The following is a 72,089-nucleotide window of genomic DNA, read 5'->3' on the forward strand; positions in this document are numbered from 1 at the left end:
AAGTTAAGTTGAAAAAGTTAATTTTTTTTGAAAAAGTTGTCATTTTAAATCCCCCCTTGTGGGCAGGTTAAGGGTTAAATTTATGAAAAAAATATACCAAACGAAAGGTTATGATATTACACATCTATATAAAAAAGAATTATATTGATATGTTCATTTTTGAAAAAGTTATGGCACTTTTAAGTAAAAAAAATTGAAAAAATTTCGAAAATTAGCGATTTTTATATTTGTAATTTTTTTGGAGGTTTCCCCCATTTACGGGGAACGAGGGCATTTTTTTCAATTTTTGAAGGTAATGTCTTCGACTAGATACAATTTGTGATCTTTTGACGTATCATTGAAAGAAATTGGTTCGGTGAGAGCTGAGAAAAAGTGGTAACAGACAAAAAAAAAAAAAAATAAAAAATAAAAAAAAAAATAAACACATCTTAGTAAAACCAATACCTTCTCAGCTTCGCATCGAAGCTAAAATACCTAAACACAAACAAATAATTGGATTAAATTTAGATTTTGCAAATTTGAAAATATTCTAACAAACGTATTACTTACAATCAAAACTTATATCTAACAATCACCTCTTTTTAATTTTTTACATTTGAAGTTATTTTAAAACTAACATCATAGAGATAAATTGATCTAGTAAATAAAAACATAACTTAGTTTTAAATTAAACAGAATACATAATACTATCACAGATTCTAGGACAATACAATGTTTTATCATTGTTATGATAAAGTGATGCTTCGTAGGTTAAAGTTTATTTTAGAATAAAGTATAAATAATAGTAATTAGCGTGGACAAAATGTATATAATTTTATTTACATAATTTTATTTTTCAATTTGCTACCAAAAATTTAAAAATTATTAACCAAAGGCCTTACTTTGAAGCGAAATTCAATCCAATCCAATGTTGATCGTGCTTCGTATGCATTACAAATACAAATATATAAATTATAATTGATCAATTAAAACTTATAAATATATAATGTTTAACTTAAGTATATTGTTTTTTAACGTTTTATGGCCCTTAATAGTCTTATTAAGGGCCATAGCGACCTCCCTAAAGGAGGAGATTTCTTAACCATTGATAATCCGGGACCGGTGGTTAGTATGTCGCTGGAGAGAGGGATGGCGACTCCTATTATCAAACTGATCTTTCACTCGGCAAATGAACCCGCCCGTGACAGAGTTTCGAACACGAGGTAGTCGCGTTAAATACTGCCGCGTTACCATTTCAGCCACACCGTTCTTCTTAAGTATATTGTACACGACTTTCAATATGACTACACTGCATTTGCTAAAATAACGTATTATGTTTCAATAAACTAGTAATTTTTGTAATATTTATATATACGATATTTTATACTTCATATTTACATATGGTGGTGACCAACACCATGCAAATTCTAGGTTAAAACACAAAAATGTAGGTTTAATGTGTATAATCGACAATGACGTTGTTAAATTAATAGTGTTGAATACTAATCATAAATAAAAGTTCAGTAACATCAAAATGATTACTAACATGATAATCAATATCATAACATCACTATCAAAGTGATGTTAACCTTAAAAAATTATGATTATAATTATACATTTTGTTGTCCCAATAATACATTTTAATTTATTACTAATCACTAAATTTAATCTATCATTGCTTGATAAAAGATTGAAACATCTCTCATAATCCATTTTGACTTACAAATATTTCTATTAGAGCGGGACATAAGGAAAAGAACTTAAGTTTAATCGTATATAAATATCGAATATAAAAATTAAGGAATTATTATTAAGGTTAACCGTATATATGTGTAATAAATAATGACATATGTGTTAATTTAATTAGATTAACTCATAAGTTGGTTAAGATTAGCAAAATTTAGGTTAGGTGTCATTTTTTATCCAAAAGTTTACTCATGTAAAATTTTGTTGTTAGAATTCTTATTAGAATCTAAATGCAGGGGAGGGTCCTATGGAAATACGTTACTCATAACTTACTGTTCCCTTAATTTAAACCTATCGTAAACGTAATCATAAATATGGTTAAACTATTAATAAATACACGTACTTTGAAGGACTAATTTATAGTCAATTTGAAAACAAATATTTCTTAATTGTTACTTTAAAAGTAAAAAAACTATTTTTTTTAATTTTGCTAAATTTTCAAAAGATTTAATTAAAGTAAATCATAATTGATGAATTTAATAGATTAACAAGTTAGCTTGTGTTGCGAAGTATAAAAATATTATCTACATTATTATACTTCTTTAAATATGTATACAACCTGTAGTGCTAGCTGTGCATAAACAATATTAAAAGAAAACCTTCGGACCTATTCTGCTATAAATATACTTTACACTACTCATTCCTATTACATAACTTGCGCATTGTCGATACTTTCCAGTCTTAATTAATATTTATTGTAACAGAAATATGGTTTCATTAAAATTATTATTGTTAACTGTTTGTCTTGTAAAATTATTATCCAATTATTTAGTATATGGTATAATTTAATAATACTAATAAAATGAAAAAATAATAAAATTTTTTTTTTTTTTTTAATAGGTAATAATCTTTTGTATCGTGAATTAGGATGTACTTCAATTCTTACAGAAAATTCTGATGCAGGAGCCTACGATTGTGGTAAATAATTACCAACTTAATAAAATTAGTTAAATTAAATAATAAAATGGTTAAAAAGGTAATTTTGAGACAAGGTCTGCCGACAAATGTTATTTTTACGGCAAAGCGTATGATTTGAATCAAGAATTATCTGATGCCGATTCAATAACAATTCCATGTTATGCTGCTTGTAAATGTAGATCTACTTCTTTTAAAGGGTAATTATATAATAACTTAGATGAATATATAATAAAAAATATAGTTTAAAAAAACTAAAAGACACGCTTTTAAGCACTAAAAAGCTAAAAATAATTGTTAAAATAAGCTTAAAACAATAATGAACAAACAGTACTAGTATAATTGTGATAAAAGTGTCGGTCGCTCAATATACGAAAAATATGGCACAAAGCACCCACGCTTTTATCACAATAATACTAGTACTTTTCGTTCATTATTGTTTTAAGCTTATTTTAAAAATTATTTTTAGCTTTCTAGTTCGATGTGCTTAAAAGCGTGTCTTTTAGTTTTTTTTAACTATATTTATTTTTCACTTTTTAGTTACATGTTATGATAGTTATGATAAAGCGATTGAAGTACGTAATCGTATCATGCACGAGGTATAGCCGTGTTTTTTGGGAGGGCGTGACGGGGGGGGAACGTTATACACGAGGTATATACGGCGGGAGCGGCGTCGGCTGTAGGGATATATAAATGAATATTAACATATACGTATATATAAATATTAATATTAGCGGTGGCGGTAAGAATATATAATCTTCGCATAATATGGCGGCACTTTCGCTGGCGTCGGCGACGCGATGTCCGGCGTGATCCTCGGGCGTCAAAAGGTTAGCAACGTAGATGTCGACGGTGTGCGAGTGCGGATCGGTTTGTTGACGTTGTCACTTTGACAACGAGAAGAAGACTACGGTATCATTAGCGGCGGGACATCGTGCGGCACTTGCTGGATTTTGCACCGAGGAGTATAACGCGCGGTGTTGGTCAGTCAAATACTCATAAAATAAGGCGACGGCTGATAAAGGTGGCACGACTCGTGGGGCATCGTGTATAACAAAACGACGCGGGGCCGTGTCAATTACAATAAAAATTTGTTATATATATATATATATATATATATAATTAATGACACGCACGCGTATACGGGACGAAAACCAAAAATAAAATTATACAATAAAATTGTGTAGTGGAGAGTGGTGAGCGGGGTGGGGTGAATGCGTTACGACAGTCTAGTCTCAAGGTAATAACCGACGGGATACGCGACATAATAACACACGTGCCGCGTTGAGTTACAAACTTACAACAAACAACATACATGTGAAACTAATATAAGCGTGTTAAAATCATTAGAATTAATTTAAAGTAAACGGTTTAGTACCGTGGTAGATGAAAAGGTGGACCTCTATTCGACACAATTACAATAAAATCTAATGTATCAAAATAATGAGTTTTAGAAATTTTTTATAATTTGTACAGAGAAATATATTTTTTGTAATGTATCCACAAATTATGAGTCAACTCAATTTAAAAGGATTATTATTTGCACTTTAAAAACGTCAATTTTCATAAGTTACTTAAGAGTTTTTGGATGTTGAAAAATTGCTAAAATTGAATGACACTTTTTGAAAGACATTCTTGTCTTTACTTTAAAACTTTGTTCCTAAATGTTCCGAGATGCAAGGAAAATTAATAAAAATATTTTAAAATGGAGGTGACGATGATATACATAGACACCAATTGATCTTTGACCAATTGACCACTAATTGCATCTTTAACAATATATGAAATATTTACCATGGAAAATTAAGTAGGTTCACTTAAGTAAAAATGGAGTTTGTTTTAACAACCAAAAATAACAAACAATGTTGTAGGATTTTTTCATAACTACTCAAATATAGAAGAGAAAAACTAGAGTATTCTGAAAAATTAAGATATGATTTGTGAATGTTAAACATTATATGGACGTATTTCAAGTATTATGTTGAGAATATTTTTATGGCTTTTAGAGTTAAATTTTTAATGTTTTTTGTTTTTAATTAATATTTTTAAAATTTTAAATCAAGGGAAAATGTTGCAAGCTTTAGATGCGCCAATGTTGAGTGTCCATCTTTATTTAACAGACGGCCTGCGGAACCTTGCTACTATCAATACGAAAAAGATAATTGCTGTGAAGTAAAAACTTATTGCCGTAAGTTTGTTAGATAGATTAATTCCATGAAGTAGACGAATTATTTATTTTATTATCCTTGGATTTTATTAAATTTTTTTTTATTGTTTGCATGTAAATATGCCAGTGTCATATTTATGGAAGGAGATTTAGAACATTTGTAATGGGCTCAATCATAAAAGGACCCTTCTGTTAATATAATTTGGGCGAATTAAATTTATCAATAGCTTGTTTTACTTACTTTAGTTAAATTATAGTTTTTAAAATATTCAACATTTTCATTTGTACTGGATCTGCTAATTGTTAAATTCGCAAAGTATTTTTATACATTTTGATAAAAAATTATACAACAATTCAAAATAGTTTAAAAACGTCAGAAATTAACTTTTGAGTGTATAGCTTAATTTTTGAGCCCTAATCTAGCGAAATAACAAATAAATAGTTTATATAAAAACAGATTACAAAACCACTCTCTTTTAGCCTTAATAAATACTGTGTTATCAAAAAACCCCAAAATATTTGTCTCTAGTTAAATATAATCTTACATCCTTAACATAACGTTGGACATTTACGTAAAATACTTAACGTCTTTATATTGTACATTGGTAAGATCCATTTTGAACACGCGTCAGATATTCAGAGTCCTTATCAACATGGTTTAATTGATTCGTTAGATTCAATTTAACGTAATTCTTTGACATTTATTGCTTATAAAATGAGTAGTTAAAATGTAACTAACTTGGTGATTATTGCAAAAAATATTAAGTTGCATTCATTACTATTTAAAAAGAAATTTAACGATGTTTTTTTTTTATATAAATTACTAAATAATAATATTGATAACTCTGATCTCTTATCTTTGATTTATTTTCACGTGCCTTCTTATGGTTTCAGACTTCACTCCTTATTTAAAGTTTCTAATACTTAAAACTATTATCAGCCGATAAACTGTATGGTATTTGAGATTAACAAAATAATATAATGTGATTTTCATCTCAATGTATTTTATTTTAACAAAAAAATATTTTGTATTTATTGATTATGTTATATAAAGTATTTTAACTGTATTTAATGCTACCTATGGCCATTATATCAAGTAAATAAATAACTTTCTCGTGCATATAATTTGTTTGAGAATAATAATAATAATAATAATAAAATTATTATTTATTAGGGGGAGCTAAGATAAATTTAACCCCTACATTTTCAATGTTAGAAGATAGGTATAAGATAGGTTTCACATACAAAGTTATATAATTTTATTTTGTTATTTATTAATTTATTGACTCTATTTCTGTGGTTTACTTCCATTCTATAGTTTCCAAATTTTTTGGTAATATGATATCGTATAAATCATTTCTAAAAAACCCAGCACAGGGGGGTCGCGGCACAGTGGTGACATGGTATAGATGGATCAAGTATAATGATATCTGACAGTGATTAAAATCTCTATAAAAAAAAAACGCTTCGATGCAAATCTTTAGAAAGTGTTTAATTTTAAAAAATTGGTGGATTATTCCAAAAGCTACATGATCTGCTAGTTCATTATTAATATCCTAATTAAGATAAAGTATGTCGAATGAAAAAGGGATTATTAAAAAATATTATTTCTTATAAAAAAATAATGTTGATCCATACACTTTTAAATATGTCATAGCATTATAAAGTTTAATTATAAACCCAACCCAACCATTTTTACCGTGAAGATAAAATAAAGTCCGAAATTTTTTTTTCGCATAATAAAGTAGATTACATTAACTTTAATTTAAGATATAAATAAAAGTGTCAGACTTTCCGGAACAGTTTCAAAATTTAAGTTGAAAAAGTAAATTTTTTGTGAAAAAGTTGTCATTTTAAATCCCCCCCTGTGGGCATGTAAAGGGTCAGATATAAAAAAANTATTTATTTTTTACTTTTTAGTTTCATGTTATGATAGTAGTTACTATCAATATCATGGTTGTTACGGGTAACGGGAAATCAGGGTTCGATTCTGGGGAGGGAGTCTGAGAAACGGCTACCACATCCAAGGAAAGCAGCAGGCGCGTAAATTACTCACTCCCGGAACGTGGAGGTAGTGACGAAAAATGACGATACGGAAATCATCCCTCGTAATCGGAATGAATACTTTATATCTCTTAATTAGAATAAATCGTGTTAATATATTAATTTTAATAGTAATTAGAATATATATATTTATACAAATAATGCGACTTAACTACGTAAAAGTATCATGCACTAAGTATAGCTGTGTTTTATGGCCGGGCGGGTCGGACTAACGTTATACCCGAGGTATAAACGGCGGTAGGAATATATATATATATACGTAAGGCGCATTAGACGCGGGCGTTATTGGTCAGTCAAAATAAAAATTTGTTTACATATATATAATATTGATGACAAGCACGCGTGTACGGGTACGATAACTAAAATTATACAGAAAAATAGTGTAGTCGCCGACTGGTGAGCGGGGTGGGGTGAATGCGCTACGACGGTCTAGTCTCAAGGTCATAGACGACGGGATACGAGACATAATAACACGTGCCGCGTGGAGTTACAAACTTACATACAAACAACATACAAACAATATACAAAATACATGTGAAACTAATAAAAGCGTGTTAAAAAGAATTTTTTTACAAAAATCGTATTTTTTTTATAAACTTTGATGTCTGTTTTCACCATAAAGATAAAATAAAGTCCGAAATTTTTTTTTACCATAATAAACTATATTATATTAGCTTTAATTTAAGATATATATAAAAGTGTCAGACCTTTCGGAACACTTTAAAAATTTAAGTTGAAAAAGTTCTATTTTTTACATGCATGTTTTAGATTTGAACCCCCCTCGTATATAGGGAAATGGTCCGATTTAAAAAAACAGTATGTCAAATGAAAGATGTATATGAATACTACTCCTCATAAAAAAATTGTACTGATCCATACATTTTTCAAAAAGTTATAGCATAATAAAGTTAAAAATGTAAAATACAAAATCGAAAATTTTCACACAAAAATAGCATTCGGTAGCCATTTTCACCGTGAAGATAAAATAAAGTCCGAAATTTTTTTTTTGCATTATAAAGTATATTACATTAGCTTTAATTTAAGATATATATAAAAGTGTCAGACCTTCCGGAACATTTTCAAAAGTTAAGTTGAAAAAGTTGTCATTTTAAATCCCCCTTGTGGGCAGGTTAAGCGTTAAATTTATGAAAAATATATACCAAACGAAAGGTAATGATATTACACATCTATATAAAAAAGAATTATATTGATATGTTCATTTTTGAAAAAGTTATGGCACTTTTAAGTAAAAAAAATTGAAAAAATTTCGAAAATTAGCGATTTTTAAATTTGTAATTTTTTTGGAGGTTTCCCCCATTTACGGGGAACGAGGGCATTTTTTTCAATTTTTGAGGGTAATGTCTTCGACTAGATACAATTTGTGATCTTTTGACGTATCATTGAAAGAAATTGGTTCGGTGAGAGCTGAGAAAAAGTGGTAACAGACACAAAAAAAAATAAACACATCTTAGTAAAACCAATACCTTCTCAGCTTCGCATCGAAGTTAAAATTATTTTGAGTTTCACCTGAATTAAACAATGAATTTTTTCAATTATAATCAATTTTTATAACATGCATAATTGAGCTAATTATTATTTTCGACGCGATGCTAAGAAGGTAATTAATCTTGTGATGCTATGCGTTATTTTTTGTCTGTCCATAAAAGTTTACAACTCTCCTAGACAGATTTGAATGATCAATACGCCAAAAGAACCCAATTTTAATCATATATTATCCAAGTATTGAAAAAAACACCTTAATTTTAGATATTTAGACAAATATCTCTAAATTACGCTACTGTAAAAAACGGCATTTTCAAAAAATATTTTCTACATTTTAAATGCAGAAACTTCTAATGAAAACATTGATTCTAATGAAATTTTAATTGAGTATCCTAGATAAAATATTCTTTCGTGGGGTATTCTTTTATGACAATTTAATGAAAAACCTAAGTACAAGAAGGGTTTAAAAAAGACTATTCAAGCGTTTTAGGATAATTTTTTTCAACACTATTTTTGGATATGTTCTGGAATGACTGCTTTCTTCAAATTTACATCGAAGTAAAGATTTTGAAATAGATCATAAGACAAAAAAAAATTTACCCGGCGACTGTTTCACTATGAATAACACGNTATGTTCTGGAATGACTGCTTTCTTCAAATTTACATCGAAGTAAAGATTTTGAAATAGATCATAAGACAAAAAAAAATTTACCTGGCGACTGTTTCACTATGAATAATTGGTCGTCAAAGTGAAAAATTTCACAGTTTTTTTATAGTGTGTATTTTTAAAATTAAATATCTCCAAAAACAATAGGAATATAGAAATCAATTTATACAAATTTACGCAAAAAAATTATATTGCTAAATGAATCATTTTTGTGCTGATATTAAATCTGCAATTAGATTTTTCCATCGCCTCTTTTTTGAGATTATTACTAATTTATAAAAATTAGTATATACATATAAAACTTGATTTTGAATATATTAAAAATAATCCGTGCAAAATTTCGTTTCAAAATTTCATGTTTGACATATTATTTTGTTCCTTTAAAGTAAATTATCATGAAAGTTTGTAACTTAAAAATTTTGAACTTTACAGGTGGGCAAATTTTTGGTAGATTATTTAAAAATGTTTACTCTCTAAAAAATATTTATAAAACAATGCTACATTGTAAACTGGGTAGGCTAAGCATCCCTACACCCAAAGAAAAACCTCAATCAATAATTTTGATAGAGAAATTTTATCAAGGGTTTATGATAATGTTTTATTAATACGAACAAAATAATTATTCTTATAAATAATTATTGTTCAAGACAAGAAAAAAAATTATCATATTGATAAATATATCATAGTTTCAATAGTAATGATATATTTATCAAATTGAACAATGAATTTATTATACAGATCGAGGTTTTTCTCTGGGTGTAGCCTCTCAACTACTATAGATAGTTGGGAGAAATAACAACTAAAATTTTTTATTAAAATAAAAATTTATATATATATAAATTTTTTTATATAAATTTATTTATTTCTAGCTGAAACAAAATCTACGGTTTATCAATGCGAATACGATAACATTATGTACAAAGAGGGCGAAAAAATATACATCAATAATAATATTTGTATTTGTAAACCAGGGTTTAATGGTATGATATCATAGACTACTATATATTGTTTAAAAAATGATAAAATTTAAATTTTTACATTTTTTCCAAATAAAAAATTGCGTAAAATGCTTTAATTTGTTAATAGGAACTATTAACAACGATTGGTGTAGAGAAATAAGATGCAACAATGAAATTAATAATATTAAGTCCATAATAGCTAAAGGGGCTCCCGTGTATTTCAAGACATCTGAAGGTTGTCCTATTGAATGGTTAAACCGTAAGTTCCATTTTAATAACAAATATTTTGAACAATTATAATAAACAGAAAAAAAGCTAATTTCTACATTTCATTGTTTATTAAGCTGAAAATATTCCTGGAACTGCAGGAAAATTTGCTTCAGCCGGTAAATCCCAAATCGTTCAAAAATGCAAATATGGATCACTTGAGCTATTAGTCGGTCAAGAATTAGAAATAGGTGATTTATCAGATTCTGAATCATACAAAACTACTTGTTCCTGTGAAATTCCACCATTTATTACTTGTTTAAAACAAATCAAATCATGAAACGATTCAAAATACTTTTAAACCAGCTCATTTTAATATTACTATTTAATATAATAATATTACCTATATAATAATATATATTTATATACAATCACAAATCATAAATTTTAATTATATATTTTTAATTGAAATTTGCACACGTGTCAATTTATTCAATTTGTAAATATAAAATAAGGACAATACTATGTTATCTGCGAGTAAATTTCTGTAAATATATTTGTAGGCAGTGCTGGGGCCAGGTTTTACAAGGCCCAGGGCACCTAATAATTGAGAGACTCTTGTGTCATAAGGGAGAGTGTTGAGAAGAATGTTTTTCCCACTAAAAATGATTACATGGTGAAGATACAATATTTGTTCATTTGGAGGTAGTAATAACAAGTTTTCTTGTGTAAATCCCCCCAAAAACAAAACCCTATCTACCTTATGTCTACGTGTAAAGCGCATGTGGACCATTTGTCGGGATTTTGAGGCGGAACAATATTTAATACCCTATAGTCTTTGAAAAAATAATTAGGAAAAAAAGAATTTATGATAACTAGTAACTTATAGAAATTAGCAAAATGGATTAACGAAATATTTTTTAAAATTAGCTTAATATGCATACATTATTATTGTGTAGTCTCCAAGTATATAAGAAAGTGTATTATAAAAATAAGAAATTATAAATATCAGGACTTGATTTAATGATGGATAAATAGAACCTACGCCCAGTTCTCAACATATTTCAACACCAAAACTAGACTCAAAAATATTCCCCAAATTTTTTTATGTTTAAATAATAACCCCAAAAAACTTTGAGAAAATGATTCAGACTCATGTAGGGACTCTCGTGAAATTTATGCGTAGTTATTCGAAAGTTGACAAAAATTATATGTAATATGATACTAAAATATTTTCAGGGAGAGCTAAGATAAATTTAGCCCCTATATTTTTTTTAAACATCTATGCTAATAAATGGGCTCTAGTTGTGGGCTTGTGTATTTTTTAGGTATCATTAGAATTCTCGAGAAATTTATTTCTTTAGAGTCAAGAAAAATTTCAAAATGGCGCCATTATCATATGAACTTGATAAAGGCTATAAGTGCTGTATTTAAAAAAAAATTGACGCAAGACTTGAATGGGAAAATATGAGTGTCAAAACTTTTCATAACAAAAATAATTAGATATTAAAAATATTTGAACAATTTTAAGGGGCAAGAAATTATTTCTTATATATGATCCCTTCCTATTATGTAACAAATTCCAAGTGCTCTATTGTGTTTTTGAATAAAATTTATAAATTATTTTTTTAGATTATGGATTGAACACTATCACATAATACTAATATATATATATTATGTATAATATTAATCTCTCTTTATATGAAATAATAATTACTTATTTAATAATACCTCTGCAGTGCTGTCTTATTTGTTTATTTTTAATGTAATTTTATTATCAGGTTTATGACAAAGTAATTAAAATTAGTAGTAGTAAAATTGGCGGTAAACATTGTTTGTTCCATGATTTTAGTAACGCCTCAACAACGACACCTAGTGCTCAAACGGTGTTCTACTATGTTATTATTTAACGAGAAAGCCGAAATCATCATTTTTCTTATAAATTTTATTTGAGTATTTAATTTACAAGTGTTTTATCATTGGATTTAACATTTTTATTAAACGTCTATCGAAGACTGTTTGTTGTGAAGCTATTCACTTAGACTGTATTATCTTCATAGTTTAGCAAGTAATTAAGTAAGTTGACTTCCAATCAATTACTACATATGAATTAAGTCTTGTTTATATTACGATTGTAAAAATACACGTTGGAAAATTATACGTGTTAAAAGGTTTGAATAACTTGGAAACAATAAATTTAACTAATTAGTTTGATATAACGTGAATAATAGGATTTTTTAATATTAAATAATTATATATGTTTTATTAAGATAGAATATTGTATTCATTCAAATTTGATGTGATGATCCTATTTACATTTATTTTTTTATTTTTTAGAATGAAAGATACTCCAGTTGAAAAAGAAGCACAAGATGCTGGGTCTGGCTCTGAAAATGAACCAGAAGAAGAAGAATATTCCGTTGAAAAAATTTTAGACAAACGTTTCAAAAATGGTAAAGTAGAATATTTTTTAAAATGGAAAGGTTATTCAGATGAAGATAACACTTGGGAACCAGAAGAAAATCTTGATTGTCCAGAACTTATTGAAGAATTTGAAGAAAAGTTAAAGCAACGAAAGGAAAAAGAAAAAAAACCAAAAGATACTCCAGAACGTGGACGAAAACGTACTCTATCTAATTCTAATACTTCTGCAACAGATGCAGGTCCTTCAAAAGAACGTAGAAAAGCATCACCGGCTAAAACAAAGACAAATACTGAAGAAGAAGAAACTAAGGGAACTTCAGGTTTTCAACGTGGTCTTGAAGCAGAAAAAATAATAGGAGCTACTGACACTAGTGGCCAATTGATGTTTCTATTAAAATGGAAGGGTGTAGAAGAGGCAGATTTAGTACCTGCTAAAACAGCCAATGTATTGTGTCCACAAGTTGTTATTAAATTTTATGAAGAAAGACTTACATGGCATAGCCCGCAGAACAAAAATGGGGTTTAATTGTATAAGTAGACTAGTAGACGAGTTCTTTATTTATAAAGGGCTCAAAAATATTCTTTTTGAATTTTTATTTAATCTAATTTTATGATATTATGGAAAAAGGTCCCATAAAAAAAAAAAAAACAGTCCAATCTAAGTGTAACTTTTTAAATATTTGTAAGTTTTTTTATAATGTTGTAAAATTCCTTGAAAATAATGAAATGTCAAATATCTACTTTTGTTTGCCTCAAAAACAAAATAGTATTTTAAGTTGTTTACTATGTATTTTTAATGTTGTGATGAAACATTTCAATATTTCTATATAACTATTATTAACATAACGACATAAATTATCTTATACAAGTCTTCTTATGTTATATTAAAACATTCAGTTAATTAGTATAATGCAGTTTTTTTTGTTTATTTTGTTCTTTTCTAATATAAATAAGTGCATTTGTAATTTTTTAAGTTATGGTATTTAATCCTACTATAATGTGGGTTAGTATCTAGATTTGATAACTCGTATTCTTGACTTATTATATATAGATTAATTAAAAGAAAATCTTAGTTATTATTTAATTAATTTGAACAATTAGTTACCATAGTAATTTTTAAAACCTAATTACTAAATAATTAAATATTAATTTTAATCTATCTGATTATGATATAAGTTTTTAAAGCGCATAAATGTAGGACAATAGTAATTTTACTATCAACAATTTTTAGACTAATTTTATACATAATTTGTAGTGCAGATTCCAAATCTGGCTTCAGGTTTTTAGTCATATTATTTTAAGATAGTTACTAATTAGAAATTAAACAATAAAATTATTATATGAACCTGAAAATAAAATTAATTTTCTTAGTTTAATTAACGATGTTTAAATGTATAAAATTTGTGGCTTATCTATCAAGGTTAGCTATTTATAAACCTTGTTTGATGAACATTATTCAGAAAAAGTTTTCACTAACTATTATGGATAATAATTATGAAATTGCTATCAGTTAATACATTACTTTTTTCAAGAATATCAAATTTTTATCTTTTACATAATAAAAAACCCAAAAAAATGAGCTCAAAAACTTTTTCTTTCAAAACTTTAATTGTATACAAGTAAACTATGCAATAGAATATTAAGGTAAATAATTTTTGGACCTGAAATCAAACTAACTGTAAAATTGAGTTCCTGGTGTATAAATATTTTAGTAAATAAGTTTTTTGACTATCAAAAAAGCCAAATAAATACTAGATAGTTTGTGTTAACTGAACCTTTAGAGTTGGGCTCAAAACATCTTTTTCATACTACTTCATTTAAATATAAGTTATACATGGTTGCCATTTTTTAGAATTGCATAACAGGATAATCAATAAGACAAAAAAAACATTGACTGTTATTTTTATTAAATATATTTATTCATAATAAGATATTAAACATAGTTGTTCACAAAGTATTAGTTTGATACATACATATTTATTATAAAACTATTTATCATAGTATACAAAGGCATAATTTGGAAAATTTCTGTGGGAACTATAGTACTATACTCTATTAGTTGGATTGGGTTATAGTCTGGGTAATTTACTTGGTGGGTTGCTTTTTTACCATATTATTCCTTGTCACCAGACTAAAAATAAGAGAGGAAGATAGACTCCAAGGTCTATCTATAATTGAAGCTAAATTGACTAATGTTTTTATAGCTCAATATTTCATAATTTAGATAAATTCGAATAATAATTTACTTATAGGGTTTCCTAAAAATAATCCTGAGGCTAATTAAATACAGCTAGATTAGTTCTGAGAGTCCTGTGTGGTTCTCCCCATCCTTTCCAAAAAACATTTAACTATTGGGTGGTAAGAATGTAATTCCAACAAAACAATGCAAATTATGCCACTCGTAGAATAAATTTTAAAGTTGGTTTAATGTTACAAATGACTACATAGAAGATTATAGTATATATATATATATATATATATATACAGAGAAATTGTTAAATTATTCCTCACACAATATCTTTAAAATATAAAACACAATATAATTTTAAAGAAGACTTGATTTTATTCCCTTAATAATACTAATATTTTTAAAGATATTGAGTGAATCTAAGTTATAATCAGCCTGTATATATACAGAGGGGTTAACAAGTTCTAACATCTTTAATAACTTTTCATTTAGAAAATATTATGAGTCAATTTTTTAAAAAATAATTTTTACAATTTTGAACATGGTCAAAGCATATTTTTTTTATTATTTGTCTCCAATAAGAAAAAAACTTAAATGATTTTTTTTTTTAAATAGCAATATTTTAGCCTTTTTATAAAAAGTATTGAAGGATTGATAACAATTTAGTTATTAAGTGACAAACATTTTATCACATACTCATTCTATGTATTAAAATATTTATAACTTAATAAGTACTTATACAAAAATTGTTATCAACCCTTCAAAATTTTTTGTAATAAAATATTTCATTTGATTTTTATATTGGAGATAAATATTAAAAAATATGCTTTTAATACTCTAAACTGTAAAAATTATTAAAAATAAAAATGAAATTGTATCAAAATTTATAAGAGTTGTTAGTTAGAACTGTTCCACTCTATATATAAATATATAATTTAAATAAGCAATAATTTATATTACATCAACTGCCAAAAATAACTAAGAATTTCAATTAAGCAAATAATTATTGCAAAAATGATCATAATTGTTTATTTAATTAAATAAAAATATATTTACATGTTATATTAATAATACTAATAGGAACTTAATTAAAAAAATCTTAAATAATTTTTAGATAGTGTAAAACTTCATTTGGCACTTAAATATAAGTTATTTTTAATAGGAATATTCTGAGAACAAAAAAAAAAAAAAATCAAAAGTTAATGTATTTCATTAAATGGCTAAGGGTTCATATTTTACAATACAATACATAAAATTATATTATTAGACTTATAAATTATATTAACTCAAGTATAGTTTATAAATTTCTATGTAAAATATATATAAAAATAAAAACAATAAAATCAAAATATAAAAAAAATGATTAAAGATAATTTTTATAACATAGTGAAACCTTGGTTGCATGATAATTAAATATGGGAGTATAATATTGTACATATATCTATAAGTTATATATTTTATTTTAGTTAATGTAAAAATGTTTAGTAAGTCTTAAACCTAATATTTTTTTCATAGCTTAACATTACTAAACATTTTTTAGTTAATGCCACTTGCCTTTCTGTGCAAATATATCAGCACGGAGATTTTGTGCAAAGCATATTCCTAAAATCTGAAATAAAAAAATGGTGTTCTTTTAATTTAAGAAACTAATTAGCTAATAGCTTAGCTGTCAAAGCTGTAGATAAATTTTAAAAATTGGTAGTTATTCAAATTATCTAGCTTTAATTTATATTAATTAACTCAAACTGTATATTTCAATAAAAATATATTCAAGTAATAAAGCTAAATATTAAACTCATGGAATAACAACACTTAAAACTTCAAGAAAAAATTTGTATTTTTAATTAAATCAGAACATGCAAATAAAATACTTTTAACTACAATTCTGAATAAAAAAAATTATAAAATTTTCAAGGTTTTATTTATAGAATTTTTGATATCAATACAAATCAGTTTAAAAATTCTTTAATAAAAACTTACTTTACAGAAAGCTGAAATAAGACAAACAGTTGCTATAAAAAGCATATTTCTTTCTAACCAATTTTCACCAGCTTGTAAACAACCTCTTTCATTTATAATCATATCTATTCTTTTTCCAAAATCATCATTCTATATCAATTCATAATCAAAAAATTGAAAAAAAAAAAATCATGGCAAATGTTTAATTAACGCAGAATTACTTACAAGTTATTTTTAAATACATGCTTAAAAAGCAGATAAGCACATGCAAGGTTAAGTAGCTTAAGCATCTTGTAATACCTGTATAATTGTAACAGCCATAACTGTTGTTAAGACACCTATAAAATTATCTTCAACCCATTCTTCAGCAGCCCGCATGCAACCCCTTTCATAAATATTTCTTTCACCTGTTTGAGTAGGCAAGTTTAAACTTGTCCATTTTTCAGCATACTATAAATGCCGATTACATCATTAGTATAAGCATGTAAATTATTCCAGTTAAAAATAATTCTCAGAAAACTTTAAGTATATATCAAACCAAAACTGCAATCATATTTGTTTAAAGAAATATGAATGAAGATAATTCAAAAACTTAATAAATAAGTAAATTTAATTTTAAAAAAAAACCCAGCACAGTGGTAACGTAGAATATTTGGATCAAGTATAATGATATCTGACAGTGATTAAAATCACAATAAAAAAAAAAGTTCCGATGCAAATCTTTAGATAGTATTTAATTTAAAAAAATTGGTGGATTATTCCAAAAGCTACATGATCTCTTATTTCCTTAATTATATCCAGATTAGTAATTCTTAGATTCAAAAAATATAATTTTTTAATTATATATTATATAATTTTTATAATTATTTTCAAATTATTATTGATTTTGATTTTTAATATGTTAAAAGTAATCATTTCCTTATTTATATCCTAATTACAAGTTTTATGATTTATAAGTGTAATATATGTATAAATATTATACCAATAAATATGGAATGAAATTGATATTTAATAATTTATTATAGTAATTTTTATAGAGAAATTATAAAGTAGTTATTACTTTTATGGCAAACGTATATAAAAGTTGAAGGTCTTGAACATAACCTAACTATGTTAGTAAATATGCAAAAAATTGTATGAAAAAAGTGATAAAATATTAATAAAAATGAATGTTAGAAATTTGTTTGCTAACTGTAAAATATAATTTACACTTACAAATCCTTCTTTTCGGACATCATATCCACATTGTTTGTTTTCAACAATCTCCTAAAACATAAGTTTTAGTATATTTTAATATACAAACATCAATGTTTGTTATACTAAATATTTAATTTATAAAAAAATGAATAAATTATTTATAATTAGGCTCAGAGATGTAGTAGCACTTTATAGTTAAAAAAAAGTACAACAGTGTTAAAGTGATAAAAATTTGTCTTGAATTTTATTAATTTCTGATAATAATTTTCTATATTAACATAAATAATAAGGACAAAACATTTTTTCATTTTTAATAAAAATAGAAAGATAAAATATTGGTGTGTGTCATGGTTTTTTTTATCATTATTAGCTGATATTTTGCTAGATATAAAAACAATAATATTTTGTTGATACAATGGATTAAAAATAAATATCAACCAGTAATATTCTTAATTAACTAATTTTCTAATATAAACCTAATTGTTAATTATCTAATATTAATTTATTTAATATTCATAGTTCCATTAAAAAAATCCAGTTTAATAACCTCATTAGGCATCAAGGATATCTAATGATAGATAAATTGTGAAAAATTTGTAATTAAAAAAAACCCAGCACAGTGGGGACATGGCATAGTTGGGTTTAGTATTTATTTAATCTGACAGTGATTAAAATCGCTATTATAAGAAATGCTTTGATGCAAATCTATAGATAGTGTTTCATTTATAGAAATGAGTGGATTATTCCAAAAGCAACATCAACTCTTATTTCTTTGATTATATCCAGATTAGTAATTCTTAGATTCAAAAATATAAAATATAATTTTTTAATTATATATTATATAATTTTTATAATTGTTTTCAAATTATTATTGATTTTGATTTTTAATATGTTAAAAGTAATCATTTTTAACCTACTTTTTTTTTGTGAAAGTTTATAATAAAGAAAAAATAAATTTACTGCCATAACTTTTAGCTCAATTTGCAAGTTTGAAATTGACATCATTAATTATTGAAAAATGGTATTGTTAAAATTAATATGGAGTCAGCAAATTTTATAACTACTATTTACGGTAAATTTATCAGAAAAGCTTGATTTTTTTTTGCATTTTTTTGTAATAGATCACTTAAATAGAAATCATTTCTAATTAACTTTTGGTGTTAAATAGATTTTACAATTGAAATATGCAGAACTGAATTAATTATAATAATTTTCTTTAACTAATAAAACCCATGAAAAAATATATATTTTCTTTATCTTTAAATTAAAAATAACCCTGATATTGCCTAGTATTTCACTACACATATAGTTTTACATACCTTTACAGTACATCTCCATAGTATATTAAAATAACATATATTTGGCAACTATCATGTTCCATTAAGTAAGTTAATAAATTAAACATTAATATAATAATGTATACTTATTAAGTAAAAAATGTGGAAAAGTATTTTAACTTTGAATTTTGATGATAAATACATTGGGAAATCAAATTATGTCTAGTTGAAGACATTATTCTCTAAAATTGAAAAAATTTCTTTAATATTTTTGTAAGTATAAATATTTAAAAAAACCATAGCACAGTGAAGTAGCAGCATAGTAAAGTTGGGACAAGTATAGATGATATCTGACAGTGATTTTAATAACTGCTATAAAAAATGCTTCAGTGCAAATCTGTAGATAATGTTTAATTCTAAGAAATTGGTGCATAATTACAAAAGCAACATCAACTCCTATTTCCTTAATTATATTGTGACTAGTAGTTTTTAGATTTAGAAGTATAATTTATAAATAAATATTTATTGTAGGCTATACTTTATAGCAATTAAATATAGTATGCAATTAATATTTAATAATTTAATATTGTAGTTTTTATTTAGAAATAATAAAAAATGATAAAGATTGTCACTTCTATAGCAAACATGTATAAAAATTAAAGGTTTTAATGCAATACTTTATGAAAACAATTTTATTTTTACTTGTGAATACGTTAGTTTCAAGGAACTTTCATTGGTATCAAAAATATACTTTTCTAAATTAACTTTCCGCACTGTTTTCAAATCTAAAATTTGTAACTTGTAATTTATAACTGTAAATTTATCAGAAAAGCTCAATATTTTTTTTGCATTTTTATTGCAATAGATTTCTAAATAACTTTTGGTGTTTAAAAAGATTCTACAATTGAAATAATCAGAACTTCACTAATTATAATGATTTAATTTATTAAAAGTACCAATCAAAATGTTGTAAAAAAGATCTTCTCAATTGAGTGCATTATAAAATTTGATTATAATTGTAAACATCCATTGTTAAATTGATGTGAAACTAAAAATCTTTTTTTTTAGATTTATGATTCATATATATATATATATTTAAAATTTGGAATGTTATAGACTGATAGTAGCACACATAAATAGAGTTAAAAAATTAACAAATTACAAAGTAAAATTATTTACTTTTGTAATTGAATACTTTTATGATATCAAATTTAATTTGACAATAAATACTTTAAAAATATTAGAAATTAATGACTTTAATTGTTTGTATGGATAAAATTGGTTAAGCTACTTTTTATTTAATTAAGGGATTTTTTTTTCAATTTTTGAGGGTAATATCTTTAATAAAATACGCATTGTAATCATTTGATATATCGTTGAAAACAGTAGGTTAAGTGAGGGTTGGAAAAATAAATCATAGCCACATAAAAAAAACGCATAATAAAATAATATTAATATGAATGAGAAATTTCTGCTCATGAGGGGAGACTACAGTGATGTAGTGTGATTCTTGATATTTATTGAAGTTAATGAATCTAAATGAGATAAAAATCAAATGATTTGAAAGTTTTTTCTAACTTAAAAAAAATGCAAAATATTAATTGCTACAGGGGGATTCGAACCTGGTACCCTAACCATGAGAGACACAAGTGTTACCGATTCGGAAACTATTCGTCAATTAATAAAATTTGCAATTTAAGCTAATATAAATTTTTAAGTTACTTTTTCAACTTTAAAAAAGCAAAAAAATTTAAATAAGTTTAACTTCTCGTGTCTTATGAACTTTATTCTATGTCAAATAAATTATATAATATTCATGAAAGTCAGTGTATTCCCCTTGTAAGATATTTTAAAATAAAATAAAATACAAAACTCAGAATTTTAACACAAAAATAGAATATTTTTGAATACGGTAGCCATTTTCACCAAGAAGAAAATCTATATTTCGAATTTTTCTTTTTTCATAGTAAAATATATAATATAATCTTTAATTTAAAATTAAATAAGTGTCAATATTTCCGGAATATTTTCAAAAAATTTAATTGAAAAAGCTTAACTTATGTGCAAAAATTGTTTTTTTGAATTCTCCCTGAGAGCAGGTTTATTCTGATCTTCAAAAAATTTACCAAACGCCCATTTTCCTATAAAAGAAAAGGTGTCAGGACAAATTTTATTTTTTGAACTTATAGTATTTATTGTAAACTTTAATTTGAAATATGTTTAAAGGACGCAGTATTTCCGGAAAGTTTTTAAAAGTTAAGTTGAAAAAGTTCTACTTTTTATACGTTTGTTTCTAGTTTTGAACGCTCTCTGTACAAAGGGAAATCGTCCAATTTAAATAAAAAGTATGTTAAATGAAAGAGGTATATATAATGTATTTAGAAAAAAAAAAATTGTGTTGATACATACATTTTTCTAAGTTATAGCAATTTAAACTTGAAGATATAAAATCGAAGATTAAAAATTTTAACACAAAAATAGCATGTTTTTACCTACAGCAACTATTTGTACATAGAAAATAAGTCGCTGGGACAAATTTTTTTTTTCATTTTATAGTACATGACAAGAGCTTTAATTTGATATATGTTTAAAGGACGCACTATTTTCGGAACAATTTCAAAAGTTAATTTTTGTAAAAAATTTGCTATTTTTAATCCTCTCCTGTGAGCAGGTCTAGTGTTAAATTTTCAAAAACTGATATCAAATGAAAGGGAAAAATCTAAGGTTTCAATATAAAAATAAATTTTGTTGATTTGTTAATTAATAAAAAAATTATAGTAGTTTTATGAAAAAAATGATGAAATTTACCAATTTTAAAAATTGTAATTTTTTGGGAAATATAGCCCATTTACAGGGAACGAAGGAAATTTTTTCAATTTTTAAGAGTAACGTCTTCAACTAGATATGATTTGTGATTATTTAACATATTGTTCACAAAATTGGTCCAGTGAGAGCTGAGAAAAAATGGCAATAAACACACACACAAAAAAAAAAACACATGAAAATAAAATTAATACCTTTTCAGCTTTACATCAAAGTCAAAAATAAAATTCTAAAATTTTTTTTAAATGCAAGTAATTGAGAAACTTTATAAATACAAAGCGACTCTTTTATCATGATCCATTTAATTGATGGATACAAAAATATTATTAACTTCAAAATACTGGTCCAAAAATTATTATTAATACTTGAATTGTGATACTTCAATAAAATAGATAAGTTGGTCATGTTGATAGTATACTTTATAAATAAAATTTTTTTAATGTACAAAACAGTTTAGAACTCTTTTTAGTAACAAAATCTCTTATTATTTTATTTCAAAGTTTTTAATAATTTGAATGTTTGTATGTTTACTAAACAGAATATTATACTTTGTCATAAATACTTTTAAAAAAATATTAATTTTATGACTACTTACATTAGGTTTTCTTTTACAGCATGAAAATGGAACTCCACAAGCTTCACGACTTCCAACCATTTGAGAAGAACAATTAAAATAATTATTCAAATCCCAATCTTCGGGACCTTTGATTCCACAACATTGTAACTAAAAGGTATTCAAGTATTTTTAGAAATAACAAAATATAATTATGAATTAATTTATAATAATGTTTATTAGTTAAATTAATGTACAAAATTACACACCCAATCTTCTTGAATCCAATCAATAAGATTTTGTTGATCAGGATCTTCTCTGTAATGCACAATAAATGTTTGAAGACCTTCAGTAGCTTGGGATTTTATCTAAAAAAAATATCTCAATTTTAACATACAATCTTTAAAATAAAAGAAAAATGTATACACTTACAGTATCCTTAAAAATAAAAGTTAACACTCCAGCAGTCAACTCTAGTATTAATATAAAAGCTAATAAAACTGCATACTGAAAATAAGAGAAAAATTTCATTTAAAAAACATTGATTATTTTTTTAGAATAAAATACCCGTCTGAAAATGCATGGTCTATGTATCATATTTTTTATGGTTTCGTGAGTTATATTTACTAGGAATGAGAAAATTTTTAAGAATAATGTCTTTAATTAGATACTGTACCATGACCTCACTGTGCTACTGTTTTTTTTTCGTGTCTGTCACTACTTTTTGTTTCTACTCTCACAGAACCAAATTGTTCAACAATACATCAAAAAATTACTAATTATATCTAGTAGGAGACATTACTATCAAAAATTGAAAAAATTTCTCTAGTTCCCAGTAAATAGGGTATACCCCGAAAAATTATCATTTATAAATCTATAAATTTCGATAATTTTAAACTTTTTTTCCTTAAAATTGTCATAACTTTTTTAAAAATGAAAGAATCTAAACAATTTTTTTTATAAATACCTTTGATGGTTCCTTTTCATTTTATATAATTTTTTTGAAAATCTAATCATTTATCTGTCCACAGGAAGGGATTTAAAATAGAAACTTTTTAAACTTAAATTTTGAAAATGTGCCATAAATACTGTGTTCATTAAACACATGTTAAATTAAAAATTAAAAAAAAAATTTTACCTTGACAACTTATTTTATATGTGCAATTGTAGTTAAAAAACATACAATTTTTAGGTTAATATTTTCAATATTTAATATTTGATTTTATATTTTCAATTTCAAATTATTATATCTTATTGAAAAATGTATGTATCAATACAATTTTTTTATGAAACTACTTTATATAAACCCTTTTCATCTAACATGCTTTCTTTTTTTTAATCAGATCATTTCCTTTTATACAGGGAAGGTTCAAAACTTGAAACATACAAATTTTAAGTATAACTTTGCAACTTAACTTTTGTTAATTGAATACTCCGAGCTTTAAACACATGTTAAAGTAAATCTTATGTTTAGTACTATAAGTTAAAAAAAAATTTAAAAATACCTTATAAGAGTTTACCATAGTAATGAGTCCACCAATAAATACAAAATTTAAATGAATCTAACTTACATTAAATATAAATTTATACTTATTTTGATTATTTTACCTTTTTAAAGTTAATCGACTTATTTTCTATAAGCAATTGGCAGTCGAAGTAGAACAAGTAATAGGAATTAATTTTGCTTAAGGAATGATCCACCAATTTCTTAAAATTAAACACTAACTACAGATTTGCTTTAATTTAACATATATTTAAAGCTCAAAATATTTCCATTATCAAAAGTTAATTTGAAAAAGTTTACTATTTACACGTATGTTTCAAGTTTTGAACACTTTCTGTATAATGGGAAATAATATTATTTTAAAAAGAAATATGTTGAATAAAAGAAAAATACATATAAAAAAGTTTTAGGAATATAAAGCTAAAATGATAAAATATGAAATAAAAAATTTTAATAAAAAAAAAACATGTTTCTTAACTAAGGCAGTCATTTTCTCATAGATAAGTCATTGGGAATTTTTTTTTTATATAAGCTTTAATTTATCATATATTTGAAGCTCAGAGTATTTGTATAATATTTCTAAAAGTTGAAAAAGTTACTTCAAAAATGTGAAAATTGCTCCTGTGGTCATATAAAAGGTCAGATTCTTAATGAAATATACATAGTAATATGGAATTTCCAAAGGTATTAAAAAATAAATACTCAGCAAAGGGGGGTCATGGCACAGTGGTGCCGTGGTATAGTTGGATCAAGTATAATGATATCTGACAGTGATTAAAATCACTATCAAAAATAAACGCTTCGATGAAAATCTTTAGATTGTGTTTAATTTTAAAAAAATTGGTGTATTATTCCAAAAGCTAAGATAAAGTATGTCGAATGAAAAAGGGATTATTAAAATATATTATTTCTCATAAAAAAATTGTGTTGATCCATACACTTTTCAATAAGTTATAGCATTATAAAGTAAAAAATGTAAATTANGAAAAAATTGTATTGATCCATACATTTTTTAAAAAGTTATAGCATTATAAAGTAAAAAATGTAAATTATAAAATCGAGAATTTTCACACAAAAATTGAATTCAGTAGCCATTTTCACTATGAAGACAAGTCCAGAATTCAAATTTTTTTTTTAAAATTAAAGTATATTACATTAGCTTTAATTTAAGATATATATAAAAGTGTCAGACCTTCCGGAACATTTTCAAAAGTTAAGTTGAAAAAGTTAATTTTTTGTGAAAAAGTTGTCATTTTAAATCCCCCCCTGTGGGCAGAAAAAAGGTCAAATTTACAAAAAAAATATACCAAATGATAGGAAAAGACATCAAGCATCTATAAAAAAAAAATTATATTAATATGTCTATTTTTGAAAAAGTTACAGCAGTTTTTAGTAAAAAAAATGGAAAAAATTTCGAAAATTAGCGATTTTTAAATTTGTAATTTTTTTGGAGGTTTCCCCCATTTACAGGGAACGAGGGAAATTTTTTCAATTTTGAAGGGTAATGTCTTCGACTAGATACGATTTGTGATCTTTTGACGTATCGTTGAAAGAAATCCGTTCGGTGAGAGCTGAGAAAAAGTGGTAACAGACACAAAAAAAAAAAAAATAAACACATCATAGTAAAACCAATACCTTCTCAGCTTCGCATTGAAGCTAAAAAAGTTGATTGTTAAAATGTCTTTTAAAGACTTTGCAAGCTAATTGACTCATGAGAAGTTATAATATTTTCATGAAAGTTTTAATAAATATATAATATGTCTTAATAATAAACTATTTAAATTACATTTATTTCAATACTGTGCATATAATACTGTTAATGTTAATCACTAAAAAGTAAAAATATTAATTTGAGGAATTTTTAAATTCATTGATTTATATAAAATATATAACTTACAGTTCCTAATAAACAAGTATTTTCACGTAGTGCACCGATACATCCTGTAAAACCTATTATAAATATAATTCCACCTAACACAAATAAATTAAGATTTTATTATTAGAAGTGGATAAATTAATAGATTATATGTATTTACCAAGAAAAATCAGGGCAAATGCAGGATCAAGTGCCAAATGTGTAAGTTTACCAAGATTATTGAAAACATTTTTTTCTGTCCATGCCCAGACACCAATTGCCATGATAGATAGTCCAAACATCTATTTAACAACAATATTTAAACATAATTTTCTATCAATTTTAAACATACATACCCAAAATAACACATTACAACTAAATATAATATATTTCAAACAGCAGCTGACTTCACTAACTTCTTCTCGTCTATACTTTTGTTGAATTGCCATTATTTTAGTTCGATGTAATAAATTAGTAATGTCTTTTAAGTTGTCACGGAGTGTAAATAACTATACAATTTTAAAAATAAATAATGTTGTTTTTATTGTTTTCTTTATAATAAAAATGTGTACATTTTGTCATAAATTTTCATTTGTCAAATTTATAAAAGTATAACAAATATATAATTCATTTGTTTGATATCCTCATCAAGAATGTGAGGATTTTTAATAAAACAATTTTACAATGAAAATCACAATAGCTATTATCAATCTAATTGATCACAAGAGATAACAATAAAAAGAAGTTGTTAATTACCACATTTCATTATTTAGGGTAACCAACGTGCATCTGCAAAAAAAGCATTGTAAAATGATAATAATTTTCTAGTTAGAATGATAACAAAAACACGTGGGATCTTTCAAAGTATTGTTGATTAGCGTTTTTTATTGAATTATTTTATTAAACTTAATGCTCTGTCCGTTTGTTTGAATTCAATAAACCAAAAAATAATAAAAGTTATTCATTGTTCAATGATTCAACTATCAACATGTAAAGTGTCTTATTGTATCATTAAAAACGTATTACTTATTATTTGAAAAATATACTGTTTATCTATAAATGACAATTTTATTTTTTAGAAGTTTTTTTTTTTAATTAACAAACGTTTTTTACTCATTAATTAAGTATGTATTATTAAATTAATGTAGTATTATTACAATTTAATTTTAATAAAGTCAAATTTTGTCTGAACTTTCTCTAATTGCAGACTGTGATTTGACGGAATCTATAATTGAAAATTTTTAATGTTCATAATTTATCTAACATTAAAAAAGAACGTATTCTTATAAAATATTATACATTTTTTTAATCAACTAGAACTAAATAAAAAATAGATAAATACTTTTTTATATAAATATTTCATTGTTGTTTTAGACATAATATTAAATAATGAACATCCAAAATATGTATCATTCAGATATACAACCTTCATATCAAGCACCATCACCATATCAAGGACAATTGTATCCTACATGTCATAGACCTTTACACCCACCACCTCAGCAATTTGGATCAAGATTTCAACTACCTCAGCAGCAATACTCCAATTCTCATTCTAATTATCAACCATCAAATCAACAAAGTAGTCCTCATTGTCCAAATTTTTCCATGAGCCCACCACCACCTCAACCTTACTACCAATCTTCTGGTTTTGATCAAGTTCAATCTTGTACAAATTTTGAAAATTTACCACCAAGTCTTCCTTATCAACCTATGCAAAGTCCTAATTTTAATCAGCCGCTATCACCTAGGCCTAATTTTAGTCAAGTTCATCCACCTGGCTCTAACTTCAATCAGGTATCTTCACATGGAACAAGTTTTAGTCAAGTAACTCAAACTATACCTAACTTCAATCAATTCAAACCTAATTTCAATGAACCACCTTTATTAAGACCAAATTTCAATCAAATTCCACCACCAAAACCAGTTTTCAATCAAGGATCTTCATCAAGATCCACTTTTAATCAAGACTCAGTACCAAGTCCTGTTTTCAATAAAGGACCAATACTAGGTCCTAACTTTAACCATGCACCACCACCACCAATTGGTTCTTTCAATTTACCATTGAGTCAGAGTTATGAAACATCTTGTAATCAATATTATCAACCCCCTAATCAAGTATCATCTCAACAGTTTTTTAATAAATCTTTGAACTTTGGTTATAATACTTCTAATAAATTTAATCCACCTCATGGACAAAGTTGTCCTCAATTTCAATCTAGGTGTGAACCATCTAATCATCAATATCCATATCAACAAAATTCTACACAATATTTACCTAGACAAGAATTAAGCCAACCAAAAGCAAATTTTAGAGCTCCTGGAAAATATAGGTGTCTTACTAAAAATAAATTTTCTTCATCACAACAAGACTTTCTAAGAAATAAGTTCCACCCTAAACAACAATATCAAAATTGTAATATGACTGGTATAAACTTTAATAATAAAGAAAAAAGTGATGGTTTTTTAAAAAAAGACAAAGTACAAATTGCATGCAATAAAGGTGACTGTGATTTTGTTGGACACGCTAGTGCTGTAAAAGAACATCAAAATTTACACCATAGATTTGGTTTACATAAAAAGGTATTGTATAGTAATAGTTCAGATGCAGTAAAGAGATGGATCGAAGAAAGAAAAAAGTAAGTTAATTATTATTATATATTTAATAAGAAAACTAAAAGAATGAACAATGAAATTTTTTTGTTTTTCAAACAATTTATTAGAAATTGGCCAACTAAAGAAACTGCTAAGTTGAAGTTAGAAATACAAAATGAAAAAGTTAAAAGAGGAGAACGTATTGCTGATGAAGATTTCAACAGGTTCAATAATAAAAATGACAAATTAAACCGAAATGGTATTTAAAAAAATTCAAGTTTTTTAATATTAAGTGACATTTTAATTGATAAATGAAATTGTTTTGGATCATGCTCTAAATAATGATAACGATAAAATAGGGATATAATTTTTAACTCAACATTCAAGTTATAATAATTATGAAAAAATTAATAAAAATTGTGGGTGTTTTTATTTTATAATTAAAAAATATGTCTTCATTAAATAGACTTATATAAATAATTTAACTGGTAAAGTTTTAGTTGAGGTAAAAAAACAATATTTGATTACGCTTTATTAATTTTATGACCACTTAATATTTTTAAGTAATTTACTTCCAGCATTACTGTGAAAAATTAGCAATGTCTGAAATATTTTAATACCTTTAGTTGCTATTTATTATACAATTGTTTGGTGAATATATATATTAATATGTCTATGTTATTTTACTTTAGGATCTGGACGTCTTAATAATAGAAAAAGAACAAAATTTGAAAATGCCTTTGTAGAGCATTTAGAGGAACCAATGAATGGAAACCTGAAGCGTTTTGCTGGAATCAATGGTAATTTTCGGTTTAATGCGTACACATAGCTTAACACTTACTTAAAACATATTTATATGTCAATTTTCATTAGTTAAAAAATTTCTCAGTAAAAATAGAGGAATTATAGTTTTTGGTAAAATATCAATAATTCAGTGCAATATTTGTAATAACTAAAAATGGGTTGTTGTGGTAGTATTTATAAAAGTAAAGAATGATAATAGCATTGTTTGTAATGAAATAGAAAATACAATTACCTTGATTTCTAATTATTACTTTATTATCGTAGTTAGTGTGTTAAAACTATTCTTACCTGATATCCTTTGATAGAATACTGTCATTTGTGTTACGGAAACTGCTTTTATGATGCTGAGTGAAATAATTTAATATATTATATATCAATATTGTAAATATATATTAATACTGATACCAATATGTAAAAATTCAATAACACCCAATAATTTTTCCAATAACTTTCTGAGGCTAAAAAGGTTAATCTTCCTAGACACTCTTTTATCATCTCAAATCACTCATAAAAATTCTGTAAGAATTTTTTTATGATATGTTTAGCCACAACCTCAGAAGTAAAAAGGTTATTCATGTATTGAAGAAAAAAACTTTTCTTAAAAGTTCATAATACATTTTTTGCAGTATCAAAATTATTTTGCTTCTTAGAGAAGAAACAATTAATGTATTAAAAAAATGTAAAATGTTGATAAAAAAAGTCAATAACAAAGAGCATGTTAGGTTTAAAAAAGTATATTTCTACTTCATTATAATATGATCCTTCATACCATAAGCATAAGTTACTTGACTTATGCAATTATAACCTTATTTTATATCTACTACATTATTCACACCTCATTGCCCGTTTCTAAAATTACAAATTCACTTGGATAGATAACACTTTAATATAATGTATAGTAAAAAATTTTTTTTTGTTACTAATTCCAAAAGTGAAAGAGTTTAAGTTTTTTTGAATTTAGTTTTTTTTTATAAACTAGGGTAACTAACTTTTAGTACAACCTCCTTTGTAGAATAAAAAGTCTAGTTTCCCAAACATTTTTTTTTCTTACTATATCTGTGTTTTATTTCAATTTGTCTTAAAATCATATATTGTAAATTTAATTATACACATCTTTATTAATGCATTATATGATAATGATTTTAATCAAGGATAAAGTAAAAGGAATACAAAAAGATTTAATCCTCTTACCTATCACCATGTTTGATATGCATTCTTATTAAAAAATATTTAAAATAAATATTTCATATGGATACTTGGAATGCTCAAAATTACATAGTGGTAATAGTACCAAATTAAATTTTTACATTTAAATTTTTGTCCAATCTAAGCCTTGATTTTAGTTATTGTTACACTTTTTTTATTTATAATGGTTCCTATTATATCAGGGCTTGACTGATTTTTAATTTTATTTTTATACAGAAATGTTATAAAACGATAATAATATGTAAATAAATCACCAGATAAACTTTATATTTTAGATGTTTTGATTAAACAATTAGAAGATTTATCTAACAATGAAAAAAGCAAATTGGGTTCTTTAAAATTACTAGAAGAGTATGAATTCAGTGATAATCATAGTGATGATGAGCCCCCTGAAGAAATAACTATTATTAAAAAAACTACAACTATAAATGAGCCTTTAATAATAAAAGAAACTAATACAGTGTCAAGCTTAGAATCTGTAACATTTAGTGCCATAGAAAATATTGAATTAAATAAAAGTGATCAAGGAGATATTAACATTGATTATATTAACAAAACAAAAATAGAAACTACTTCATCAAATATTTCAGTAACAAAAAGTCCAGGAAAAAACATTTTATTAGAAACAACAGCTGAAAATGTGTCTATGGAAAAACTAGTAAATAATAATTCTATAGAAAAATCAGTTGAAAATAGCACTCTAGAATTTCAAAAATATGAAAATAATCAAAAACGAAAAAGACAGTCTAAAAAAGAAAAAAAAAATGTTAAAATAAAACAACCCCCTAGAACTCCTAGAAATGAAGTTATGGAAAGAAAAGCAGCACTTCTTGAAGCAGTAAGTTTAATAAATTATTATTATCATCTTAATTAATTAACAAAAAATTATACATTTATTCTTTTAATTTTAAATAAAGAGAAAAGTATCCAAAAAATAATTAGACTAGAATTTTTAGAAATAAATTTAAATAGGATGAAGTGGAGAATTGTAAATGAATTTTTTTTCAATACTAAGGTTTTTCTTTTGAACTTACATTTAATATCATTTTAATACATGTAATGACCAGAACTTTTTAATTTAAAATAAAATATTATTCTAAATATTCATAGCTTTTTAACGCAAATAAGTTTTTAACTTGAAGATGTTCAATTTCCAAAAAAAAAAAAATGTTCTATACACTTGAAATAATATACCCAACCTTATTTTTATCAGTTAATTGATTTTACCTACCTATGTGAGATTAGAAATAAATTGTATTAATATAACAATATATTGTATTGTTATACAATATAATAAATCTAATAATATTTAATGAAAGAAAAACAATTATTATTTTAATTGTTAAAACAATTCCAACTTTTAACACTTTTTTAATTTATAACCTTTAAATTATTAACAATCAGTATAAAAATAAGTTATATTTAAGTAAAAAAACAAAGCAATACTCTTTTATTTAAAAAATTTCAATTTAGCAATGACTACAACTGTTAATGTGCACATAAGCAAATGAGAAACAAGTTTATACTATTTATTAGTATTTTTTTTTATTGAAAACATTGTATAGGAGAGAGAACGAAAATAGAACAGTTAGTGACTAACACGCCTTGAAAATGAGATAATGCACATTAGCCACTGCTACAATACTGATTCTTTTATGACGTCCCTCTAAAAATAGATAAGATTTTTTAATTACTAAATTTAATTGCTTCCTTCCCAAAAATATTTATATATAGTATTTATAATTTTTCTATATTTTCAAGATGATTTAACCTTATTAAATCATTTAGTATAATTTAAACTAACTGCATTCTATGAATTTATTTTCTTTGGTTCTAACTTTTGACTCCTAGCAAGTAATTACCTATATTTTAGCATTTATAGTTTGGTAATTAATTCAATATACTTACACTAAGAATAACTTAAAATTATTTAATTAATCCATTTTGGTAATCTGCTGAATTTCCCATTTAACATTATACTAATTGTAGTTATTAATTTTCAGCTCATGGGTAATCTGATGAGAAGTGAAAGAAATACTATTACACAATGTATTTGTTATATAAGGAACAATATGCATCGTTTCATACAAACTCAAACAACTTAGTTAATATTTGATTGTTTTATATCAAAAGAATATTTGTAACACAATATAAAGAGTTCTCATAATATAAAGTAAATTAATTTTTATTGCAAGTGTATATTTTTTTCATTATTGACATAATTTTGAATAATATAAATTTTATTTTAAATTTTTTCAAGTATCTTTAGTCAGACGAAAATATTTACAAATAAATCCTGATGCTAATCATCTATTTAACTATATATGAATTGTAGATTTTTTTATTTACACCTTAACATATACATGATATTTTTCTTTTTTCTCATCAAAAGTAAATTCATCATATCTAAAATATTATGAAAATTGTATTATTGTTTGATGTATTTTTTAATTAAACTAGTTAAGTTTATACGTAGTTACAGAGACATTTATTTAGCCTAGTCAATGAGTATTTTATTTTTTTAAAGAAAATTTTCATTTTTATATTTATATAAGTACAAGCTGTTATTACAAATAAATAATTGTGTTTAAAATATTCAAGATTACAAATATATTTCTTTTTTAAAGGTATGTAAATTAAATTTAAATTATTTTAATATCAATATTGTTGGTTATGTTATTTAAATAAATTGAGTTATTTGTAAATTAAATCATGTTATTATTATTGTTAATGAATAGTGAACTTCTATTGGGTATTTTACTTTATTTTCTAACATTCAATTTGAGGCGCATAGAACCAAAACAGCTTAACCCACTAATATGAAATTATGCAAGACGGACAGTTAAAGTTTTCACTATTTTTCAATGTATTAAATTAATCTTAAAAAAAATAATACACTTTCACCTGTACTAATCTTTGCCTTTTATACCGTCTATAATGAATTAATTCTCTTAAAGTTAGTTAAGTATTGATGGATTAAGCAACTCTAGATATTGATAAATTTATATTAAATGCAATATTTAGTGTGTAAATCCGACATATTGATAATGTTTTATTTACTTAAATATAATATAATAATTAATTAATTGACATAAAATATACATAATCTATATATATATTATATAATGATATAATTACATAGTTATAAAAATGGTAGCACAGAGGCGACGTACCATAGTTGAGTCAAGTATAGACGATAACTGAGAAAGATTAAAATCACTATCATAAGACACGCTTGGATGCAAATCTGTAGATAGTGTTTAATTTTAAAAAATTGATGGATTATTCAAAAGGCAAAGACTTCCTTATTTATATATTCGTTACAAATTTTATGATTTATAAATGTAATATATGAATAAATATTATAGCAATTAAATATAGAGTGAAATTGATATTTAATAATGTAAACGTATCATGCACGAGGTATAGCTGTGTTTTGTGGTCGGACGAGGCGCGGGGCAACGTTGTACGCGAGGCATATGCGGCGGCTGTAAGATTATAAACATATATATATATAGTAAGGCGACATAAGTACGCAAACGTATCATGCACTAGGTATAGCTAAGTTTTATGGGCGGGCGGGTTGGACTAACGTTAAACCTGAGGTATAAACGGCGGTAGAAATATGTACGTAAGCCGCATGCACGCGGATGATAATGGTCAGTCAAAATAAAAATTTGTTTATATATATATAATATTGATGACAAGCACGCGCGTACGGGTACGATAACCAAAAATAAATTTATACAGGAATAGTATTGCCGGCGTGGGGTGGGGTGAATGCGTTATGACAGTCTAGTCTAGACGACGGAATATGCGATAACGCGTTTGGAGATTTACAAATATACATACATACATACATACTAGTGATGGGCATAATCGAATGATTTCGATAATCGAATGATTAGTAATCGAGACATTTTCATAATCGAGTGAATCTCTCGAAAAATCACTCGAAGTTAAAATCGTCTGCTCGTATGATAAGAATAATCAACTATTATTATTTATCGAGAGAATCGAAAAATTATTCGAAATATGAATAAATATACCTATAGTAAATAATTATTAATTTAATTTTGCTTTTTTTATTTGTTGGTGTTTATTTATAATTAATATATTAAACTATAATTTAGGAATAATAATAACAATAATATATTAATAATGCATTATTAATAAGTGCTTTAAATAAAAGACAAGTTGTTATTTTTTTTATTTAATAATTATTACCTATATTTAAAAAAAACCGATAACAAATTTAAAAATAAAAACATAAGATAAGGTAGCAATAGCCGGCTTGACCATCATAATTAAAACACCTGATTCCACACCTAATTGATTTTTCATAAATTCACAACTAGTGAGAGAATCAGAACTCAGTAGTTTAGCCAGTTCAGGACAAAACTTTGTTCTAATCGTCACATACTTCCCAAAAATGTGACAGATAAGGTGTTGCCATGAGTAGCGATTGAACGAGTTGAAAATAAGACTCGAAGTCAACAATTTAATAATAATTCGACTATAATTTATGCTAAATAAAAACTTAAAAATAGTATTCTCTCGTTTCATCGTTTCATGGACATCATTCGATATAACTTTTATTCGATTATATACATTTCAAGATCAAGAAATCATTGTTTTTATAATAAACGAGAAATCATTAGAAATAATCACTCGATTATAGAATAATCAATATTATTCTAATATTATTTATTAAAAAAATCAGAATATCTCGATTATATAATTGATATGATTTCAATAATCGAGATATCTCGATTATGCCCATCACTAATACATACATACATACAGGTGAAACTAATATAAGCGTGTTAATAAAATTTTATAGGAATATATTGTTATTGATGAGTGGTGGGCAGGGTGGGGTGAATGCGTTACGACGTCTAGTCTCAAGGCCATAGACGGGGTACGGGAGTGTAATAACACGTGGCTGGTGGAGATTTACAAACAAACACACAACATACAAGTGAAACTAATATAAGTGTTTTAAAAAGAAAATTGTTATAAATAAATTTACTGGTCTACAAGGAATTTCATCAGATATCAAAATATACTTTCCTTAACCCATTTTCATGGCGATTTTAAATCTGCAATTAGAATTTCGCATATGGACTAATTAATAACAAAATCTGTCTAATTAATATAAAAAAATTTTTATGTTTGATTATTATGTTACGCAGACCCGTATTAAAAAATTTGGCGCCCTCGGGCATATAATTTATACCCCCCCTCATCATCACAATAAATAATAATAATAATATAATACTAATTATTTCGTTCATAATTGATTCTTTGATATTAAAATCCAAAAAATCCAACTTAATAATTAATAAATGAGAATTATTTAATACTTTTTTTAATTAACAAATTAAACAAAATATAACAATAAAAATACAATAAACAATAAAAATTAGTCTGCATTTAGTCTGTCTGTGGATATATTTGACCTTAGATATGTTTTTATACGTCTAAGTGTTGAAAATAACCGCTCTGCGGTACAATTGGTCACTGGAGTACAAAGAAACATACATAATGCTATACTTATAAATGTTTAATAAACAATTTTAAAACCAATATTAATAAAAAAAATATTTATGTATTTTAACTAACACAATTTGTAAATAATATATTTATTATTATTTATACTAGACTAGTAGAAATTACAAATAATTTAAACCGTATAGTTAAAAATAATAAAACTTACATTATTATATAATATAATATAAATGTTATATAGTAATATATCATATGACAATCATCAATGTATCAATTCATCGCATTTTCATAATGCATACACAGTACACACATGACGCATAAGCAAAATACATAAGAATTAAATATAATATAAGTCATAAGTGTATAACGTACTAATAAAAATATATTAAGAGGACGCCATACAGAGAATGAAAAACGGTTTTAAACATGTTTTGCGGGGGACTACTTCATTTGATCTGTATTGATGCTAGAGTTCCAAATTTTTTACCAAATTATAGAGGACAAAATTATCTGTGATCTAGCGTTTTTATTTTTTTGTTAACATAATTTCTAGTACTTTATATTTACTATTAAACATTCCTATTTTTTTGGTTTTTTAAATGTTTTATAAATAGCTTCAGAGTTGTGTTATCAAAATTATAAAAACGCTAGATCACAGATAATTTTGTCCTCTATAATTTGGTAAAAAATTTGGAACTCTAGCGTCAATACAGATCAAATGAAGTAGTCCCGCGCAAAACAGTTTTTATGCAAAATAATGAATTTTTTGGCTATCGACATGTGTCGGTCCCTGGTGGCAATTATAACGTGACGAATTTTTTGTTGAATGACGGTAACCGATTACCCTCACCCTTCAACTGCTACCTTACTATCGATCAAAACCAGTTATTTTTATACTTTGTTATCGACGAACCGGGGTACCATTTAGCAGTCGCTTATCTGAATTTGTAAAATAATTGTTATTATTGACGGATGATGAGACTTAAATTTTAACTTTACTGTGTTCATTTTTACACGTAAATAATGATGCAAATATAATAAAAATATCTATTGATCGGAAATCTGTCAGAAATTTACGTGGAGTTTTATTTTGTAACATTAGAAAACATTCTTGTTACGAATATGAGTCCACAGTATACATTATATTCGTGGGTAGCTGGACGATTCAACCGTCTTTTTAGTATCCGGCGAAAATTAGATATTCTTTCTCCAAAAATTAATTATTTACCAAAAAAATAAAGGTCATGAAAAATTTGTGTATGAATTAAATGTTCACCGGTCCTAATTTATTTATACGTTCTATATTATATCATTTAATTTTTTATGAGTTTTAAGACTCGTGTATCAGTTTTACAAAAAGTTTGTAACACGAATAATAGGCCTTGGCATTATTAAACAGCATTTTACAAATTTCTGATTGACTATGAATAATATATTCATATGTATACATTCTATGTATCATAAATATTATGATACATAGAATATTTCTTACATAATACATTTATTTTATATATGTATTGAGTGGGCGTACGCACTAAACTTACTTGCATTATAGTGAGTATAAACTTAAATTAAATTTTATATGAGCATTTCGACATTCAAATTTTTCAATCTAAAATAAAATCTGCAATTGTGTATTTTTTTAATTCAGAGATAAATATTTTTAATTTACATTTTTTGCACATACCAGGTTTTTCACGCCTATCTTAATTTAAGGTAAGTTATAAATAATAATTCTTTGGAATTTGAACGAAATGGTAGAAAAATAATATATGATAAAGGTATTTTTGATTTTTTTGATAAAATGTGAAATGGCATTTATTTTATGATTTCTATATCCGTTTGTTTGATAATTGGTATAAACAAATGTATCTAATATACATTTGTTTATGTGTATTATTTCTTGGTAATATCTTTAACAAATTTTATACTGACCAAATAAAAATTTATACTTTTATTTTTTGCTTCATTGTGCATTATAACGTTACACTGAAAGTTGATATTTAAACTTTACCACGTTTTGTGTATTTTGTGAAACCCGCGTTACTTATAATGTCACCTAAAAAGCAACGTGCTTGTAAAAGAAAAAATATTTTATCAAAAACTAAACTTAAATTAAGAATGAAGAATATCCAGAAAAGATTCCATAAAGATAAGTCGTAAGTAAATTTGATAACTTAATTTTTGTTGCTGTATATAAAAACAAATTTGCTGTCACTAGAGCTGGCTGCTTATGATATTCCATATTTGTTTCACTCTAATTGTATTTGATTTATAAAATTAAAATTTTAAAAATCATTTCACATCATTTTGAGACTATATTTATCATAAAAATCGATTATATTTATAAATATATATGTATATAATACATATATATGTATATAATACATATTATTTAGATATTAAAAAACATACTTCAAAATTTATACCTTAAATTCATATTTAATTTTTTAATGTTCTTATTATAAGACGAATAATTATTTTATATAGAAAATTGAATGAAATACCACATAATGAGTCAACTTCAAATTATGATGAAAAATATCATCCTATAACAAATATCACTTCATTCAATCATAATTTACTTCAAAATAGTATTAATCCGGATTTATCGTAAGGGTCTTAAATGTTTTTATTTATACAATTTTTTTTTCAAAATATATCATAAGCTTTTAACTTTGTAAAAATGTAGAGATAATATTACCACACATTTTAAACCTTCTAATTTTTAACATAATAATAATATATCTCATTCTGTAAGAAATAGTACTCCTCTAAATCGTAGTTTATTGAAAAATAGTATAAATCAGGATTAATAAATATTTTATTTACATCACTGTTATCATAAAATCTTTTGATTTTTTTTAAACTAAGAATCAGTATGGTCATACATGATACGCCCTCCAGTTCTGAAATGACAGAATGGTCACAATCCAAGTGAGTAATTATATCATAATAGTTTTTTAAATATTTCAACCCCTATTAAGAAATAATTATTACTTATAAAATTATTTATAATTTAATTAAAAATATTTATGAATATCTTTTTCTGTATCTTTTTTACTCAAGTGACTATAGTACATCGGAACATAGTTTAAGTATCCATATGGAAAAAAATAGTGTTTCATCGATTAGTGAAAATGAACCGAATAACCAGTAAAGCATTTCATTAATAATTTACTTATGTATTCAATAAAAACTTCAATTTTCTAGAGAATTAAGTGGTAGAAGAATTGTGAATATATCACATTTAATTCAACAAATTCAAAAGCGTCATGTTGGCCCATATGATTGCTCGTTTGTCGACATGGAATATGAGTCAGAGGTGATCTATGGCTTTTCATCAGTTATCACATTCAAATGTAAAGTTTGTAACATAAAAACTAAATTACATACAGAGGATATGAAACAGTCGGAGATGCGAATAAATAAAGCTGTCGTAAATGCTTGTCATGCAATTGGAATTGGTCATACTCAGCTACAAGAATTCGCGGGATTTCTCGACTTGCCTGTTTTGTGTAGTAGAGGTTTTTTGAATATTCAAACTGAGGTAGCCGAAGTAGTTCATGCTACTGCATGGGATGAAATGAAGAAAGCCGGCGACGAAGAAAGAAAATTAGCATTTGAATCTGGTGACGTAGATATCGATGGCACGCCAGTTATTACTGTTGTCACTGATGGCCAATGGTCCAAGCGAAGCTACAAGACCAAATATGACGCATTATCTGGAGCAGTAAGTCCCTACAAGAACATTATATATTTCTTCTGCTTGTTACACAACTCACTAATATATTTTTTTTAATTTGTTAATAATATTGTCATTTGAATGATAGTTATACATTTATACATTAATTAATGTATAATTAATGGTTGTTTTTAAGACAGTATTAAGTTTAAAATACCAACTTTTTATGTCGCCTCTAAAAATCAAAAATATTTTTACATCAAATGGTTGTAATAAAAAATTTAAATAAAATTATTAAAATAATTCTAACGTTTTGTTTACACGTAGGCAACAATAATTGGACTAAAAACTCAAAAAGTTTTATTTGTTGGAATACGTAACAAATATTGTATAATTTGTCAAAGGGCTTCAAGTATGAAAATTAAAAATGTACCAGATCACAAATGTTTTCTTAACTGGAAAAAAGCTTCAACATGCATGGAAGCAGATTGCATTCTGGAAGGATTTTCTAAAAGCATCGAAATGCATGGTCTTAAATATAACTGTTTGATTGGTAATTAATAAATTATATACAAGTACTAAATTATTATTATTGTGTTATTACATTAATAATAAAAATATATTGCTTGATAGGTGATGGCGATAGTAGTGTAACTAAACGATTGGTAGAAAGTCGACCATATGGCATTGAATTCAATATTAAAAAAATTGAATGTAAAAATCACCTTTTGAGAAACTATACTTCAAAACTTACAGCTATGGCCAGAAACACAAAGTATCCACTTCGTGTTCGCAAGTTCATATTGTCAAATATTCTGCGGTTTAGAAGTGATGTTCAAAAAGCTGCCCTTCATTGGAGAAAAGAAGCAGGACTAACCAAATTACAAAAAATTAAAGGTATCAATTTATAATATTATTTTACTCAGTCAGAGAATCAGATTCTTTATTACATTTTATTTTGAATAACATGATGTTCAGTTTAATTTTACATGTACCATTAACTTGATACATTTTAAGTTTTAATAAATGTATATTATTTTAGGTCTTAAGAACGACTTAATTAATGCACCCTATCATAGACTTGGCCAACATACAAAATGCAGTTCATACTTTTGTACTGGATCAAAAGAAACAACTATAAATTTAGTTCCAGAGGCGGAAACTGGAGAGATGATGAGAGAAATATTAAATATTTCTTCTAGACTCGTTTCTCATTCAGAAAGTTTATTAGAAAACAAGACCTCTAATATTTGTGAACAATTTAATTCTTTGATTAATAAACACGTAGGAGGTAAGAGATTGAACTTTTGTGGAAGAGGCAATTATAATACGAGGGTAGAGGCAGCTGTTGTGGCATTCAACTCCAAAGAATATTTAAGACAAATACATAAAAAAACAAGTAACTGCAGTCCAGGTAAAATATATAGTTCTAAAATTATAATTATAATTTTAGAATTTTTAAAAATTAAAAAATACAGAAATTATTTATTTTTTAATTATTTCACATTCTTATTATTATAGGAAAATTCGGTAAAAAGTTTTTATTGAATCACGAAAGAATAAAGTGCAATACTAGTAGAAGACGACAATTATTCCCCGATAAGAGAAAATGCAAAAAACCTAAATCAAATGGTGCGGATGAAGACTATGGACTAGCAGAACCGCTTATAGAAATATTTTCACCGGAAGAAATTGAGATGAAAAAAAATAATTTTTTGGAATCTTTAGGTCAAGCTGATGTTAAAAAAATTGAAATTGAAACGAGAGATCAGAGCAACAATGCAATGTGGTACAGTGAACGAAAGAAACGCTTGACTGCCTCTAATTATGGTCAGATATGTAAGATGCGATCCAACACAAGCTGTAGAAATGTAGTTTATAATATTTTATACGCACCTGATGTTCAGTCAAAAGCATTGCAGCATGGAAAAATAATGGAAGCTAAAGCTCGACAAGAAGTTGAGCGGTTATTAAATAAAATTGTCAACAATAGTGGTTTGGTAGTAGATCCAGATTTTCCATATTTAGCCGCTAGTCCAGGTAATTAAATCGAATGTTTTATTTGTTTTATGTTAGATTACTATAAAACGACAACATTTTTTTTTAATAATTCATTTTAACTTGTATAAGATAAATTTATAGCTAAAACTGGGCATATAACGCGCTGATATTTACATCGTACATACACTTTATTCTAAGTATTAAAAATTTAATTTTAACTAGCGTAAAAATCAATGACATAAAGAAATTATTATTGTGTTATATTACTATATTACCTACTATACTACGTTTGTCTAGACGGTGTAATAGAAGAAAATTATTTGGTGGAAATTAAATGTCCGTATTCTGCTCGTGACTCGAGTAGTGCTGTAGAAGCAGTAGAAAATAAACTAGTAAGTATCAATTTAATTAAGTAATATTAAAAATAAATATTTATTTTTAAAAACTATACAAATTTTATTTTTAGTTACAATATTGCAAGTTTGAAAGTGCTAAATTAAAGTTAAAAGAAAACCATGTGTACTTTTATCAAATAATGGGTCAATTACACTCTACACGTAGAGAGAAATGTTTTTTTGTAATTTATACTAACAAATGGATAAATATAGAGGAGATATACTACAATCAAACATTTTGGAACGAAAAAATGTCAAACCAACTTAGAATGTAAACCAATCAATTAATAATATATATTGTTAAAAATATAAATAAAAAGTCACTAATATTTTACTTTCATAGGTTTTACATGGAGTGTTTACTACCAGAGATTGTAGATCCCCAGTTCCCAAAGAGATTGCTCAAATCAGATATAAAAGAACCAAAAAAAATATCAAAAAACACAAGAAAAAATTAATATATATAAAATAATTAAAAATTTGTTTGATTAATTATTTTTCTTTTTTTTCCTTCGACTCTATAATGACTTTTTTCAAGGTAAAACCACACTGCACTAAAATCTAACATATGACTGTAAATTTAAGGTGATTGTGTCATGGATAGTGACACTGCATTAAAAGATAAAAAAACTTTTATTCTCTATTCTCGGTCGAAAAGAATCGATTTATAATCAGTAAAAATTTTAATAATTAGTTCCCCAACAATTTCAATAATATTCGATGTTTTAACTTAACTAAGTACTAACTACATACATGTTACTAGATATTATTATTATATATTTCACATAACACGATAAATTATATAAAATTAATTTTTTCATTGTTGTGAATAAATTATTAACTACAAATGTGATACTCATAACATTTTAACGTTTAATAAGCGGTAGCATTTGAAATAATATCATATTATAATCTTATGATATTTTATTATAATTACATATTCATTTTGTTTTATTTTATGAGAGCTTTATCGCCTTTATCAATGAAAATAATATGTAACGCACAGCACAACAGTCAATAGTAGAATGATGTGCTGCTCCAAAATAATATTAGGCGGCCGTACAGGTGTGCGCGTGCTATATGGAATGATGGACAGGGGGTGATTGAAGAGTTCGGTTGTAAAACATCTAAAAGCGCATTCTCTCGGTCATATCGTTGTTTCGTTTGCCCGTATGGCGTCCTCTTAATACTGTTGTCTGTCACAATTTACAATGCAATACCATTGAATATCGATATCACTATACAATTATCATTGTTTTGATTTATTCGGTAAAATAGTTGACCAATTTCTAAAATTAGATTTTTTCTGAATATCTTTATCATCTAGCTATTATAGTCGATTGTAGACAATAATCACGGACCAAGATTATATTATATATATACTACATATCTTAGTTCGTAGCAATAATACAGCTATATAAACAGTAGTTCATAACATTTTTCTAAAATACAAATTAAAGCTAAGAAAGACTCATGGGTTAATATGTGCTCTAAGTTACAACTTTTGCGATAAAGTGGTACCACCATACGTTCTTAACCTTGATGAATCTAATTCATACTTCGCAACTCATGTGCCGCATAATAATACCAACTTCCTTTCATCTCCTTTCAGTCGTTATGAACTCTCCTTAGCTATTTCCTCTAGAAAGTCCACTGCAGCTGGCTTAGATAGTATTTCTCCTTTAATGCTCAAACACCTTCCTATTAAAGCATTTGATATACTCTTATCTATTTTAAATGATTTATGGCTTAATAATATCATCCCTGAATCCTGGAAAACCTTTAAAGTCATTCCTATTCCTAAAAGTGGTGCTTCAAGCCCTGCATACCGTCCTATTGCTCTTTCTTCTTCCTTATGCAAAATAACTGAGTTTATTTTAAAAACTCGCCTCGATTGGTTTCTTGAAGCCAATTCTCTATTACCAAATAACATGTTTGGCTTTCGACGCGATGTAGGCACTATGGAATGTTTATCTTCCTTAGTTGGGTCTGTTTATCATTTGTATTGTAACCGCCTTTTTACTGCAGCTGCCTTTGTTGATATTCGTGGTGCTTTTGATTCTGTTCATATACCTATACTTATTTCTCGTCTTTTTTCCCTCAATATTCCTATTGTGATGTGTAAATTTATATTTTCTTTATTTCATTGTCGTAATCTCCATTTTAACTCCCCATTTGGCTCTACCTGTTATAGAACCACTTATAGAGGACTTCCTCAAGGTAGTTGTCTCAGTCCAATTCTTTTTAACATTTATACTGCAGATATAAGCATCGCTCTTTCATCATCCAACAATCATTCGAGTTTATTTAACGATGACATTATCATTTTTTCTTCCCATAAATCACTTGAGATTGCTGCCTCTAACATTAATATTGCTCTCCAAACTCTCTCTACGTCTCTTCAGTTATCTTTTTTTGAATCTGCTCCGGAAAAAAGTAAAGCTATTGTTTTCACAAGAAAACACATTCTTCAAATTCCGAATATTTATCTTGATAATGTTAGTTTATCTTATTATGATTGTGTCACTTACCTTGGCCTTAAGCTTGACCAAAAACTTCGTTGGATGCCACATTTTAAATACCTGATTTCCACTTTACCACGTTGGTCCAATTTGTTACGTTCTATAGCGGGGACTTAGTGGGGCTCCCACCCCTCTTCACTTCTTCTTGTATTTAAATCTCTTATACATTCCAAAGTAGATTATGGATCTTTTCTATATTCCTCTGCCTCCATCGTGCACTGTAAATTCCCTTATGACTTCTTGTTTACGTACTATCTTAGGCGCCGTTTACTCTACCCCAAATATAAGTTTAGAAGTGGAATGCGCTTGTCCCCCCATCGAAGTTCGTTCTCGACTTCTAGCTTGTAAATTTCTTACTAAACAGTTATCCTATTCTGCCAACTCGATATTTTATAATTATCATTCTCTATGCGCAGTTTGGCGTTATGNTCATTCTCTATGCGCAGTTTGGCGCTATGTTCCCAAAACTCTTCCTTTACTTGCTTCAATCTCTTCGATTTTGACTCCGTACCTTAATATGATAATCACATCTTTAAATCGTTTGCCTATCTATGATGTCTCCTTCCTAGCTCTCATTTATTGCCCACCTATTCACTTTAACCATCACTTTCTTTCTTACTCAAAACTGCAATTACAATCTCTCCCTATTAATTTTGTTAATAATCTATTCAATGAATTCTTATTCTCTAATTTCTCCAATTATTGTTTTATGTTTACTGATGGTTCAGTAAGCTCTAATTCCGCTGGTTTCTCGTTCTTTATTCCTAGTCTTAATATTAAATTCCCAGATATTCTCCCTTCACAATCTTGTTCTTTTACTACTGAGTGTTATGCCATTTCTTCGGCCCTTGAGCTTATTTAATCCTTCAATATTTCTAATGATTTAATAATTACTGACTCTTTATCAGTCCTTTCTTCTCTCTCTTTTAATTCATTAAAAAAATCCAGATCTTTTCTTATTATTAAAATAAAATCATTAATTTATAATCTTTTCTTAGCTAATACAAAAATCGAATTTTTATGGTGTCCTAGTCATGTGGGTATTTTTGGTAATGAGGAGGCTGACCATTTAGCCAAACTTACCAAATTCATTACCCGTCGTCCAACCCTCAATATTCCATCGTCCGACTTCGTTTCATCCCTTAATAAGACGATATTTCTAGCATGGCAAGAATATTGGTCTTCTCCTTTCTCTCTCATCGCAGCTTGGCACAAATCAATTTCACCAACTATTCCCAATCATCCTTGGTTCCATAAACTTCCTCTCTCCCGGTTCCATATATTATCCTTTTCTCGACTAAGACTTGGTCATAATCGCCTTCCTTTTCATGCGTACAAAATGTCCCTTAACAATTCTCCTTTCTGCCCCAAACATGACGATGAAGTTCTCTGCGATTTTCCTCATATAATTTTTGACTGCTGTGCATTTGAAAGTAATCGTTCTATTTTATTTAATAATTTATCTCATCTTAATATCTCTCCTATTAATTGTTACGCTATTCTTAACTCAACTTCTCTCAATGTAATATCTTTAGTTATTTCTTTCATTTATTCAGCTGGTTTTTTTATTTAACGATGTTTACTGTAATTTTGTTGTTGTAAGATCAATTGTACTATTTTTTTTTTTATTATTATTATTTTTTTTCTTTTCTTTTCTCATTTTATTTAATTGTTAAGCTATAATAATACTTTGTATTGAAAGCTAATAAAAAAAATACAAATTACAAAAATATTAAATAAAATGCAATTACTTTTTTTTTTCATTACATTTTTAAAATAAATTTTGCTAAAATATTTTGCCGCCCCTGGGCATATGCCTACCCGTGCCACCCCTAAATACGGCCCTGATGTTACGTATGAATAATCAATACATATATTTTAATTTAAAAAAATACGTAACAAGCAGAATGTATTATGTGTAGTGTATCAATATACACTATAATATATAGTATATATGTAATAATTATTTAAATACTAAGAGTTACATTGAAAATTTTACTAAGACTTCTATTCAAATGTTTTATTACAAATTGAAATTTATTGAATTATGAAGTTAATATTTAATTATTTAATATTGTAGTTTTTATAGAGAAATAATAAAAAATTATAAAGTAGTATATTTTGTCACTTCTGTAACATACGTATAAACATTAAACGTTTTGATGCAATACTGTATGAACAATTTTTTTTTTACTTATGAATTATAAAACATTGGCTTACAAGGAATTTTCATCGGAATCAGAAATATATATTTCTAAATCAACTTTTCTCTCTGTTTTCAAATCGAAAATTTCACTTTTTCTATCATTTCTAAGTTATGATATTATTACTAATTATTTTATAGAACTTTTTATGGCCGACCCCAAGTAGTTGAGATTAAGGCGAGGAGCAAGAAGAAGAAGATAGAATTTTTTTATCACTTTTAATTTTTATATTATTACCAACTAGTTAAATATGAGTATTTACATATAAAAATACTAATTAAAACAAAAAAAAAATGTATTTTCAAATACAGCTTCTCAGCTTCGCTTCGAAGCTAATAAAGAGTGTTTTAAAAGTTGGTTCGTATTTTAAACGACTGTAAAATATTTATATTTTAAACAAAATTTAATTTTCTCTTAACAATCGTGTTGTGGTCTTGTCATTCAAGTATTGAGATTACATTGATTATATGACCACCCAGGCTGGCATAACATTGCAAAATCTGATCGTTGAAATTTTCAACGACACACACATAGAGTTTTGTGATCTCAGCGATGACTCTTCTGGTTTTAGTCTTCAGCATTAGAATCGTTGTTAGTTTGTCTTCATAACCATCGATTTCAAAATTTTGTTTTCAAATTTTTTTTTGTTTTAATTATTTTTTTTATATGTAAATAATCATTTTTTACTAGTTAGTAATAATATAAAAAAATGAAAAGTGATGAAAAAAAGTCTAATTGAAGATTTGAAAACAGCGAAAAAAGTTGAAAAAGAAAAGTATATTTTTGCTTCTGATGAAAGTTTCTTGTAGTCCTGTTTAATTATTCATAAGCAACAAACAGTTTTTTTTTGAAGAGTATTACATCAAGCCCTTTCAATTTGTATACACGTTAAAAGTAAAGAAATATACAACTACTTTATTATTTTTATAATATCTCCGTAAAAATTGCAATATTAAATTATTGAATATCAATTTCATACGTTTTCATTATAAAACTGTGAAAACTTTATTTTTTTTCTTTATTTACAAGTTCATTAGAGCAAACGTTTGATAGGAGCTCATTGAGCAAACACACCTCGTATATGCTATAGATAACAGAAGAGAATAACGTGCACTCAGTGGCGTATTTTGGGGGGATGTCCTCCATGTCTGGACACCCCCCGACTTAAAAAAAATGCCTAATATATTGGTATTAACTTTTTTTATAATATACTATATTTATTTACTATAAAATAAATGGTATTTTAAATAAATAACAAAATTGAAGATAATTTGATAGGATTCGACGACACGTATTTATCTACATTTTATCAGAGATTTCTAGAAATTATTTGGATTTCATTGGGTCATTTAGATAACAAAAATACCCGTAGCAAAAATATAATAACAACGGAAATATTCTGAACTTGTAGTTCATTTTTAAATTTATTTTATAGTTTATCAGTTTAGAGAATTATAAACAAATAATTTTAGTTACCCCTATTAAATATACCGCATTCATAAAAAATACAGAAAAGAATTTTTTGTTATTAAAATAGTATTTAAAAAATAAACAAAAGTTATGAAAGTCTTTATGAATCGTCATTTAGTAAAATTAAAATTAAGTTGTTAAGATAGTAGATACGCTTGTTAATCTAAAAATTTATAATTGGCTGACTTTTTAACTTAATTGTATCCATAACTGTATATTATATTTGTACACTCACATAACAAGAACATTAAATTATTTCAGTTAAGATAAATGTATATTAAATTTGAAATAAAATGTTACAAAGAAAAATAAGATTAAAATAAAATAACAAAACAACAATTAAACATAGAAAAAGTAAAAAAATGTTTGGTGGTATACAAATAAAAATTTCAATTTATAGTGAATATTAAGAAAATTGATATAAAATACAAAAATAAAATTTCATTCATAAAAATATTAATTGAATAGCTCGCCAGCAATAATTTTATTTTTGTGTCTTAATCTTATAAAAGGCATAAAATTTGTATTTATTGGTGTTGTATCTCCTCGAGACATTTTTTCTGCCAGCTCAACAGTAAATGGCCCACAATCATGTCCATTGGTTTGGCGAGATGTCTCGCCTATTTGTAATGTCCATATAGAAGCTATTCCTTTTTTGTCCATCTCCCATTCAATTAAGAAATTTTTTAATATCATTGGATAGGGACCCTCATAGGACTTAAGACTATCATATGATGTCACAGTCTTTTCAGGTATATTAACCATTGTCAATATCCAATGACTCTCATATACATTCATGGACACAAAAAGTAATTTTATTGTGTGAATATCTTTTTTCATCCATCTTCTTACAGCTGGATAACCTCCTCGAAAATACGCTACAATAAAATCAGTGACAACTGCATAAACTTCTGTTCGCCACCGGACTCCTAATAATACGGTTGGTCCGTATGACTAATAGTAGCGCACCGACAAATCACAATAATTGGTTTTAATCATTAATAGTGGAAAATAAAAAAGAAAAGGCTACCATTCATACAATTACTATAGTTTTAATAATACAATTTTAGTATAATATAAATTTACATACAATGACAACGAGAAAAACGTCCAAGCCAAGTCCTCCACGGATTCTTCGACCAAGCCACACGGTCCAGCCAGTGTACGAAAGAAGATCTTCAACAATAAAGAAGATGATGGCCCGAATACAGCACAAAAAAAAAAAACCAGGAACCAGCGTCGTATATTTGACGACCAACTCAACAAAATCCCACTGGATTTTCGTCACCGTACGCACACGTAAAAAAACCGGTCGTGCGTATCATAACAACAGCGTGTACAATACACTACTATATGAGCAATAGGAAAAAAAACGACATGCACGACACGTTCAATGCTGTCCACACCGCTGGTCAGCCATACTCACGGACCGGTTTATCCCCGCTGCAAGCCTTTCAAGTACTCTACATCAGAGGTTCTCAAAGTCAAATGAATCACGGACCCCCATCTAAAGACCTATAGTCTTTGAGAACCTCCGGTTGGGTTCCAGGCGTACTTTTTTTTTTTTGATCATCATTATATTATTTTTCGGAAAACAAGCAAAAAAAAAGTCAAAAAAAAAAATTTACGAAGGAACCCAACCCAACGCATTATGCTAATTATTCTTAGTTTTGCCTATATCGTTATGTGTAAATATATAGCTTTCTGTTTTTAATTTAATTTTGAATTTGATGAAGCACCAGATATAAAAAAAATATTTTTTTTGTATCAGGACTTGAAATTAAAAAAATTTTTAATGTACTCAAATATTTTTATTAACATAAAACATCTTGATAAACATATAAACACTATCAATGGGAAGAATGCATTTGTTTCTTAAACTTTATAATGTCCGAAGTATTAGGAACAATTTTTGAAATTTTCAACCTCAATGCTGTTTCAACGTTCTTCAGTCGATTTCTCTTGACACTTTTTATGTTACAAAGTGTAGAAAATGTCTGTTCACACGAATAAGTCGTACAAAAAGGCACAAGTTGTTTGAGGGCTTTGTTTGCTAAATCTGTGAATTCCGACCGGGCAAGAAACCAAAAATGACATTAATCATTTTCTTCTTTGAAGATTATTTCCCAAGCTCTACTGCAAGACAAATCTACCAGTTGATCTTGTTCATTTTCAGAGAGGATAGTAAGGCTGGCAATATCTTGTTGTTTGAAAGGGTGGCTCATACAGTCACTGTTTTTATCTGGTGCAGGAAAATACTTTCTCACAGCACTCGCTAAGTCTGTCATATGTTCGACAATCATGTCTTGAATCTCAACAGGTAGACTGTCTTCTGATTTGGTTAGAAATTGTTGTAACACAGGCAATGATGTGTAAGACTTTCTTTCAACTCGATTTAACCACAGCTTTAGTTTTTCAATCATTGCTCCGATTTTGTCTTCTACTACGAATATATTAGTATCAGGTCCTTGCAGCTTTAAGTTCAAAACATTCAAATGTGTAAAAAAATCTACCAAGTACACAATTTTGCAGAGCCACGAAAAGTCATTAAGTTTTTCTCTTAAGATGAACTTTTTGTGTGTACCATCACAAAGCAATATTCTTACTTCATCAGCTAGTTCGAAAAAACGTGTAAGAACGTTTCCTCGAGAAAGCCAGCGAATCTCTGTGTGTAAAAATAGCTGTTCGTGTTCACTTCCCATTTCTTGACATAGCTTGGTAAAAATGCGAGAGTTCAAGGGTCGAGACTTAATGTAGTTGACAATTTTGACGAGTTCGTCAAATACAGTTTTAAGCTCAGTTGACATTTTCTTCACTGCCAGAGCCTCTCTATGTATTGAACAGTGTGTCCACCTGACGTTCCGCGCTACTTGCATCACCCGAGCCATCAATCCAGTTTTATGACCCGCCATCGCTCCAGCTCCATCAGTAGTTAACCCTACACATTTATTCCAATCTAGTTCATTTTTTAAAATACAATTATTAAGAACTTCAAATACATCATTTGCATTGTTATGTATTACTTCTTTCCAAAATAACAGATCTTCAATGACATATTTTTCGGGTTCGTAACGGACAAAAGCTAGCAAGTGAGATTTATCAGTAAAATCTGTACTCTCATCTAGTTGTAATGCGAGCATTTCCGTAGATTTTAAACGTGAAATTAATTGGGAGTGCACATTTTCAGATATATCGTCAACCCTTCTCTTAACTGTGTCGTTTGATTTCATAATCAAACTTATTTCTTTGGCCGTAGTTTCATCTAACATTATACTGCACTTACTTTTTGCAGCAGGCATGATAAGCTCCTCTCCTATGTTATAAGGTATTTCCCGACTTAGCTATCAACGGAGAAACAGCATATGATGCAATGGTTGCCTTTTCATTTGTAGTGCCAGTTGCAATTTTTTCAATTTTATTTTTTGACTTTTTCATTTCATTATTTTTTATTTTAAAATATTCCATTGACTTACCAGAAAACTCGGAGTGTTTTGTTTCTAAATGCCTAAGCAACTTAGCAGGTTTCATTGCTTCATTGGAAAGTATTTTGTAACACAAACACATTGCGGTTTTTGTTCAATGTCTATACCCGCTTGCACAAATCCCAGGTTTAAATATTCATCACAATATTTGCGTTTTTTGGCTTTATTGACACTATCACTAGACTTTGAGCAAGACGGCTTGTCAAGGTTAGGTGGGACAAGGGCCTGTCTGCCGCCTCCATTAGTTTCAATCGGCACTTTAGTTGCACGTACAGTACCCATCTTTAACCAACAATCCATAGCTAATTTCTAAAGACCAACACTCAATTTTTTATTATTATATTGTAAATTTACCATATAATAATATACCACGTAGGACATAAGTCATTAACAACACAATATTCCGCGACGCGACGTAAAACGATCGAGACGGCTGCGATGGGCAAACTAATTTTAAATACTATTATAGGTATCTACGATTAATGATGAGCGTAATCTGTCTTTATGCTTGTTAGTTATCAATTTTCACCGAGTATCAATAATAATACTGGTAAATACAAAATTATAAAACTATTAATAGATTTATCGCGGTACACCAGTTGAAAACCACTAGTATAGATTATAGAAAGTACTTTCAAACACAAAATAACGTTTATTAACAGCAGCCTATATTTGGGTTGGGTTTGGGTTAGCTCCGCGGACCCCCTGATATGGGCTCTCGGACCCCTGGTGATCCGCGGACCACACTTTGAGAAACTCTGCTCTACATAATACCCGGCGCGGACGCGGAGATAAGCCGGCCATCAGCTGACTACTTTGGTGCTGCCCAACTTGCTCAAACAACTTCACCTTCTGACCGTTTTACANGACAACTGCATAAACTTCACCTTCTGACCGTTTTACTATCATTTTAATGTACTCATTAATTGTGTCTGAAGTATACCAAGATGTGTGCGATTTAAATGAAGGTGCATTATACTGATCAAGAGATTTTGTGTTCTGATCTTGCATTACTTCTGCAAGTGTAACCATATTTAAACATTTTTCATAAAATTAATAAAAGACTTTGTTGAACAATTTACTATTATTTAGGTTTATTTAAGGTTTTGGAATATGAAATTAAACACGTATAATTACTTTTGTTTAAAACGTCCATGGACCCCCTTAATGACACGCCTCTGCAGAAGTTATATTAATTTAACTCGTATTATAATTAATTATGTTTAATAAATAATATTTTTTTATTTAATTTTACATAAAATAAATAGATTAAATAACTAATTACCTTTTTCTTTCTCTGGTACTTTTATTACTTCAATAGTGGACAGAGCAAGTAAATTTACGTCATTCGGCGTATTTAAGGTCAAAGGATTAGAACTAACTTTTGGCTCTAAAATAATTTATGTTTAAAAATATTACATATTTGTTTCAAGAATGAAAACTTCATATTTTTTAAAAATGAATTATATTTTAAAAGTTGTATACTTTTTATGACTTTTTCATCTTCTTCGGATGAATTTCTTTTTAAATTTGGTCGAGCAGTAGTATTAGAAGATATCTCAAAAAGTTGTTTTTTTATTTCGGATTTTTTGCGTTCCAAATTTTTCTTATGAAAACTCTTAACGGATCATAAAAATATATTTAATTATATGATAAATTTATTTAAGAAATCTGCTTTAAGTCCAAAAAATGGTTTAGGGTATACCCTAAAATCTTTTTATTGAAATAAAGCATAATAAAATATACCTTTTCTAACAAATCAGCTGATATTAATAGCGGATTGTCTTTTGAAATTGCTATATTTTTTTTTTCTGTTGAATTTAAAATTTTATTTTTATATTTTTCATTCTAAAAAAGTGTTCCGAATTCTCTTTGCTGCANATTTTTCATTCTGAAAAAGTGTTCCGAATTCTCTTTGCTGCATCATATTCTAGGTAACCAAAGAGATATTTAAATAAACAAATAAACTATACTTAATATTATATTATTATCTTCGATAAAAATTGAATTTCCCATAAAAATCCAATAGAAAAAATAGCAGAATAATATTAAACATTATGTTATCGCATTTATATTAAGGGGGTTGATAGTTTATTTTATATTTTTGAATCAGACAAACCCCAATAACATAGCTAAATTGAATAAATATATTAATATAATTATAGTTACCAATTTTTCTAGAATAATTTTATCATTTTTATTCGTTTTTCGATACGTTCATTTTTTTGGAATAATGAAATTTTTTATAGGATAAATATTTTTATTAATAATTGCTGCAAATTGAATATAATTTTAATAATTATTAATTAAATAATCAATTTCGAAAAAGGTTTTTAATATTAAAATAGTTAAATTAAAGTAAAGCGACTGAATTATTGTTATATATGAATAAGAGAACTTATTATTAATTTTTCTTATATTTTATATTAAAAAACTTTTTCTCTATTCGAAATAGTTAGTTTAATTATTAATCTTAATAGTGTTTACAGATAATTCTTCCATCTTTAGTTGACTTTTTTGATATTTGTCCTTTATTTGTATTATTTAAAACACAATTGGAATGCATGAAACGACGATTCCATATTTCTTCAACTCTGCGTATGACCTTATGTAAGTTTGATTCATTTGTTTGACCAAAAATATTTTTTTCACTTGCCATATCAATAACTAATTAAATAAATCTTAATAATTACACAAGACGATAGTTTATTTTTCACGGGAAAAAACGAAGTGAACTGAAATGTCGATAAAATCAACATTTACATCTAATTGTCAAGGAAACTTAATTGTAAAAATTCATTAAAAAAAAAAATATATATATATATTAAAGATATTTTGAAGAAAAACCTTTTGTATTTGTTTGTTTATTTATTACATTAGTTTACAAATGATAGGGATTTTTTTATGAAAGTGCAAGTGGAATAAATTTGATATCGGTTAACAGAATATTTATGCATATAAAATTTAATCTGTATGAAATAAAATATCAACGTTTGGATTTATTCTCTTGCAACTATTAAAAATTTTGCCCATGTGAAATTGCTATTTCCATTTAGTTATTAACAAAAAACATCATCCCATGCGATTATAATCAACATAAAAATTTATTAAGTTGAATATATAATATAGTTTAACAATTTAATTAATAATTGAATTAATGACATAATAATTCTGATAAAAGAAAATAACAGGAGATTTGAATTAATTTTAACGACTTTACAAATCGAAAATAACTTTAGGGTTTAACTACCTTATAGGTTTAATTATTATTTGCATTTTTAATGTTATTATTATTATTTTTTTTTTTTTTTTTGACAATAACGGCTATCTTTGTAACTTCAATATATATCAAGAAAATGACAAATTATCCAAGAAAATCAAGGAAATTTTAGAGAAATATTAAGATACAGAGCCCAAGGAGATAACCGTTTAAAATCATTTTTGGAAGCGGAAGAAACAATAAAATATACAAGTGAAACACTTCAAAATGAAATAATTGAATCCTGTAATAAAATTATTTTAAATAAAATCGTAAAAAACATAAATGCCCAAAGATGTTTCAAAATACTTGCTGATGAAACGGCCGACATTGGTGGAAGCGTACAAGTAACTTTGTGTGTTCGATATTTAGATGTTGAAAATATGTTTATCAAGGAAGAATTCTTCAATTTGTACCTACAACAGATACTACTGGAAAAGGTTTATATATTATTATTCAAAGTTTACATTCATTTAACGTAGAAACAAAATACCTTAGAGGACAGTGTTACGATGGATGTGCTTCTATGTCTGGTCAATTTAACGGAGCTCAATCTCTTATTCACCAAAGTTATCCGCTTGCGACGTTTGTTCATTGTGCTGTTCATGTTTTAAACCTTGCTATTTCTTATTTATCTTCTATACAAGAAACACGAAATTGATTAGGAACAACATCTAAAGTTAGAGATTTTTTCATATACCCAAAGCGAAAAGATGTGTTGAAAAGTCAAATCGAAGAAAGTCAAAAATGTATAACTAAAAAATCATTAAAACAATTATGTGCGACTAAATGAGTTGAACGTTTTTATGCTGTCAATGATTTTCTTGAGCTTTTTGTGTACCTAATTGAATCGTTATTTATAATTTCGAAGTGGAATGACACTGAAACATCATCAAAAGCAAGTAATTTACGATCATCAATACTGAAAGGAGATTTTATTATTTGTTTACTTATTATAAATAAAGTATTTAGTTATGAGTTACTTTGTTTAAAACAACTTCAAAGAAATTAGCAGGTACACAGCATTGTTATTATCAATGGTAGTAAGGCACATTGTTGTGAGTTTATAAATACACTAACTGTCAATACAGAAAGTATATCTATGATAGTCATAATTGATAATAAACAATCCGTGACTGCGACATTGATATCATATAAACCATTTAGCTACCTGTATTTTTAATCATATCATCATGTGTATTGTACATGTATATTAACTCAAAAATTTGAAACTTTAAATGTTTATATCTAATAAACTAATAAAGTTATATTAAAAATTCAAATGCCATTTACTATTTAATTAAAAATCCAAACATTTTATTATATTCAAAATATGTGTTCCCATTTAAAAGACAAAAAGACAAAGTTGACACCCTTACAAGGCATAAGGGATGAACATAAAAAGTTTTAAATAGTTAATAATTTAAGAATAATATGTAACTAAAGAAAACCAAAAATAATGTTTAAATTATATTTATTCTAAAAGTAAATGAGTGGGTTATGATAAAAAAATCAGTCTGTATACAGTAATATAGTTTATCATTTGTAAAGCTGGAAGTAAAACATTTTTGTAATGTTTTGTTTAATTGTAATTATTACTAGACCAGGAATTAAAAAATTTATAAACATTTTTGAAAACGACAGTATTATTAATTTTGCAAAAAGAAGAAAAACAAAATATTTTAGTATATAAGACAAAATGGAATGAATCGTAGAGGAGAGAGGACCTCAGGAGCACCGAAGGTAATCTCTTTTCGCGCGGTACGTTTATGACATTAAGTTTTCATTTTGTGTATTGTTTTATTGTGTTTTTAGTGTATATTTATTTTATATGTTTTGCATTGTTTAATTATATCTATAATAAATACATTTGAGTTATTATTAAACTTTTATTACTTTAAGTTAAGACACTAGGGTTATTTCTTTTAAGATACAACAGTACCAAAATTTCAAATTTCAAATTATTTGTCAATTCCTAAAATAGTAATTAGAAAAATAGTAAGTTTTTTTTACGTCAGTAAACATTTCTATAATTTTCGTTTGTGAGGTTCATTAAAAGTTGGACACCACCGGGGAAATCATTCAAAATACGTCCCTGCGTGCACTAAAGGAAAACTAATACTATATGCTGATATTTATTTATACAGACTTCAAATTTATTAGTAACTTATCTTCATAGCAATTATAAACAATTCCCATCAAATTTTAAATGTCTTTAATGAAAATGTTTGATTATATATAACTATTTACATAATATGTATATTATAATACATGCGTGTGTTTCCATAAAACAAATAACCCATTGAAAAAAAAACGTTTTGTTATAACATTTACGGCGTATTATACTAGTCAAACATACTTTTTTTTAAACCCGTAGGTTAGTTAGAAACTCCTTTCTATTCTTCATGGTCATTAGCTATATTTTTAGTGCCTTATAACTTACAATTCTTGCATCTTTTTTGATCTGTCGGCTGTGAAAGGTCGACCAGAAGGTATTAGCTTCGATGCGAAGCTGAGAAGGTATTGGTTTTACTATGATGTGTTTTTTTTTTTTTTTTTGTGTCTGTTACCACTTTTTCTCAGCTCTCACCGAACGGATTTCGTTCTACGATACGTCAAAAGATCACAAATTGTATCTAGTCAAAGACATAACCCTTCAAAATTGAAAAAATTTCCCTCGTTCCCCGTAAATGGGGGAAAACTCCAAAAAAATTACAAATTTAAAAATCGCTAATTTTCGAAATTTTTTCAATTTTTTTTACTAAAACTGCCGTAACTTTTTCAAAAATCAACAAATCAACATCATTTTTTTTTAAACTAAAACCTTAGATATTTTCCTTTCATTTGATATAATTTTTTGTAAATTTGACCCTTTATCTGCCCACAGGGGGGGATTTAAAAAGACAACTTTTTCACAAAAAATTAACTTTTTCAACTTAACTTTTGAAAATGTTCCGGAAGGTCTGACACTTTTATATATATCTTAAATTAAAGCTAATGTAATATACTTTAATTTAAAAAAAAAAAATTTGACCTCTGGACTTGTCTTCATGGTGAAAATGGCTATCGAATGCTATTTTCGTGTGAAAATTCTCGATTTTATTTTTTATATTATATTTAACTTTATAATGCTATAACTTATTGAAAAGTGTATGGATCCACACAATTTTTTTTATGAGAAATAATATTTATATCCCTTTTTCATTCGATATACATTATCTTAATCAGGATATAAATGAAGAAATAGCAGATCATGTAGCTTTTGGAATAATCCACCAATTTTTTAAAATTAAACACTATTTAAGATTTGCATCGAAGCGTTTATTTTTGATAGTGATTTTAATCACTGTCAGATATTATTATACTTGATCCAACTATACCACGGCACCACTGTGCCCCGACCCCCCTGTGCTGGGTTTTTTTCTTTGATTATGTCCTAAAATATTGTGCTGTGCAGTATCTTTGGATATCTTTTTGAGAGTCCCATCATTTTTCTATTTTCTCCTCCTAATCAAGATGTGCGGCAGCACATCTCCTCTCATTATAGAGTCGGAAGGTGACCCGAACTTTAACGCTTATAACAGCGCGCCTGATCTGCGTGTATAGTGGCTACACTGGTCACTTAAAATAAATATAGTTTAAAAAAACTAAAAAAACACGCTTTTAAAGCACATCGAACTAAAAAGTAAAAAATAATTTTTAGAATAAGCTTAAAATAATTATGAACAAAAAATACTAGAATTATTGTGATAAATGCATCGGGTGCTCAATATACGAAAAATATGGCACAAAGCACCCACACTTTTATCACAACAATACTAGTATTTTTCGTTCATTATTGTTTTAATTTTTTTTTAAAATTATTTTTAACTTTTTAGTTCGATTTGCTTTAAAAGCATGTTTTTTTAGTTTTAGCTACGATGCGAAGCTGAGAAGGTTGTGTCTGTATACGCTCAATCTCAGCTCTCACTGAACCGATTTTGATGAAAAATATGTCAAAAGATCACAAATCGTATCTAGATGAAGACATTACCCTCAAAAATTGAAAAAAATTCCCTCGCTCCCCGTAAACGGAGGAAATCCCCCAAAAAATTACAAATTTAAAAATCGCTAATTTTCGAAATTTTTNCGTTCCCCGTAAATGGGGGAAACCTCCAAAAAAATTACAAATTTAAAAATCGCTAATTTTCGAAATTTTTTCAATTTTTTTTACTTAAAACTGCCATAACTTTTTCAAAAATGAATATATCAATATAATTCTTTTTTATATAGATGTGTAATATTATTACCTTTCGTTTGGTATATTTTTTTCATAAATTTAACCCATAACCTGCCCACAAGGGGGAATTTAAAATGACAACTTTTTCAAAAAAAATTAACTTTTTCAACTTAACTTTTGAAAATGTTCTTTTTGACTTTTGAAGGTCTGACACTTTTATATATATCTTAAATTAAAGCTAATGTAATGTTCTTTATTATGCAAAAAAAACATTTCGGACTTTATTTTATCTTCACGGTGAAAATGGCTACCAAATGCTATTTTTCTGTGAAAATTTTCGATTTTGTATTTTACATTTTTAACTTTATTATGCTATAACTTTTTGAAAAATGTATGGATCAGTACAATTTTTTCATGAAGAGTAGTTTTTATATACATCTTTCATTTGACATACTGTTTTTTTAAATCCGACCATTTCCCTATATACGAGGGGGGTTCAAATCTAAAAAATGCATGTAGAAAGTAGAACTTTTTCAACTTAAATTTTGAAAGTGTTCCGGAAAGTCTGACACTTTTATATATATCTTAAATTAAAGCTAATGTAATATACTTTATTATGCAGAAAAAAATTTTCGGACTTTATTTTATCTTCATGGTGAAAACAGACATCAAAGTTTATAAAAAAAATACGATTTTTGTAAAAAAATTCTTTTTTATATTTTTAACTTTATAATGCTATAACTTTTTGAAAGATGTATGGATCAATATAATTTTTTTTTTATAGATGCATGATGTCTTTATCTATCATTTGGTATATATTTTTTTTATATCTGACCCTTTTTTGCCCACAGGGGGGGATTTAAAATGACAACTTTTTCACAAAAAATTTACTTTTTCAACTTAAATTTTGAAAGTGTTCCGGAAAGTCTGACACTTTTATATATATCTTAAATTAAAGGTAATGTAATTTACTTTATTATGCGAAAAAAAAATTTCGTCCTTTATTTTATCTTCACGGTGAAAATGGCTACCAAATGCTATTATTGTGTGAAAATTCTCGATTTTATTTTTTACATTTTTAACTTTATAATGCTATGACATATTGAAAAGTGTATGGATCAACATTATTTTTTTATGAGAAATAATATTTCATTCTACATACTTTATCTTAATTAGGATATTATAAATGAACTAGCAGATCATGTAGCTTTTGGAATAGTCCACCAATTTTTTAAAATTAAACACTATCTAAAGATTTGCATCGAAGCGTTTTTTTTTTATAGTGATTTTAATTACTGTCAGATATCATTATACTTGATCCATCTATACCACGTCACCACTATGCCGCGACCCCCTTGTGCTGGTTTTTACTCTATTTGTGTGCGCTACTACTAGACTATAATATTCAAAATTTTTTGTTAACATGTTGCTATATAAATCATTTCTAAAAAAAATTAATGCTAGTTTCTCCTGAATTAATAATGGATTTTTACAATTATAATCAAATTTTATAGTACGCTATTGAGTAGATCTTTTTAACAACTTTGTTTTGATTTAAAGTTAAAGTAAATCATTAAAATTAATGAAGTTCTCAATATTTCAATTGTAGAATTTTTTCAAACAACAAAAGTTACTAGGAAATTAACACTATTACTCCTATTTAAGTTATCTATTACCATAAAAATGCAAAAAAATATTGAGCTTTTCTGATAAATTTACAATAAATAGTAATTATAAAACTTTCTGACTGCATATTGATCTTAACGATACAATTTTTTTAATTGTCATAAAATTTTCTATTTAATTATGTCAATGTCAAACTTACCAATTGAGCTAAAAGTTATGGTAAAATAAATTTTTTTTTTTTTTTATAAACATTTACAACAATCAACTTTAAACGATTAACAAAATTGGTTAAATATGTCATTTTCCTTATTTTTAACTTATTAATAATCAAATTAATATTAAATATTATATCAAATCAGTATTAATTTAAAACAATTTTTTTTGTTCTTAATTATTTTTTTTTATATGTAAAAACTATTTTTTAATAATATTAAAACTTAGAAGTTATAGAAAAAGTCTAATTGCACATTTTAAAACATCGCGAAAAGTTGATTTAGAATAGTATATTTTTGTTTCTGATGGAAGTTCCTTATAGTCCAGTGTATAAAACTTATAACTTTGTTAACTGTTATAACTTTATCAAAAATGACCAAATTAGTATATATTTTTTTTATTTAGATGTTGTCTTTATCTATCATTTGGTTTTTTTTTATAAATCTAACCCTTTACCTGCCCACAAGAGGGATTCAAAATATTAACTTTTTTTTTTTTAGTTAAAGTAAATCATTAAAATTAATTCAGTTCTGGATATTTCAATAGTAGAATCTTTTTAAATATCAAAAATTACTTAGAAATGATTACTATGATTTCTATTTAAGTGTTCTATTACGATAAAAATGCAAAAAATAATGAGTTTTTCTGATAAATTTACAATAAATAATAATTATAAAACTTTCTGACTGCATATTAATCTTAAAAATAACATTGTTTTAATTCTCATAAAATTTTCTATTTAATGATTCATTCTAGTCAACGAAGGAGTAATTTTGCAGAATAGCAGAAAAAATTCCCAACAAACTTTTTTTTTTTTTGTTTTAATTAGGCAATTGGTGGATTATTCCAAAAGCAACATCAACTCTTATTTCTTTAATTATATCCTGATTAGTAGTTCTTTGATTTTAAAATATAATATATGAATAAATACTAATTATAATTATTAAATTTAGTATGAAATTGATATTCAATAATTTAATATTGTAATTTAAACGGAGAAATGATAAAAATAATAAAGAAGTTGTATTTTGCTTTATTTTTACGTGTATAAAAATTTAAAGGGCTTAATACAATAATTATCAATAAAAACTGTTTGTTACTATAAATGAATGCACTGGACTTCAAGGAACTTTCATCAGAAACAAAAATATACTTTTCTAAATCAAAGTTTCGCGTTGTTTTCAAATCTGTAATTAAACTTTATCTATCAGTTCTAATTTTTTATATTATTACTAATTACATATAAAAAATAATTAAAAAAAAAAAAATTGTTTTCAAGTTATTACTGATTATTACTTGATTATTATGAGGCAATCAAGGGAAGGTCACGCTTTCGTGTCGCTCCCAGTGTAAGGGTCGGTTTCTGAGGTTCTCATTAACAGTTTTTTGAGATTTTGGTGTCAATCTACTCTAAAAAGTGCGCGTTCAGANAATTTTTGATAAAGATTTATGAAAGTTTATAGCAAAAAAAATTGAATATATTACCATAACTTTTAGCTCAATTACAAATTTAAAATTGACATCTAGGCCAGTCAACAAAGGAAAAATTTCTTAAAAAATTCCCAACCAAATTTTGTTTTATTAATAGTTGAATTAAAATATGTATAATGACATACTAATAGTCTTCATTGATTGAAATTGAGCTTTTTTTTACAGCCTCGCCAAAGTTCAAAAATATGAGCTATTTTAATTTTCTCAAAAAATATTTAACTTACAAAAAAAAGTTTCGTACAAAAGTTGTTTAAAAAACAATTATAAACAAACAAATTATTTTATAGTTTTTCATTTAAACAAATATTTTTCGAGTTACATTACATTTACATTTACTATCTCCCACATCTTCTACGCTCATATCAGCTGTCCTCGAATTGCATTCAATAGCATCTCTCCATCTCTTTTTTGGTCTTCCTCTATCTCATCTTCCTTCAACATTCATTTCTATAACTGTTCTTACAGCTTCCGATTCTTCTCTCCTCATAGCATGACTAAACAATCTAAGTCTATTTTCTGTCATCTTATCCACGATTGATTAACCCAACTTCCTCTTATATGCTCGTTCCTTATCCTATCTTCTCTAGTCACTCCACTCATCCAACTAAGCATTCTCATCTCTGCTACACTTATTCTCTGCTCTACTTTCTTATAAACCGCCCAACACTATGAACAATACATTATAGCTGGCCTCACAATTTCATACTGAATTTGAAAACTATAATTATTCTTTATTCATATATTATATTTTAAAATCAAAGTACTACTAATCAGAATATAATTAAAGAAATAAGAGTTGATGTTGCTTTTGGAATAATCCACCAATTTCTCTAAATGAAACACTATCTACAGATTTGCTTCGAAGCGTTTCTTATGATAGTGATTTTAATCACTGTCAGATATCATAATACTTGATCCAACTATGCCACGTCACCACTGTGCCTCGACCCCACTGTGCTACCGTTTTTTAAACTATATTTATTCACAGTAATACTAGTATTTTTCGTTCATTATTGTTTTAAGCTTATTTTAAAAATGATTTTTAACTTTTTAGTTCGATAAGCTTTAAAAGCATGTTTTTCAGTTTTTTTAAACTATATTTATTAACTTGATGGTCTTTCATAATTGTTCTATACAATGTATTGTTGTTAAATTCATTGAAACTTAGAAATAAAGTTTACTGCCAACAAGTTGGATAATAAAAAATTTCAGAGCAATTATCAAATAGGAATATTCAATTTTATATATGGCCACTATTAAATAATGTCACAAATGATGATTTTCAACAAACTATTAATTCAGACGGATTTTTGATGAAATATAAAATTAAAGTTATAGGTAAACAAAAAACCTATAATATCTAAAAAATTAAACAACTAGGAATCTATGTTTTTTAATATTTTAATAAAAGTATGTGTATAATTGTATCAATTTTTATTATTTAAAAATTAAAATTAAAAAAAACATTTGGAGGCTAAATTAAGGATAGATATACTTTTTTTAAGAGGCAAAATTAATTGTTGAAATTTATTTTTTTTAATAAAATGTTAATAATTTAGAACAACTTTTTAAGTGTTTGATAAACAGTAATCAATAATGAACATGCTGCATTAAATTTTTACACAACTAAATATTGTTACCTAGTTAGTTCATTGTTATTATTTTATAATTTTACTTAAATCATAAGTAGTATATAATGTTAAATTAATAATTTTAATTGGCTATCTTTAATATTACTTAATATATTTTTAAAAAATTGAGATGAAATCTTCAAAAATTTTATCTTATTGATATTTATTTAAATTAGCTGTGGATTCTACATTGGATTTAATATATAATTTAAACTAATTATAAAGTACAATTTATTTAATTTGTAATATCATTATCTACATCTTACTTTTGAAAAACGATATAAATGAAATATTTATTTAAATACTTTTTCAAATTTTTTATTGTTATATGCTTATTTTTTTTAATTTCTGGTTACTCTTATAGTAGTCATTAACAAAATAAAACTATAATCATGCATACTATAGTATTTATAGTAATCTTCTGATATCATCAAAAAAATGTATATGTATTTTTGATTTAAATTAAATTATTCAAGATTATCTAAAAAGGAGGATTTTACTTGAATGTGTAATAAGTTTTACAATTATAATTTTTTTTCTTATCCTATAAATACTAGTTTTATTATTTCCCTTAATATTTTGAATAGTATATTACTTGAATCTCAAAAATTGGTATAGACGTGTCTGCACCATTATAGTATGATTTTCTTTTAACGTTCTCTATTTTTGAATTAAACAACTATTACTGTATATTATCAATAAATTTATTGTGAAAAGCAGTGGCGCGAAGATAAAAAATGAAGTTATGTATTGCTTACATGAGAATAATTGATTTTTTCAATTTTATTTTATAATGATATCATTTATCTATATAAATTAAATTCTAAAAATGTATTACCCTAAATACTGAAGATTACAACGATTACTTACAATAAAATTTTGTTATTTAAAAATATTAATTAACAATAAATATTAGAATTATTGTGAAACGACTATTTATAAACCGTATTATGGAAGAAATATTAAAATATTAAAATCTAAAAAAATAAAAATAATACATATCATCAAATACATTTAATCTGTTTGAAATTGTTGATTAAATCATTTTTTATCATAAATTAATTAACTCACATGAACGTTTGAATATTTACAGTCATTTTTACTGGATTAGTTAACAATAATAAAAACTCTATTGTGTTAAAATTAATTTAATTAATTATTTCACAATTATAAATATAAGTACTAAAAACTATAAAATAATACAATTTTTTTATTAACTATAACTCAATTTTCACTAGTCATTTTTTTTATTTATAACTGTTGTTAAGTTTCGGTCTTCTCTCGTTATGTTTTCATCATCCCAACCCCAAATTCCATCACCATTAGTATGAGAACCATCTCCAGTTCTACATGCTCTCTTTAAAATCATTTTGCTAGGAACAGTTTTCATATCATATGCCCATCCAATGAGACCAAAAAAGTCTATAAAAGCTGTTGTCATATTTGTTCTGTAATTTCCCAGCTCAGCAGCTTTATAATCCCAAGGAAATGTATGATGATAATTATGCCAACCTTCACCTAATGCTCCAATTGACACAGATAAGTTTTCAGAAGGCTTGATAGAACTATTAGATAAAAGATATATTTTTAAAAGATAATAAAAAATAAAAAATAAAACTTACGCATCATAAGGTCTATTTCCCCAAATATGAGCAGCACTATTAACTAGCCATGTCATATTAAGAGTGAATACATAGCGTAACATAGTAGGAACAAAAAATGCATTAATCCATGTCTCATTCCACAAGTACACTGGAATAGCAGTCGGGATATAAAAACACATCAATAATAAAATTGGAATATAAAACCTAAAACAAAATACTAATTTAATTAAAACCATTGAAATTGCAACATATTATAGATAATACTAAGGTAGATCAAAGAATGTCCTTCATCAAAATTTTAATGAAAACTCTTAACTTTATTATTATATACATTGAAAATATAAAAATTAACTAAATCAAAACATTTTGATGGGAACTTTTGACCATTGTTTTTATTTGACGAAATCGTTAGACTTGAGATTTGGTTTTTAAGTATTCCATTATATATTCAAATTAAATTGAATGTAAATTTTACTAATATTTTAAAAGTGTGCCCACTTATAATATACATAAATATTATTCAAATGGCAAAAGAAAATTATTTTTAATAATTTTAAGCTTACTTGAGATTAATCCACGCGATCAATTTTTGACTCAAAATTTTTTAACTAAAAAATTTGTACTCTATAGTAAAAATTAAACTATTTTGATATACTAATAATAATATTTTACCAAAAATTGAATAACAGAGGTCGTTTTGTGTTTTTCAGGGTATTTGGTTAAAATACTAAAAACAAGTTGAGTGACCAATAAAACTTTTTTAAAAATCTCAAATCTTCATGAAATTTCTATTTCAATGTATATGATATAGTTAAAATAATTTTTATTAACATTTCGATGATCGACTCTTTTCGATCCACCCTAACAAATATTCAATGAATACTTGTTAATTTATATGTGTATTACAGGGGCTTAGTTATAAGAGACTACAGGTTTCAAAATTAAAAATTTTATTTTTAACTGGTAATTTTGTGATGCAGCAAGTTTTATCGTTCACATTTCCTGTGTTTCCTAAGATTCTTAAAAAATGCCCCTGAATAATTTAATTACAATAATTCATTTTACATTTTCTGAAACATAACAATAGGATCTTTCTGCAAATCGCTCATATCTATTATTTTGCACTTTTCGTAATAATCTGGGTGCCTTTTTACAACTAACCAACCAACATGTGAAAAAAAGAAACCTCTTTTAGCATTATGAGGATCAGAGTTTGTATCTGTGTATTTATGATGTATTCGGTGATCCATGCACCATTCATAAATATGATTCTATAAATAAAAAAACTTAAATTTTGTAACTAAACGTTGTTAATGGATTTCGAATACATACTTCAAAAGCCATAGTACTCATCAACATTAATAATACTCGTAGCGGCCATTTAGCTTTATACGATTTATGGGACCACAAACGATGTAAGCCAGCTGTTACTCCTATGCCTGACATAGACCAAAAAAGTATTCCTGTTAAACACATTTTATTTAAATTTTGTTAAAATCAAACACTCTATTCAATAAAAAAATAATTATAAAAAAATTTCAAACTATACTATAATAAACACCATACAAATATTGCTTAATTAATTTTTAATAATTTTTAACTTGTGAATAATATTAGGAAATCAATCAAAGAGAAATGTTCCTCAGCCATAATGAGGTTGCATCGATCTACTTTAGTCAATGTAAAAATCCTGTTAAATTATTGTAAGGTACACCCAAAGAAAAACCTCAATCAAAATTGAAAGAGAAATTTTATCAAGGGTTTATGATAATGTTTTATTAATACGAACAAAATAACTATTCTTATAAATAATTATTGTTCAAGACAAGAAAAAAAAATATCATATTGATAAATATATCATTGATTCAATAGTAATGATATATTTATCAAATTGAACAATGAATTTATTATATAGATCGAGGTTTTTCTCTGGGTGTAGAGCCGACCCCGAATAGTTGAAATAGACGCTAAGAAAATGGTGATGAATAGAAGATGACATTTTTAATAAGTACTAAAACTTTAAAGTTTTTTAAAAATGTAACTATAAAAATCAAATGCATGTATTCATGAAATACAAAATTTATAAAAATACATTTATATTTAAAAATGTTTACATAATTATAATTTCTTTTTAGAAGTATATGTTGAAACTTACCTAATAATGTTGTCAGTATTTTAGCTGATGTAAATACAAGGAAAATCCCATATAAAGCACATAAATGGCTTATAACAAAAAATAATACAAAAGACCATATTATGTCAACTTTAACAGTGTCAGATGAATTTTCAATTTTCTGCTTTTCTTCTTTCTTTATATGCAAATCATTTCCAGACTAAAATTTAGAAATAAAGTAATAAACTTGATTCCTATTTATTAGTCTTGGCTTAATTTAACTCTAGACTAATTCTGAGGCTTATATCTTAAAGCTGAATAGTCACAAAAACGTGTTTTTAGATTTTCTATAATTTTTAAAGAAAAGAATGGTTCTATCTTGTAAAAAGAATAAAGAATAACATATATTATTTTTTTCAGGGTGGCTAAATATCGTAAGACGGCCGGCCCTATTTATAATCGGCGGTACAAGAGAAGGTTACCTCATTTGAAAACTATTATTGAATACCACCTGATAAATGAAGTTCCATAAAAAATAAATTGTTTAAAGAAAATGCAAATTCTTTAATTATAAGATATCTTGTATAAATAATCGAAGTTTTTAAATTTTTTGTGGCTTAAAACTTTAAAGTCACATGATAAAATTACAATAAAAACATTAATATTAATACACTGACCGTATTTTTTTACAAGTAAAACCAAAGATCAAAAAAATATTTCTAATTATTAATAAAATTATTCAACATTATTGTCTTAGAAAACTTGTAACATTATATAATCATATTTACGTCTATGTTTTGAACGATTTTTGGCATATCCATGATTCCGCAAACCATGACTGCTCTTGGAAAAATTTAATGTAACTGACAGTCATCCACCAAATTATAAATGGTTATATACGATCTAAATGATTTCAAATAATTGCTTTAGTTGGTTCAAAGGTATTAACGTTCGTATACATTTGCATAAAAAGAAATTTTTGATAAGAAGCACAACGGCCAGTACATGCACGTTTGGTGAGTCACCTGAGTCATTATAACGGTACAGAGGTTCATATTTCTTTTTCATCATCTGAGACCATCAGAAGTAGTACTAAAAATGGTACTACTTCGTTGCTACTAGCCGTTTTGAAGAGGTATGTAAGCAATTGACTAGTCTCCCCACTTGATCCTTTTTATTTCTATTACTATAGGCTTTTTTATACTTTACTAGAGTATCATAGCTTTAACTGTGTAACTTTAATTTTAAATACACGTAACTATGCTTTTATAATTATTTAAATTTACAGTGGCATTAGAAATATATTTTACACTTGAGAAATCTCATAAATAAAAAAAATCTCTTTTGTGCAGACCCAGATGAAAAATATTTGTGTCCGAACGTAGCCAAAAGTTTTATAATCGCAATAGAGCAAAGTGTGCAGTTATTGACACTTTAAGAAAATTATCTATATTTTAATAAGTGTATTTATTTATATACATAAATTTAATTTTTCTTACAATATAAGGTGTTCAATAAGTAAGTAAATAGGCAAATTTTTACAAACAATGAGAACAATAGAAACCAGTTTCCTTACTTTTTAAACACTCTATATATTATAAGTCAACAATTTTATTAGAATTAGAATTATAGTTTAAGAATTTCAAAGTTCAATACTTTTTTTTTTAATAATACATTTGTTTATTATATTCAGTTATTGTTCCTTTTTTAATTGACCCCCTTTTTAAAATTGATTATAGTAACTTTTAAAGTTATTAAAAATTCTTAAAAAAAAAATTAACTTATTAAAATTAAAAATTAATACACCTCTTTGTATTGATGAAATAGTTAAAATTGAGCCAATCACTTTTTTATTATTTAGTAATAAGGATTCATTTTAGTACAGGAGATGGAATTGGAAATTAAAGGCTACTTTGAGATTTTTTATAAATAAATTGATAATAAGCGGAGATTATTATTATTTTTTTATTGTTACAAATTTTTGATACATTGACATGTTTATTTATTGTGTATAACTTCTTCAACAACGTTGATCTACTCTGAAACAATTAGGCTATGTAAATATTGTATTTTTAAAATCCTGATAAAATTATCTAATAGTAGATTAATTATTTATAACTGAGGCTAAGAAAATAACCGTTTGTGTCGGCTCGAATATATGCATATTTAAACGTTGATTGATATACAAAAAAAAAAAACTTGTATGTGTCTCAGAAGTGTAACTATTATGATACACACTGGTTATGGACTTGTTTTGTTCATCTTTAACTACTTTAAAATTTAATATAATCTCCTAACGATTTAGCAGTATTGCCGTTCCAAACAAAAATTAATCTCATTCTTATTTGGACATTATTGATACTATTATATCATTGAACAAAAACTCTTATCTAACTTTTATGCAAATATTTAGAATGTCTGAAGTTCACAGTCAAAATTTATTGCAAAATCTATGCGTAGTAACATTAATTAATCAGTTATCAAAATAAAAACTGTTAAATCAATTGAAATCATTTAATGAAAATTCTCTACAGGTGTCTAGGTTTTTCTGAAGATGTATAAAATTATCGAAAATTTATTATAGTTCGTGAAAAATTGCGAAAATTACAAGAAAAACCTTACATGTTGATTTTAAACCAATAATCCATAAATGAAATTATGTAGACTTCTAGTTCATATTTAAGGTTTAATAATAGGGTTCACTCAGAAAACGTAAAATTTTTGTCGCATTTCAATTCTGTCGAAACGGCTTCATAGAAATGAAAATAAAACATCAAGAAGTCATCGAAAAAAAAAACAAAAATTTCATTAATTATTTGATTTGATTTGCAATAGACTTGCATACGTGAAAAAAATATAAAAATATAAAATATCAATAAATAAATGTCTTGAATTCTATAAATGTTTTTTAATAATATTTCTAGAAAACTTTCATTATGAAAATCTACGAACATTAAGTGCGAGTTCATAAAACATTCATTTAAATTTTAGCTTTAATTTAATTTTAATTTTATATAGATGCGTTTTTTTTTTGTCTGTTACCGCTCATTCTCAGCTCTCACTGGACTGATTTCTATCAACAAGACAGCAAAAGATCACACATTATATCTAATTAAATACAATACCATAAAAAATTGAAAAAATTTCCCTCGTTCCCCGTAAATAGGCAAAATTTCCAAAAAAAATTACAAACTAAAAAATCGGTAATTTTCGACATTCTTTCAATGTTTTTTATAGAAAACTGCCATAATTTTTTGAAAATTAATAAATAGAAACAATTTTTTTTATAGATACCTTAGGTATTTACCTATCATTTGATATATTTTTGTGAACAATTGACCCTGTATCTGCTTACAGAAAAGGTTTCAAAATGACAATTTTTCACTAAAAAAAATCATTATAAACACTAAAAGTTATTTAGAAATCTATTGCGATAAAAATGCAAAAAAAATATTGAGATTTTCTGATAAATTTCCAGTTATAAATTACAAGTTACAAATTTTAAACTTGAAAACAGTGCGGAAAGTTCATTTAAAAAGGTATATTTTTGATACCGATGAAAGTTCTTTGTTAACTAATGTATTCACAAGTAAAAATAAAATGTTTTTCATAAAGTATTGCATTAAAACCTTTAATTTTTATACGTGTTTATTATAGAAGTGACAAAATATACTACTTTATTATTTTTTATTATTTTTAAATAAAAAATACAATATTAAATTATGAAATATTAATTTCATACTACATTTAAATGCTATAATAAATATTTATTCATAAATTATACTTCTAAATCTAAAAACTACTAGTCACAATATAATTAAGGAAATAGGAGTTGATGTTGCTTTTGTAATTATGCACCAATTTCTTAGAATTAAACACTATCTACAGATTTGCACTGAAGCATTTTTTATGGCAGTTATTAAAATCACTGTCAGATATCATCTATACTTGTCCTAACTATACTATGCCGCTACTCCACTGTGATATGGTTTTTTTTAAATATTTATACTTACAAAAATATTAAAGAAATTTTTTCAATTTTAGAGAATAATGTCATCAACTAGACATAAT

At 26.1% G+C, this 72,089-nt stretch overlaps 8 protein-coding genes across 12 annotated transcripts in view; 4 read left to right on the plus strand and 4 right to left on the minus strand.

Moving 5' to 3' along the window:
* Nucleotides 1-2,352: 2,352 nt before the first annotated feature.
* Nucleotides 2,353-10,678, plus strand: LOC126903121 (uncharacterized). Its single transcript, XM_050681125.1, has 7 exons — nucleotides 2,353-2,503; nucleotides 2,566-2,643; nucleotides 2,702-2,840; nucleotides 4,704-4,828; nucleotides 9,911-10,021; nucleotides 10,128-10,259; nucleotides 10,345-10,678. The coding sequence occupies exons 1-7, from the start codon at nucleotides 2,434-2,436 to the stop codon at nucleotides 10,545-10,547; spliced, it is 858 nt and encodes a 285-aa protein (XP_050537082.1). The 5' UTR covers nucleotides 2,353-2,433; the 3' UTR covers nucleotides 10,548-10,678.
* A 1,417-nt stretch (nucleotides 10,679-12,095) lies between these two features.
* On the plus strand, nucleotides 12,096-14,958 carry LOC126903131 (chromobox protein homolog 1-like). The gene is made up of 2 exons (XM_050681145.1): nucleotides 12,096-12,283; nucleotides 12,545-14,958. The coding sequence occupies exon 2, from the start codon at nucleotides 12,546-12,548 to the stop codon at nucleotides 13,155-13,157; it is 612 nt and encodes a 203-aa protein (XP_050537102.1). The 5' UTR covers nucleotides 12,096-12,283; nucleotide 12,545; the 3' UTR covers nucleotides 13,158-14,958.
* On the minus strand, nucleotides 14,517-30,055 carry LOC126903115 (tetraspanin-17). Of its 4 annotated transcripts, XM_050681110.1 has the most exons (11): nucleotides 29,675-30,055; nucleotides 26,344-26,496; nucleotides 26,169-26,289; nucleotides 26,030-26,103; nucleotides 23,061-23,135; nucleotides 22,898-22,996; nucleotides 22,671-22,799; nucleotides 17,994-18,044; nucleotides 17,079-17,228; nucleotides 16,800-16,928; nucleotides 14,517-16,428 (listed from the first exon to the last, which is right to left on the minus strand). In XM_050681110.1, the coding sequence occupies exons 2-11, from the start codon at nucleotides 26,434-26,436 to the stop codon at nucleotides 16,360-16,362; spliced, it is 990 nt and encodes a 329-aa protein (XP_050537067.1). In that variant the 5' UTR covers nucleotides 26,437-26,496; nucleotides 29,675-30,055; the 3' UTR covers nucleotides 14,517-16,359. The 4 variants fall into 4 exon arrangements, 3 of the variants coding, with proteins under 3 accessions (XP_050537067.1, XP_050537068.1, XP_050537069.1); XM_050681111.1 differs by lacking the exons at nucleotides 16,800-16,928; nucleotides 29,675-30,055 and having other exon boundaries at nucleotides 26,344-26,679; XM_050681112.1 differs by lacking the exons at nucleotides 17,079-17,228; nucleotides 29,675-30,055 and having other exon boundaries at nucleotides 26,344-26,675.
* LOC126903100 (FMR1-interacting protein NUFIP1) lies at nucleotides 26,818-33,067 on the plus strand. 2 transcript variants are annotated; one of them, XM_050681078.1, is made up of 6 exons: nucleotides 26,818-26,977; nucleotides 27,362-28,626; nucleotides 28,711-28,841; nucleotides 29,275-29,382; nucleotides 30,868-31,430; nucleotides 32,596-33,067. In XM_050681078.1, the coding sequence occupies exons 2-6, from the start codon at nucleotides 27,377-27,379 to the stop codon at nucleotides 32,695-32,697; spliced, it is 2,154 nt and encodes a 717-aa protein (XP_050537035.1). In that variant the 5' UTR covers nucleotides 26,818-26,977; nucleotides 27,362-27,376; the 3' UTR covers nucleotides 32,698-33,067. The 2 variants fall into 2 exon arrangements, with proteins under 2 accessions (XP_050537035.1, XP_050537037.1); XM_050681080.1 differs by having other exon boundaries at nucleotides 26,965-27,111.
* Nucleotides 33,068-38,068: 5,001 nt separating this feature from the next.
* Nucleotides 38,069-42,877, plus strand: LOC126903092 (uncharacterized). Its single transcript, XM_050681059.1, has 12 exons — nucleotides 38,069-38,262; nucleotides 38,594-38,716; nucleotides 38,978-39,040; nucleotides 39,173-39,259; nucleotides 39,317-39,836; nucleotides 40,116-40,341; nucleotides 40,422-40,685; nucleotides 40,831-41,202; nucleotides 41,310-41,828; nucleotides 42,087-42,181; nucleotides 42,256-42,455; nucleotides 42,528-42,877. The coding sequence occupies exons 1-12, from the start codon at nucleotides 38,156-38,158 to the stop codon at nucleotides 42,640-42,642; spliced, it is 2,691 nt and encodes an 896-aa protein (XP_050537016.1). The 5' UTR covers nucleotides 38,069-38,155; the 3' UTR covers nucleotides 42,643-42,877.
* A 7,599-nt stretch (nucleotides 42,878-50,476) lies between these two features.
* Nucleotides 50,477-51,679, minus strand: LOC126900923 (zinc finger BED domain-containing protein 5-like). The gene has a single exon (XM_050676958.1). It carries the CDS (start codon nucleotides 51,677-51,679, stop codon nucleotides 50,477-50,479), a length of 1,203 nt encoding a protein of 400 aa, XP_050532915.1.
* Nucleotides 51,680-65,433: 13,754 nt separating this feature from the next.
* LOC126900926 (acyl-CoA Delta-9 desaturase-like) lies at nucleotides 65,434-68,839 on the minus strand. The gene is made up of 6 exons (XM_050676962.1): nucleotides 68,807-68,839; nucleotides 68,061-68,238; nucleotides 67,238-67,368; nucleotides 66,971-67,176; nucleotides 65,924-66,109; nucleotides 65,434-65,866 (listed from the first exon to the last, which is right to left on the minus strand). The coding sequence occupies exons 1-6, from the start codon at nucleotides 68,837-68,839 to the stop codon at nucleotides 65,536-65,538; spliced, it is 1,065 nt and encodes a 354-aa protein (XP_050532919.1). The 3' UTR covers nucleotides 65,434-65,535.
* Nucleotides 68,098-72,089, minus strand: part of LOC126900193 (SET domain-containing protein SmydA-8-like) — a 27,822-nt gene continuing 23,830 nt past the window's right edge. The window contains exons 7-8 of the transcript XR_007702806.1: nucleotides 68,807-68,921; nucleotides 68,098-68,238 (exon numbers count right to left, since the gene is read on the minus strand). The gene's annotated coding sequence lies outside the window, so the exon portion shown is untranslated. The remainder of the gene's footprint in view (nucleotides 68,239-68,806; nucleotides 68,922-72,089) is intronic.

This window comes from Daktulosphaira vitifoliae, unplaced genomic scaffold, assembly GCF_025091365.1.
Source record: "Daktulosphaira vitifoliae isolate Bord-2020 unplaced genomic scaffold, ASM2509136v1 Scaffold_3, whole genome shotgun sequence".
Lineage (NCBI taxonomy): Eukaryota > Metazoa > Arthropoda > Insecta > Hemiptera > Phylloxeridae > Daktulosphaira > Daktulosphaira vitifoliae.

Bases quoted from the DNA above. Each gene is read 5' to 3' on its own strand.
- LOC126900923 (XM_050676958.1), bottom strand. From the start codon at position 51,679: ATGCCTGCTGCAAAAAGTAAGTGCAGTATAATGTTAGATGAAACTACG.
- LOC126903131 (XM_050681145.1), top strand. From the start codon at position 12,546: ATGAAAGATACTCCAGTTGAAAAAGAAGCACAAGATGCTGGGTCTGGC.
- LOC126900926 (XM_050676962.1), bottom strand. From the start codon at position 68,839: ATGGATATGCCAAAAATCGTTCAAAACATAGAC. The intron at 67,369-68,060 runs GTAAGTTTCAAC...TGTGTTTAACAG, and splicing joins AATACTGACAACATTATTAG to GAATACTTTTTTGGTCTATG. The intron at 66,110-66,970 runs GTAAAATGAATT...ATTTTGTTTTAG, and splicing joins ATTGTTATGTTTCAGAAAAT to GTTTTATATTCCAATTTTAT.
- LOC126903121 (XM_050681125.1), top strand. From the start codon at position 2,434: ATGGTTTCATTAAAATTATTATTGTTAACTGTTTGTCTTGTAAAATTA. The intron at 2,841-4,703 runs GTAATTATATAA...TTTTAAATCAAG, and splicing joins AGATCTACTTCTTTTAAAGG to GGAAAATGTTGCAAGCTTTA. The intron at 4,829-9,910 runs GTAAGTTTGTTA...ATTTATTTCTAG, and splicing joins TGAAGTAAAAACTTATTGCC to CTGAAACAAAATCTACGGTT.
- LOC126903092 (XM_050681059.1), top strand. From the start codon at position 38,156: ATGTCACCTAAAAAGCAACGTGCTTGTAAAAGAAAAAATATTTTATCA. The intron at 39,837-40,115 runs GTAAGTCCCTAC...GTTTACACGTAG, and splicing joins ATGACGCATTATCTGGAGCA to GCAACAATAATTGGACTAAA. The intron at 40,686-40,830 runs GTATCAATTTAT...ATATTATTTTAG, and splicing joins CAAATTACAAAAAATTAAAG to GTCTTAAGAACGACTTAATT.
- LOC126903100 (XM_050681078.1), top strand. From the start codon at position 27,377: ATGAACATCCAAAATATGTATCATTCAGATATACAACCTTCATATCAA. The intron at 28,627-28,710 runs GTAAGTTAATTA...ACAATTTATTAG, and splicing joins TGGATCGAAGAAAGAAAAAA to AAATTGGCCAACTAAAGAAA. The intron at 28,842-29,274 runs GTATTTAAAAAA...ATTTTACTTTAG, and splicing joins TGACAAATTAAACCGAAATG to GATCTGGACGTCTTAATAAT.
- LOC126903115 (XM_050681110.1), bottom strand. From the start codon at position 26,436: ATGGCAATTCAACAAAAGTATAGACGAGAAGAAGTTAGTGAAGTCAGC. The intron at 26,290-26,343 runs GTATGTATGTTT...GTTGTTAAATAG, and splicing joins GTTGTAATGTGTTATTTTGG to ATGTTTGGACTATCTATCAT. The intron at 26,104-26,168 runs GTAAATACATAT...TATTTGTGTTAG, and splicing joins ATTTGCCCTGATTTTTCTTG to GTGGAATTATATTTATAATA.